Source organism: Castanea sativa, chromosome 5, assembly GCF_040712315.1.
Source record: "Castanea sativa cultivar Marrone di Chiusa Pesio chromosome 5, ASM4071231v1".
NCBI classification, from domain to species: Eukaryota; Viridiplantae; Streptophyta; class Magnoliopsida; order Fagales; family Fagaceae; genus Castanea; species Castanea sativa.
In genome coordinates this window covers 24150623-24222711 of record NC_134017.1, presented here as the reverse complement: position 1 = coordinate 24222711, position 72089 = coordinate 24150623, and the positions used below count along the sequence as shown (strand labels likewise).

Here is a 72089-nt window from a genome sequence, read left to right as displayed (position 1 = left end):
ACAATGTTTATTTATATAATATACAGAGAACCCTACATGAATCCAAACTAATTAATAAAGGCTCCAAAGTACATTATATTGAAAACCCATTTCACATCTTGCTCAAATTCCTATCTTAGTTTTTACTTTCAACAAAATTGTTACCACATTTAACATTTTGGTCTGTATTTTCTTTACAGATTCACAGCTAGACTCACAACCCATTAAACCCACACCATACCACCATTAACATAGCCAAAGCCACCACCATCAACCTACTACCACCAAAGCCACCCCATAACCCACACCATAAACCCACACCACAAAACACTTTGGGATCCTCTATACCCACGGCCACATCACACCCACACAACCATCAATCACCCATCATTGCCAATCAACCACCACCCTCAATCACCCCCCATTATCAACCACCCATCACCACCACAACCACCATGACCCAAACCTACCGGTCTACAAAATGATTTCAATGACCAAAGACCCAAGACCCACAACCTCCACCACGAGTCCACGACCCAAGACCCACGACCTCCACCATGAACAATAGGTGTGGCAAATTGGCGGGTTGGGTCATAAATGGGTTGGGTGTATAATTATTCCTTTATGACCCGTTTATATATAAATTAATTATCCATTACCAACCCAACCTATTTAATTAATAACCCACCAATTTAACCCATTATAAAATTATTCTTCAGCAATTCAACAAGAAATTCTCTTACTCAATGACAAATTTTCACACCCATACTATGCAAATCTTTTAAGGTCTTTTTATTTTTTATTTTATTTCGGCAAAACTAATTCACCTTTCCCTTAAAACATAAGAACACCTACAGATTTCTTTTCTCCCAACTTTTCTTGGCAACCAACTAGAAGATAAGTAAAAAGAAAAAGAAAAACTAATCAAAACGTGAGAATTGAGGTATCATTCTCAAGTCTTTATCCACCTTGACCTAAAATGTGCAAAATTGCAAATTACATAGATTTTTCAATCCAAAACAAACTTGAAATCTCTCTCTCTCTCTCTCTCTCTCTCTCTCTCTCTCTCTCTCTCTCACGGAAATGAGAATTTTCACTTTTTTTTCTCTCTCTAGCAAAAGTCATACTCTCTCTCTAGAAAATCACTCCTTGACTCCTAAACTTTCTCTGTGTCAAAATTCTCTCTCTCTCTCTCTCTCTCTCTCTCTTGAAAGTTACAAAAAAGGTGAGAAAAGAGGAGGGGGGGGGGGGACCTGGCCACCGACGATGGCGATGGTGGGAAGAGCTTCCCAGAGAGAAGAGAAAGGGTTGTCTCCACCACCATAGTCACCGAGCACAGTACACGCTCTCTGAATCCAGTTCACCAATCCGATCAAACTCTCCATCGTCATCATATCTTCACAGCAAAAGCAAAATCCAAACAGAGAATACAAAAAGCTCGTGAATTCCACAGTCTCTCCGAAAATATCGAAACCCTAGAGTCATACTAGTTGGAACTAAGAAAGAGAAACTTTAGATAGAGGAGGAGGGAAAGGGTTTAAGATTTTGTCTAGTTTGGTAGCTGAGAAAATGCCTAGAAAATGAAGGAAAAACTTTTTACATTAGATAGAGGCAGAGGCAACCGAGATGGTTTATTTTTTGTTAGGGTTTTGGCTTTTTGTTTTTTTAAGTATTAAACTTTAAATTTGAAATGGGTAATTGGATACCCAGTGGTTTAACCATCGAAGCCCATTTAATTGAATTATCCATTTGGGTTTTATCCATTTAACCCAAATATTTAAATGGGTTGGGTCAAAACTTATCCAAATTAAGTGGGTTTTGGGTGGGTTCATGGGTTTGGATAAAAATTGTCACCCCTAATAAATAGTACCTCCACGCTGATTTGAGAGGGAGACAAGCAAAATAGAGATAGAAAGAACAAAGCTCAACAGAGGGGAGAGAGATGAATGAGACAGTGAAATGTGAGAGAGTAGAGAGAGAAGATTAAGAGAAATGAGAGAGGAGAGAAACAATTTATTGGAATTAAAAAAGCTCTTACAACTATGAGTTGTAAAATAGTAAGGTGGTTTCACACACCAATGTTGATGCTCTTACAACATTAGTATTGATGGTGTTAAAAATCTATATTACTATTTTTAGCACCACCAAATATCAAATTGTGGAGAAATTAAAAGGTTGTCATGGTGGACAAGTGTCATTGTCCACCATTCCATTAAAAAAACTCCCATTTGTTTAAAATTGCTTAGTCAGAAAGCTTTTTTAAATAGAAACTGATTACTGACTCAGCAATTTTAAATAAGTGAAAGTTTTTTAGTGGAATGGAGAACAAGTAACGTGGTCCACCATGAAAACCGTATAATTTCTCTAAAATGTGGCTATCTACATTGGTGGAGCAAAAATCATATTTTTTTGCTCTAAAAAAATATTATTAAATTTTGTGTTCACACTGCTTTTTAATAATAAAAAAATCTCTTTTGGTTGTATTCACACTGTTTTTAATGAATTTTTTATATTATTTAATCAAATAGCTAAAAATATAGATTCATTGATGTTGAGTGTATTGTAAAATGAGAAGGTAAAATAGATAAAGTAATTTTTTGTGGAGTCATATTATATGGCTTCACAAATGTAGATGCTCAAGGGCTCTAAGGGTATATGATATTAGGGGTGTATAGTCAACCCACCAAAACCGACCCAACCCAACCCACCGAGTTGGGTCGGTTTTAGGCCTTGGTGGGCTGGGTTGGTTTACAAAAAAATTTTTGATAGTGGATCGGGTTGAATTTGAGTCATAAAATTTCAAATCCGCCAAACCAAATCCAACCCACCCATATATTTAGAATATATTATATAATTAATAAATTTTTTAAAATAACCAGCACTTCCTATCCTATATAAAAGCCAATTAGTTTACACAAACCCTAATAAATTACAATTGTTGTTTAGTCATTAGTGTTATTTGCCTTTAAGGAGTTACATTGATACTAATATTTGAGTTTTTTTAATATATTTATATTTATATTTTCTTTTACTCAATTTAATAATAATAATAATAATAATAATAATAATAATAATAATAATAATAATAAATAAAAATTGGTCCAACTCATGGGTTCAACCTGACCCATGTGGGTTAAGTTGGGTTGAATTTTTTTGACCCACTATGGTGAGTTAAGTCAAAAAATCCTCTCAACTCAGCACCGTAAAGTGTCCGTTAACAACAACCTTTTACTACTTTTTATAGCATTAATTTACTTTTTGCAACTTTTTATTCTTTTTAACAATTTTTTAATAAGGTTTTTTCATCCTAACATTTTTAATAACTTTTTGTCTTTTTTATTAACACAACCTATTAGGGGAAATTTTAACAGGCACCGAATGGTGCTTGTTTACATTTCCCATGATATAATTAAGCAGAAACCAATAATGAGTTGCCCAATCAATCATCCAGCTAACATTCAAAATATGACAGAAAATAGTTGTTTGCTTGTCCAACTAACATACAACATACGTGTACGAAATGAGTTGATTTCACATGCTAATTTGTCTTCTTCTAATGGGCAACGCTCTCCTTATTTAAATCGCTTTCTCATTTGACAGTTGACACATTAATTTGGAGTATTTATATCAATATAACTTTTAAATATAAATATTTAATTGAGATGGAAGGGTTTAATTGTATCGCGCCCCTTTTATGAGTAGTAAAGTTTTTGCACTTTATTGCAAGTAGTAGTGTAATTGAATTTTTCGATGCTGGTATTAAGTTTGATACTTTTATTACCTTTTTCAATTAATGCAATAATTTTTTTTTGATGCAATAAGTTTTTTTAATATTTCTGTTGTTAGCTCTATTTTTAATAAATAAATAAATATATATATATATATAGAGAGAGAGATATATATATATATATATATATATATATATATATATATATATGTATGTATGTATATAGAGGTAATGCTAACGAATGCCGTATACTTGGGTTAGAAAATGTAAAATTCGAATCACTCCACACTTGCCTTTTCCTTTTTGGACCCTTTTTGGTTCAAGCCTGTGTCTTGTACTTGTCATGCTTAAAGAGCACTTGTCATTCTTAAAGAGCACCATCTTGATTGAAAGTAAAAGTGCGCTTAATTTTAATGCAAAGTAATCAAAGCAAAATCCAACTCAACCAATATGGTGTTTGCATCTCTTAGCCATTGTTTACAAAAATAGCTGCATCAATCTTTGACAATTCACTAATATCCATGGTTCCCTTGCGACTAGGGGTGGCAAATGGGCGGGTTGGGTCATAAACAGGTTGGGTGTATAATTACCCATTTTTCCATTTATGACCCATTTATATAAATTAATTATCAATTACCCACCCAACCCATTTAGTTAGTAACTCGCCTATTTAATCCAATATGATCCGAATAAATAAATAACTTGTTAAAAACTTTAAAACCAAAAATAAAAAAGTTCACAATCACTTTTTCTGTTCTTTTCTTTCATTTTCCCTTCACAAAATTCATTCTCAGCAACCAAACAAAGCCACAGAGAGAGAAAAAAAATGACTTTTTTCTTCTCTGTTTTTTTTTCTTGACAAAGAAATAGAGTCTAAGAAAATATTAAGTAAATATTACCTAAAGAAAAAGAAAAATAAAGCCCTAGCAACATCATATAGCTAAGGAAAGCCCAATAAAATTCATGAAACGCAGAGAAGGTAAAAGGAGGGAAAAAGTTTTCATGGAAAAACAAAGCTTTCCTAAGAAACAAACATGGGGTACGTGGGAAGAGCTTCTGCTAGCTTGCGCCGTCCATCGTTATGGAACAGAGAGTTGGGACTCTGTCTCGGCAGAGCTTCGAAAGCAGAGCACCACCACATCCTCACACCTTACAGCTGTAAACAAAAGTACCTTGACCTCCAACGCCGTTTCAACCAAAACGCCGGCGAACATAACCAGCTTCGCCGGAGACAAAGTTGATACACTACCGCTGGTGAACTCCAATTCCATCCCCGTTCTCTCTCTAGAATTTCCTTTTGTTTGGTTATTGAGAAAATCTGAAGGAAAGTGTTTGGGCTTAGAAATGGTTAAAAGGTTTGGAAAAGTGTTTGGTTACTGAGAAAATCTGAGGGAGAGTGAGATTGAGGTCATACCGTTTATTTTAAATTTTAGATTTTAGAAGGGTTTGGGTGTGGGTTTATTTAATTTTAAATTTTAGATGAGTTTAGTAGGTATTAGTGGATTTATCCATTTAGACCCATCTAATTAAATAACCAAATGGGTTTTTATCCATTTAACCCAAATACTCAAATGGATTGGATTAAAACTTATTTAAATAAGGTGGGTAATGGGCGGGTTCATGGATATAAATAAAAATTGTCACCTCTACTTGTGACTCTATTTCGGAAGGTAATTATGATAAATCTAGGGTAAATAGCATAAAAGATAATTATGGTTGTATATGAGGCAACCAACCTCCTGAACGTGGGAGAGAGGAAGAGAATTAAGATTAATTTCTGCTTTTCTTTTTTACTTCTTTACTTGCTGTATTTAAATACAGCTTCTGATAGCAATTACAAATGATTACTAGATAATTCAAATAGCCGAAACAATTGGCTAAATAATATCCTAATAACAATCAACTCAGTCTCCTAAATAATAGAGAACTAGCCTAACCAACCTAATCACAACCAACAACCTCCTAAATAGTAGGAATTCTTATTGCAATCAAATTGAACAATCAGAACATAAGCATAGCAGATATTTAAATCCTCAGCAACTTGGTCACTTCAGCAGCGCGACATCAATTGTATCAACCACGTGGTTTGGCTGTTCCAGCTTTGTCTGGGACATAACAAACTATGTGCTAAATAATTTTCTTTATTAGATTGCAAAAAAAATTGCTGCCGAGAGACTTGTAATTACAATTTGTAGTGAATACTTCTTTATATTTTCAACAGAGATATTTAGAGCTCAAATCTCTGTATCAATTGTTACTTACGACTCCAAATACTTCTCATCAACACAACAAGAATGCTAGAGTTACTAACATATGAATTGCAACAAACTTTCACTATATTATTGCGTTGAAGAAATTTTGCATCTTACTAATAACTCTCTTTCTTAAAATTAAACTGTGAAGGTGTGAAACTCAATCCATTAGAATTGCAAGACTGTTGGATAATCATAACTAAAATGAGAGTTAATTTTTTTAAGTTTCTTTTTTTCCTTTTTTTTTTTTTTTTGAGTCATATTTGATGGGTTTAATCCTAATCTTGAATTGTTTCTACTGTTAATTATTACAAAAAGATGTCTTTCAATTTAAATTGAAAAGGCAGTGTATCCTTACAAGTATTTTAAAATGAATTCTTAGGATGGAAGCCAGTGAGTTCTAACAGTACTCCTTTCTCCTACAAAAATAAAATGGCATGTGAGGTTGTCACTGATCAAGACCCACTGAAAACGATATGTTAACTGTTAAGCTTAAAGTAACTCAAATTGATGGAGGATTAAGGGGACAAAGTCTTAAGTAGGATGCGGACAAAACAATCAATTAAGATAAGTTTAATGACAATTACCATATTGGGGATGAATCGATAATAGGATTCTCCAATGAAATCATACACTGCAAATGAAAAACAACAGCATGATTAAGACACAAATTCATTATTAATTAAAGGAATTGTACAGTAAATGTTGGGATGTTTGGTAGCAGTGTTTAAACAACAATTTTCAGTATTTAAACAACAATAACACTTTTGACATGTATTTCTATGATAGTTAAACATGTATTTTCACAATACTGAAAACTAAACAATAATGCTAGAAATCTCTAAACCGAGCTGGCCCTAACTTGTTAGCAAACAGTAGATAAGTTAAACAAAAAGCAAATAACTAACTTTTAATCGGTTGTCAAACGCACACTTGTAAAAATCATGGTTTTAATTTTAAATAATACTTAAGCTAAATCATTTAGTGTTTTATTTAATTTTTAGATTAAATTCAAATATTTGGTTGCAGTGACCAATGTAGTGCATAATTAATTTAATTGTCCTTGAAGGAATATAACACATTTTACCGTAAATGCAGCCAAATAGTTAATTAGAAAATTAAGATATAATATAACATCTAAAGAGTTATACCTAAACTTCTCTATTTCTTCTTTTTTTATCAAATATAGAAAAAAAACTATTTGAATAGACATTTCTATTTATTTTAATTTGTAGATGAAAACAGGAAAAAGGAAACAAATAAAAAAAATTATTATATTATTGCTTTAAATATCACTTTAAATATATTCGTTCTCATATAATAATGTCAGTATTTTATAATAAAATTGTTAACACTTTTAAAAAAATTTCAACAAAATATCACCCTAGAAAAAAGTGCAAACTAAAAAGTTGTCTACTATCATAAAAACAATTACACCAATGCATTAACAATTTAAAATTAATAACAACTATAGTATTTTCTTACAATAAATTAGACTCCTCTCTACACACACATGCAAAGCATTTAAAGTGAGTATCAATTTGATCCTTGACAATTTGAATAAGTAATCCCATGTAATTTAGTTTTGTAACAAATTAAACCATTTATTAGTATTTTTTTATATATTAAAGATTAACACACACATTTAGTTACATGAAACCCACATAGTTTTTGTTTTTCTAGATTAGAAATTATTTTGAAATATCATTATTATCATGTACACATTATATGATTAAATCTATTAATCTTATTGCAAAAATACTAACAAAAGTATAACTTGTTACAAACCTAGTGTGCACAATTAATTGTTCAAATTGACTGTCCAAAGACCAAATTGACACTTATGTCAAAACCCATGGGTGATATTTATAGAAAGACAAAATGTTCTTCCAATTTAGTTTGGTGGAAAATTTATTCAACTCATTTTATGGCAGTTTAGAAGATTATTCATGCATATTTTTAGTCGCTTCTAAAAAAAATGTATATTTTTAGTTACATTAACTATTTAATAGTCAAACGACTTATTTAAATAGTTGCTTCTAAAAAAAAAGACTTATTTAAATAATTTGATAACTCATAGGATTTTAATACATATGGATGGTGTTGTGAACGATCACATAATAAGTTGGAGGGAATTCTTCAAACTTGGCTTAGAGAAAAATTTTGTACCCAAAAAGTTATCTTGTACCACAAAAACAAATATACCTGTTAACACACATTAAAATTAGAGTGATGTTAGAAATATTATAAATTTTATTTTATAAATTTTTGATTCAATATGATGTTTCACCTATCAAAAAAATTCACAACTATGTAGAATTTGTTGTACATGTAACAGTGTTGCCATTGAAAAAAAGAATTAAGACTTGTATTTATCACGTTGTCAAGTTATACTGTTATACACGTTCAAAAAAGTTATACTATTACACACTTTCAAAAAAAAAAGTTATACTGTTATAGTAACATTTGTAAGTTCTAGTTAGTTCAATTAGTGTCTTGTCTTTGTAATAAAGAGTAATCAACCAAAGTCTACCCTAAAAAATCGGAAAATTTTTAGGTACTCTTGGAATATAGAGTTTTCTCCTCTCAAATTTACAGTGAACTCCATTATGAATTTAATAAGTAGACTCTACCAATAATATGAGAGGAACACTGAACACAATTCTCTATATTTCAAAAATACCTAAGAATTACTCCAAAAAATTAATTTGTATCTTGATATAACTTGTAATTTGCAAATAACAATCATCATGTTTTTGACCCTTAAACTAGCAAGAATGCTTAGTGTTTTCCAACGTTAAATTTAGAGGTAATTTCCAACTAGCATGCATTTGGGAGAGAATATCATTACTTAGTATGTGTTAGAAACGATTCAGTAAAAATAGCATCTGGAGTCTTATAGATTTGAGTTCACTGTAGCAACTTGAGCCTAAAAGGCTCCAGTTTTATATGCTGGCACAGCTGAGGTGGAGTCTAAAATCCATGTGAAAATTGAGTTTTAGATACTCGAGTTCTGTTTCGTGGAACTCGAGTTTTAGACACTTGAGTTCCATTTTTTCATCCTCTGTTTTTCCCTTCTTTATTTTCCCTTTGCCTTGTTCTCTTCGGACAACCATTGCCAACGATTCTTCTAACTCTCAAAACCCCAAACCCACCTCCGAAGACAACAAACCCAAAAAACAACAAAACCAAACAACAATACTTGACAAAAACATTAGACCCAAGCGCGCTTCGGTTTCAAGATCAACAAACCCAAGCCGCTCCAGTGCCGAAATCAACAAACCTAAGCCGCTCCAGTGCCAAGATATTATGAATCCGTGAGTTTGGGTTGTTGCTCTGGTGCCGAGATTTGATGAATCCATGGGTGAGGTACAAGGAGAAAAGGAAGAAAAAAGAGAATGAAGGGAGAAAGAAGAAAATGAAGAATCAAAACTCAAGTGTCTAAAATTTGAATTCTACGTTGTTTCATGTGAAAAATTGTCCACATCAAGTGTTTCTAACTCCAAACTCGAGTTCCATCATGAACTTGAATTTTAAAACTCGAAATGCTATTATTCAACTTTGTTTTGCCAACGTACCCACGAACGAAATTATAAAAGTTATATGGAAAAAAAAAAAAAAAATCGTTAAATTCACCTTACCCCTTCCCCACACACGGCACAAGGCTCTGTTAAAAGATCCACCTTCAATTCTTCATCCACACACACCACCTCTCTCCACCATGGACCAATCCACCACCACCACCACACCTCTCCTCTCAACCCCATGGCGCCACCGTCTCCGCCTCAAAACCTCCCACACCTCCGAGCTCTCAGGCGCCGTGGGTGACCTCGGCACCTGCATCCCCATCGTCCTAACCCTCACCCTGGTCTCCCACCTCGACCTCGGCACAACTCTCATCTTCACCTCCCTCTACAACATCGCCACTGGTCTCCTCTTCGACATCCCTATGCCAGTCCAGCCCATGAAATCCATCGCCGCCGTCGCCGTCGCATAATCCTCCTCCGGCCACCTCACTGTCCACCAGATTGCCGCCGCTGGTCTCTCCACTTCCATCGTTCTCCTCTTCCTTGGCTCCACTGGTCTCATGTCTTTCCTTTACCGTTTCCTTCCTCTCCCTGTAGGTCGTGGCGTTCAGCTCTCTCAAGGCCTTTCCTTCGCTTTCACTGCCATCAAATACATTCGCTACAACCAAGACTTAGTCACTTCCAAATCAGGAACTCCTCGTTCTTTGCTTGGCTTCGATGGCCTTGTTGTTGCTCTTGTTTCGCTCTTATTTCTCATCTTAACAACTGGGGCTGGTGACCATCATGATGATAATCCAGATGATCATGAAAATCAGACACTGCATGCACGTGATGATGATGATGATGATGATGATGGTTGCAGACAACCTCGGAATCGTCGAGAGTGTAAGAGGTTAAGGTTTCTGTCTTCAATTCCTTCGGCTCTTATTGTGTTCTTGGTGGGGTTGTGTTTCTGTGCTTGCTTCGTGACCCTTCGGTTTTTAAAGATCTAAAGTTTGGTCCTTCGAAGATAAGTGTGTTGAAAATCACGTGGGAGGATTGGAAGATTGGTTTTGTTAGAGCTGCAATACCACAAATTCCTTTATCTATATTGAATGGAATTTTTTCAGATTTAACTACAAAACTCAAACTATATCATTAGTAAGCAAAGGTTTGAAACAAATTTGGTTTCTAACAAATCGAGTTTATTGGACTCGATTTCGGCTTATTTTACTCCATCATACCCTTGGCTGACCTGGACTGGGACTGGCTGAGCTGGACTAGCAGTCCACGTAGGCACAGAAATCGAGTTCATTGAACTCGATTTTTGGCCATAAAAATCGAGTTCAATGAACTCGATTTCTTTTGCAGACAGGCGGAGCTGACTTTAAATAGAAATCGAGTCCATTAAACTCGCTTTTTATGGCCAAAAATCGAGTTCAATGAACTCGATTTCTATTTTGCACACACCGCGTGACTTTAAATTAATCAACTGGGCTCATTGGTCACGTGATCAGTTAAAGTAAATCGAGTCCAGTAGACTCGATTTTTGGTCACCATAATTTTCGGGCACGTGGACGTAACTCGAGTAAAGGAGGCTCGATTTATTTGCTTCTAAAAATCGAGTCTCCTGAACTCGATTTCTGTGAATGGTCCCCAACCCATCCACGTGTCATGTGGGTCCCAACTGGGACCTTTTTCCCCCTTACCCGGCTCACACCCTCTCTTATGCTCTCATTTCTGTTCTGCTCTCACAGCAACATCACTCACACAACCCTCATCACTCACACAACTTACTTCATCACTCACACAACAATTACACTCAACTTTCATCAACTCTCAGGTAATGTTTTTTACAATATTGATGATATTTTTTGTTAGTATAATGGTTATTTGCTAGGTTATTTTTTTTAAGAAACAATTAGAACATATTAGGAAAATTTTTGTTTTTTTGTTTGTTAGTGTAAATATTGTGATTAGTTTGTTTGTTTGTTTGTGGGTAGTTTGTTAGTATATTGTGATTATTTGTTAGTTTTTTTTTAATTATTGGAAATATTGTGATTAATGTTATTACAACATATTTGGGAATTTTTTTTTGTTAGTGTAAATATTGTGATTAAATTATTTGCTAAGTTTTTTTTAGGAAATTAATATTGTGATTGTAAATTGGGAATTTTTAGTACCAAATATTGTGATTAATTATGTTATTACAACATATTGGGAATATTTGCTTATTTTTTGTTAGTGTAAATATTGTGATTAAATTATTTTCTAGGTTTTTTTAAAAAATTAATATTGTGATTAATTATTGGGAATATTTAGTATTGGGGAAATATTTAGTACCAAATATTGTGATTATGCTAGGTTTTTATTCAAAATTAATATTGGGAATATTTAGTACTAAATATTGTGATCAATTGTTAGGAATATTTAGTACTTTTAGGTTTTTGTCATTGGTATGAAATGGATTATGAGTTTGATACCTAAGACACCCATTACAGTCTTTTTAGTATAAATTATTTCAAGATATAGTTGTTTCAAATTTGTAACAAAAATTTCAATGGGTAACTAATTGCTATAATATTTTTGTTCATCATATCTTATTTGAATGGGTTTTGAAAGTCATGCCTCTAGAATGATTTGGATGTGAGTATATGCAAATTTGGTTGAGGTTAGTATTGTTGGCATGTCATATCCAAAGTTTTGTGATTGATGTTGATTGAGAGTTATAAATTTGTCACTAACACAATTGCACTTGATGATCTATAGGTTGATAATGATCTATATAACTCTATACTACGGTGGATCCCTTAGCAATGCCAACCCTTCTGACGGATTTCCATTTCAAGGTCCGGGTATCCAGTGCTGTTATATGATGATACGCCATAAGTTAAAGACCTTGAGTGATTTGAAGATAAAAATTATGGAAGAGATGCAACTGAACCCTGCTTTGCATGACATACATATTACTTTCCGTTCTCCACATGAAGTCCTCAATCAACGCATTAATTACAGATATATGGCGATAACAGAAGACAAACATGTGAAGTTCATGTTTCACAAGATGCGTCAATGGGAACAAGTAGCAAATTTTGAGTTGTACGTCACTTTGGAGCCGCGTGCAGAAATCGACATAGAGGATATTGTACAAACAACTACATCTCTACAGTTTGCAGTCCTAGATGATCAATGCACCATGTTGGGAGGCTATACACCCCCTTTTCAAGAGACACCAAGAACAGTTGAGAGCGAACCTGGCAATAGATATGAAGATCAATTTTGTACACATCGAGGTGAATCCTCTACAGTTCCAGCAGTTCAAGATGAAGACGAACACTGTGTTGGGGAAGATCTTGACGATAGAGATGAGTACGAAGAGAGGATTGAGCGAGGGGACTTTGATAGGGGTGTTGATGACCATGAAATTACTCTCAATCCTAATGTTGATGATATGGATGAATGTGATGAAGATGATGCAAACCCTTTTGTTAGAGTTCGGCATGTTACAAATGCAACCCTTTGTTTATGAACCTCCCGCCTTATCATTTTATGAAAATACTTGGGAGAATATGGTTGATCCTGAAGTTGGTGAGCAAGCATTTGCTTCTTCTTGGAATGCGGACATGAATTTTTGTACGGGGTTGATTTTTGCGAATAAAGAAGCGGTGAAACGTGCATTAACAATTTATGCCGCAAAGCATAACGAAACTTTCGACTAGTAGGTCGACCAAAAGTAGGTTGTATGTGAAATGCATGGATGAGTCATGCAAGTGGTACGTTGGAGCAGTCATGAAGCCTAAACGAGGGAACATGGATGGTCACATCTTATGGGGGGTCCTGTGAGTTGTATGACCCTTGGCATGGCTCTTGATGGTAGAATGATGGATTGTAATTTTCTTGCGGGAATTTGTTCCAATGTTGCGAGAAAATCACACGGCAACAATTCAACACCTTAGAGATTACATCAAAGGGAAGTATTATGAACATAAGCTTTCTTACTATAAGATATGGGATGCGAAACAAAGGGCTATTGCAAAGATATTCGGCGATTGGGAAGAGTCTTACGAAAGGCTTTGAAAAAGTTGTTGTTGGCATACTTGGATCAAGAAGGCTTGGCACCCGGTGCGGTATCTCAGGCCGAGGGAGGAAGGTGTTACAATATTACGATATGTATTTTGGGCTTTCGCTCCTTGCATTGAAGGATTCAGACATTGTAAGCCGGTAATCAGGTATTGATGGGACTCATTTGTATGGTAAATATCGAGGGTGTTGATGATTGCAATGGCCACCGATGCCAACAACAAGGTTTTGCCTCTCGCCTTTCTTTGTTGTGGACAAAGAGTCGGGGCCTAGTTGGAGGTGGTTTTTAGATTGCGTCGGAGTTTGCCTTTGGAGGATGTGATAGCAAATAAGGACATATGCATAATTTCGACCGACATAAGGGTATTCGAAACGCAATTGCAAAGGCGGCCTAGAGATGATCATGGACGAGTACGAGTATACCACGATATTGCCTTCGACATGTTGCTAGCAACTTCAACACGCATTTTCGGGACGCCACTTTAAAGTCATTGGCCTTGAAAGCGGGGTATGCTACTCAGGGAAGCTAAATTTGAGTTGTACATGCAACCTATCAAGGAAAATTTGAGATCGAGGCCCTTATGAAGCAATCAGCCACTGAACAACAGGTAAGTGAACCTGACCCATCCATCATGCCATACACATATCTAATGAAAGAGGATATAGAGAAGTGGACCCAGCTACGTGATGGTGGATACCGTTATGGGGCTATGACAACCAATGTCTCGGAGTGCTTCAATGGAGTACTCAAAGGTGCCCATGGCTTTGCCCATTCTTCTTGGTTGAATTCACTTGGAGCAAACTTGTCGCGTATTTCCATGATCGACACAAAAAAATTACTCATGATCTCTTGGAGGGCAAGGTGTGGAGTAAATATGCCTTAGAAATCTTTGATGCAAATTTGAAAAAATCTAAAACACACCAAGTAAGGCCGTTTAATAATGTCCATGGTGTATATCAAGTAACGACTGCATACAACATCCATAGCTCTGGAGGGGGACAACATAGTCATGAAGTAAACATATTGGCCAGAACATGTGGTTGTGGAAAGTGGCAAAATCGAAAGATCCCTTGTTCACATGCGATTACAGTTCTTCAGTACTTAGGGCAAGATGGAACTGCATATATTGACCCATGCTATAGTTTGGACAACGCCATTCGCACCTACTCACACCAATTTGTGGTGCCCAAGTCAGAGTCATTGTGGAGGGATGTGGAAGGTCCAAAGTGGGTGCCTGACCCAGACCTGTTGCGGGCCAAAGGTCGACCTGTGAAGTCTAGGATACGCAATGAGATGGATGGGGTCCGGCGAAAACCCCGGGAAGTCGAAGGCCGGATTCGACTTGAGGGAGATTCAACAAAAGCGAGAAGCTTTGTGGACTATGTCATCAACATGGGCATAACCGTAGAAGATGTCCGCTTTCGGTGGGGGCTTCGACAAGCAATGCGACTTGACCTAGGTAAGTGATGCTTTTATATAAAATTTCATGTGCATATCAATTATCCAAGTTACGTAGATTACTACCATTGTTTTGGGTGTTGGTATCTAACAACAATATTTCAATTTTTCTTAGGTATGCAGATACTCGATTTTGGAATGCCATTGTAGATGTAAATTATGGTTCTCTTTATTGTGTATTTGAACTTACTACTAGGTTGTATCGGCACAATTATTATTTTCTTTTATCACTGACTGCACTTGTAATCGAAGAATTCTGTATCCAATGTACCCATTTTCTTCCTCATCTGTATAGCTTTGGATTCTTTTACCACCTTATTTTCGTCAAGTCTTGTCTTATTTTTACTCTGCATGACATTGTTCACTTACTTTTTATAGTTTTTAGTCTTGTTAAGTTGATGGTGTCATTACTTGTGAGGAAGGAAAATAACCAATAAGGTGGTTTTCTAAAAGTTTTGCTTATACTTCAGTTAACATACTGAATAGAGAGAGCAAAAGGATCTGTTTCTGCACTACAGGGAAAAAACAAGGAAGAAAAAAAAAGGAAAAAAAAAAAGTAAGCAACAAAAAAGGTAAGAAAAAAAAGTAAGCAAAAGAAAGGAAAAAAAAAGTAAGCAAAAAGAAAGGAAAAAAAAAAAGATAAGAAAAAAAAGTAAGCAAAAAGAAAGGAAAAAAAAAACAGTAAGAAAAAAAAAACCAAAAAAAACCAAGCAAAAAAAGGATACGAAAAAAATTAAGGGAAAAAAAAAAGAAAAAAAAAACGTAAATATGTAGAACTCGAGTTCAATGAACTCGATTTATAAGACATAAAACGAGTTCATAGGGATCGACTTTGTCCCAACTCTCTGCCTGGAAACTCGAATTTTCGGTACTCGAGTACTCAATGTATAACTCGAGTTTACTGAACTCGATTTATAAGGCCACATAAATCGAGTTTACTGAACTCGATTTATTGGTGTTTTTTTTTTTTTTTTTTTTCCCTTCTGGTGGTTTCCTGTCAACCCCTATGTGTCAACCTCACAAAAAAATCTTGCCCCATTCAGTCCTCACTCATGATTATAGAATGACATGATTTATAAATGAGATTGACTTGTCCAAAAGGCCGTATTAGAAGTTCCCACAAGTTACGAGTACTCATTTGCTAAAATAGGTGGACATAAGTATTGTTGAGATTGCCAGTTCAACATACGCACAAAATTCCTTCACACCACATGTACTCATTTTGCACTTTACACATTGCCAATAGAAGTAGCTTAAGTTCTACTTGTTAATGATTGTTGTGGGCACCAAAAATTAAATACAAATAACGATTTAACGGTTCCAAATAAGACTATACTCAAAAAAGTAAGATTAAGCAAGCGAGTTACAACATGTTGAAATGAAATAATAACAAAAATCGAATTTTCAAACAAATTTCTTTTACACCATGCAATTTAGCAGCCAACTCTTTCAAATCTTTCACTTCCTCCGAGAAGCTTGAAAGGTGTAGACTCTATAGATAACAAGCGTAGAAGACAACTCCATGTTTGTGAAGGTGGGAATGGATAATATCGCTCTACCATAAAGATCGGAAGTTTTCTCTCGGGAAGCAAGCATAGAAGAAACTGTGGACCACCGAGGAAGTTTTGATTGTATATCCTCAATGATCTTCTCCCGTGTAGCCAGGGGTGGAGCGTGTCTCTTCCATAGATTTTCTTGAAACGCATCGGCGGAGCATTTATTTGCTACAAGAACATAAGAAAGATAACTATCAATTATCAAACAAGGCATTATAGCATTCATATCAGGAACATATACTTACAATTCCTTTCAGATCTTCATATTTAATTAGATCCCGTACAAGACTTTGTGTATCACAACACGCTGAGAAGTTCACTACAGCCCAGCGTTCAATCTTTGTGGGCTGCACTACTTTCTACATGGAATGTTGAAAATACCGTAAGAATATATGTTATCAAAATCTGAAATAGTAACAAAAAAAGGGAATACCTTATTGTTGAAATTCCATCGACCAACTTTCTTAGCCTATGAAATTGAAATCATCACTGAGGTAAATCTTATTGAGGATTTGACAGAAGCATCAATTTGTTGTTGCCTTCTTTTTTCCTCAATTGTTGTTGTATGGGAGAAGCATCAATGTAATTCTCAAAAAGGGACTCACCCTATAAAATTATTATGTAGTTGACCCAAGAAAGAATCCTCAGCTTTGATGTAGTTTTTTAAACAAGTAAAAAAATATGAAATTGCAGGATTGTGTCATGGCTGCTCTTGAAAACAAAACTGTCATTGTAGTGACTCACCAAGTGGAGTTTCTCTCAGAAGTTGATAAAATTTTGGGAAGTATTTACTAAATTCTAAAAGTTAAGATTATTTTTAAATTTTGTATGCATAAATTTTTGTTATCCATGGCTAATAGTATTCTGTTTCTTAACTTTCCAGGTTATGAATGGTGGTCAAATTACTCAATCAAGAAGCTATGAGGAGCTCTTCAAAGCTGGGACAGCATTTGAACAGCTTGTGAATGCTCATAGAGATGCAATAACAGGACTGGATCCTTCATATCTAGTCTTGTCCATAGGCTTTCCATAGGTGTCAGCAAAAAGGACCATAAACTAGAAAGATGCTATTTATGACATCTATAGTGGGGTTGTTTGGTGGAACCCTTGGTCAACCCTTGGGCAACCCTTGGTCAATTTTTTCAAGTAGCTTCTTGATTTGGATCCTCTGTCCTTTAAGCACCACGGAATTAGTAACAATTCCAAGCATTTCTTGACATTCAACAGCCCATTTCAAGGCACAAGTTCCAACAATTGCCTCACCATCGATTGGAATCCCCAACAGAACTTCCACGTCTTGTAATGTGATCGTCATCTCACCATGTGGAAGGTGGAAGGTGTGGGTTTCAGGCCGCCATCGCTCAACAAAGGCCGTTATCAAATTATGGTCAAGCTCTCTAAATGGAGTCCTATACAGCCCCTCTAATCCAATTCTCTTGACAATGTCGAGGACGCGATCATCCACCATCGGGCTTCGTTTTCGAAACTCCTCATTACGACCACGACATTTCAATACCCCGGATCCTACACATGATAGAACCATGGTGATGAGATGTAATATGCCATAACCTTTGTATAAATGATTGTAGCTATTGTTGGGAAAATAGACTATAAGTTCTTCAATTGGAATTTCCATGAGTTTATGACAACTTATTTAATGAAGGGTTTGTAGTCTTCTTATTTTTTTTATACAAAAACCAAAAATACAAAAGCTATATATCAAGATTAAGGTTATGCTCAAGAAGAATTAGATCAACAAAATCAGGAGTATAACCTAAAATGAAAATGATAAGAGGTAGATAATTATTTAGAGACCATTTTGCAAGATCATTACTATGCATTCAAAGCTAGTGATACCATTGACAAACTTAGGATTTTAGAAATGAAAAAAAAGAAAAATCAACATAATGTCAAAGGATAAGAAAAGAATATAGAAATTTAGCAGGTCGTCGATTTTAATTTTACCTGGCCTTCCCAAACAGCAGATGATCGATGTTCTGTTAGAAACCTTAACACCGAAGGAACCACAGGACAGGACCGAACTCATCATCCACCCCAGCAACGGCAGCCATACTACATATTAAATTAGAAGAAAATGCATCAATTGCCTAAAGCTTTATATCTTTGAAGTTAGCATGATTTCTTTAAAGTAAATCCGTCCCCAAGTCTCATTTCCCACAAACAAATACATACAAGGAATTTCTAGCAGATATTACCAGGATATTTTTTTGGCATGACCAAATTTGTTGGTAGTATTCTGCTATTTCTAAAGATCTGAAACGTGTCCCATTAAATTATGCCTACTCTTCCAAAATGGCATGATTAATTCAGCCCATAGTTTGTTCTTTTATTTTTATTTTTTTGAATAGAAGATAGAACCAACCCAAAGTTTATGATTGCAGTAAAGTTGGCAAGTAAAGCTGGAATTCTTTTCCTCTATAAAACGTTATCGGAATAGATTTTAGTTGTAGGAAATCATTCTCTTTTCTCAGTTTATGCTTTGATGGATGCTTGTAATTTGTGTACTTCATTGTATTGGTCCCCAGGTGTATACAGGATGTAATTTGTGTACTTAATTGGATGACTTTTTTTTTTCTTAGTTGAATAAAATTTACATTGCTTATCCGCTAGGGGGGGGGGAGATGGAATTCTTTTCTTCTGTCTTTCCTACTTTGTTTTTTTAGTACGATCCAATATTTGGGGATCTAAGAGCAGAACCCATTGCAAGTATATAACATGTCATGTATTTATGTTTGTATGCCTACCATCAAGTAGCCACTTGTTTCTTCTCTGGAGGCTATGCCCGATGGACTTGCACGGTGCGTTCCTATCTTAGCTCTATTGTGGGTATGCCGTCTGTCCCATCATTTCTACTTGTAGAGTTCTTCATTGTGTGCAAAAATTGGATAAATTATTGCTAATTTAACAAATTCACTATGGCTTATGACTTAGGAATAACGCATATTAAGTAATTAATTACTATGGTCTAATAAATATGAATTCCATTGATGTGATCCTCCCAAACTAGGTCCCCATTCCGAACTAGGCGGTAAGTTCCTTTTGACAACAATGACTTAACCCTCTCCAAACTTCTCCACATCCATGGTGCTTTCTTTGTTGAACTTTTCCTCAACTAGTTACTTCCCAACCTATATTTTGCTAATAGGATTCTAACACGAGTTATCCTTACGTGATAGCATACCAAGCAAGTTTGGCAAGTATTGCTATATTGTTTGTAAAGAACAAAAAGCCTAAACCCTTGTCTCCTTCAACCAACGACTTACATAGGGATGAACATACCAAAGGTACGAGATGGTTGGAGGACTATTTTCGTTGACTTACACCATAATCCCCTAAATATTACATCCATATATTCACACATGCTTTTGGGGATTGAAAGGCTAATGTAGTATCAATTGGGGTGGCCTAGGCCACTAATTTAGTAAGTGTAGCCTACCTATGATAGTTTTTTACTTTTCCAACCACTAGTTTTAACTTAAGGAGCCCCTAATATTTGACCCCATAATGTAGCTTAATTAGTGCCAATTGGTTTTTAACTTGCTTTAGAAATTTTTAGTGTACTACTTTGAAGGGAACCCCCCCACACAAACTTTTCCAAGTTAATGAACTGACATGAATAAGAACGATATGTTTTTAAGCACTTCATAAAAGTATTAAACTCATCCATGTGAATAGCTAGTTTACTATTAATTAAATTTCTATATTATACTGTAATTTTTCAAAGAAAAATCCTCAACTAGTTCATTTATGAAATTGAAATCCCATGCACACTTACACCATCAAACTAGTTGAGCCTAAAAGCAACTCTGTTAGAGAAATCTCTCTTAAAAATGTGTGATAATATGGTGTCAAATATGATCATAATAATGATAATGATTTTCAAGGGTGCTAATTTTCACTAGTTGTGTCTCAAAGTTATTTGTCCTAAGTAGCTAAATTCTCTTGGTGTCAAGTGACCCTCCTTTATTAAAAACATTAGTAAATTATATAATCCCCTATAATTTTCTATTTAATTTAATTGTATGGTTAAAATATTTGTCTCTAGTTTATATTATAATTCTTAATTAAGTTGTTCATCATATGAACATTATATTAGTTTGAAGGAAACAAGCACAATTATTGTTTCTAAATTAAAAAAAGCACAATTACAGAAAAACCATAAAAGAATTTATTTATTTATTTTTTACAATTTTTTTAAAAATGAGTGATTTTTTAACCAATAAGAGGATGGATAATTGTTAGTTTACATTTATTGTGCACATTTGCATAACATTGTATAATATTATACAAAGTTCATGCATTTGTTTATGTTAATCTTACATATAGAAGGTAAACTAATAGTGCTAAATTTTCAACAAAAAAAAAAAGTGAAAAAAAAAGAGTACCAAATGGGCATTTGACACCCATTTTCAAACATAAACGTTAGTTAACATCGTTTTCAAACTAATTAGCAAAGTAACATTTCGAGTTTTTTGGACTCGATTTTACTGTGATACAATAATTGTTCAACACCTATAGTATTACATGCAACAAAAACAAATTCTTATATTTATATATATATATATATATATATATATATATATATATATATTATCTACTTCATTAATTATTTATCCAAATTTTTATCAACTGTATTTCTTTTGTAAAATAACCCTAAAACTAATCATAAACTAGGACATATGCAAAAACCAAATCTTGCTGGACTTTGAACATATAGCACAGATTATCCTCCTCCTCCTCAACAAATGCCCTCAAATTTCATTAGCCAATTAATAGTAAAAATTAAATTATGTAAATACAAAATCAACCATTTATTAACACAAGAATAAATTAAGAACCAGAAAAATGAAGGGGAAAATTAGTAAAAACTTACCTTGCAATGGAGATGGTTTGGGTCTTTGGGTCGGATTTGGGTGTGTGGAGAGACGGTGGGAGAGTGTTTGAGAGACGCTGTGTGAGCGACGGACGGTGGAGAATGAGAGAGATTTGACAGTGGGAGACGGTGGAGAACCGGTGGAGAAACGGTGGAGAGACAGTGGAGAACCGGTGGAGAAACGGTGGAGAGACGGTGGACAACCGGTGGAGACCGAGAGATTTCACAGTGAGAGACGGTGGAGAGAGGTGGAGAGACGGCGGAGAGACTGAGAGCTTGACAGTGAGAGACGGTGGAGAGACGGGGAGATTGACAGTGAGAGACGGTGGAGAGAGGTGGAGAGACGGTGGAGAGACTGAGAGCTTGACAGTGAGAGACAGTGGAGACTCAGAGAGATTTCAGAGTCAGACTGAGAGAGACGGTGAGAGTGTTTGAAATTGAGGGATTAAGTGGAATTAAGCTTCAAGGAAATCGAGTTCAATGGACTCGATTTACTACATTTTTAATTCGAGTCCAATGGACTCGATTTCTAGGCCGACGTGGCCTCCCTCTCCACGTCAGCTGCTGGCAGATGAACAAATCGAGTCCATTGAACTCGATTTCTTTGCCCAAAATCGAGTTCTCTGGACTCGATTTGTTAGAAACCAAATTTGTTTCAAACCTTCGTTTACTAATGATATAGTTCTGATTTTATAGTTATTTAAAAAAAAAATTCATATTGAATTCAGTGATTGCAGTTTGTAAGTTATCTGGGGATTTGTTTCCAGACCGCGAGGCTTCGGCTATGAAAGTTTCTGTGAGTGTTGGGATTATGAACTTTGTTGGGTGTTGGTTTGGGGCAATGCCAGTTTGCCATGGTGCTGGTGGGCTTGCAGGGCAGTATAGATTTGGGGGTAGGAGTGGTTTGTCTGTGGTGTTTTTGGGGATAGGGAAATTGGTTCTTGGACTGGTGTTTGGGAATTCTTTTGGGATGATTTTGGGTCAGTTTCCGATTGGGATTCTTGGGGTGCTTTTGCTTTTTGCTGGGATTGAATTGGCTATGGCTTGTAGGGACATGAACACAAAGGAAGAGTCTTTTGTCATGTTGGTTTGTGCTGCTGTTTCTTTGACTGGATCCAGTGCTGCTCTGGGATTTGGGTGTGGGATTTTGCTCTTTTTGCTTCTGAAATTAAGGCAAAAAGTGGACTGTTGTGGTTATGGGTTTCTCAGATCCAACAAGCCTAAATCTTCCGTTGATGGTGAAACTAGTAGCATCATTCCTTAAAAATTTGTGTTGGGTTACACACGAAAATAGCAGCCTTGTTGCAATCTGGTTGCAGGGTAATATTTGTAGAGTATTGTAATTCATGTGAAGTTCTCTCTTTTTGGATTTTACTTTTTCTTTTTGCTAGGAGTTCTATAAATTAGTCATCTTGTATATAGAAGTGATAATTAGTCTGATTTTGGTTCATGCTTTGGGGAAATTTCCTTGAACCGTGGTTTAGTGCAAGCCATTGGGATAGAACCAATTTGGGCAGTAGCCACTGGTGGCGTTTCTTGCGATAAGAAATTTCATTCTTGGTTTGGTATTGTAAAAATCTTGTGAAATTTTCTAATCAGTTCCCAATTGGAATTCATGGGTTGGGGATGCTATCTTAGTTTGCAGGGATTCTGAATTGGTTTGGCCTTCAGAGAGAACATGAATTCAATGCAAATCTTTACGTGATGATGGTCTGAGCTGCTTCTTTATTAGCACTTAGCAGGGTCTAGTGTGTTGCAGTTTGCTTTGCGTTTGATGTCTCTGCCATCTAAATCTGAATATTCTGAACATGGTAAAAGGAAATAACATTGTCGCCAAAATAGTATCTCCAAAATGGCAAAGAACTAGCTCTCAATGGGCCCAAATCAGCCCAAAGCTCGCCTATGCCTCCTCTGGCTTATCGAGGTCGAAGCTTAAACATTATTTGGGCAAGTATTGGTATGTGAACTTTTGCTATATAAGGTTAGCCCAAATACAACCTGACCGAATAAACACAGATTTGTTCATATTTTTTGGACTTTTGTTTGAATACAACCTGACCCAAGGTAGTATTGTTTGAATACATGTTAGGAGATTCCATCAAGTTGTCATGATTCTCTAATTTCATGATTTAGATTCATTTTAAATGATGCATATTGTTAGATTCAAAAAATAAAATTGTTCCCAGAAAATGTACTCTCTCCTTTTCCAATGAAATGAACAGAAGTATGTTACTGTGCATGAAGGATCATTAAAAATTCTGCCAGTACAATATTTCCTTTGTACATGGCTTTGTGATTAATGAATCAATTATTAACAAACAGCATATGGAGAGATGATTCACAACACGCAACCTCTGTTTAATGTAGATCATGCTCTTACCTCTACAAATCCATTCAATTACTCAAACCCAGTAGTCACCCTTTTTTTGTTTTTTTATTTTTATTTTTATTTTTATATATATATGAAAGGATTGTGAAAACAAGCAACTGTCACAAGGCCACCCTTCACATGTTTGAATTGAAAGAATTTGTTCAATTGCCACCACTCCCATTTTAAAAAAAAATGGTCTTAAGGAATCTTAGTCTATCACATCTATATTTATTACCCTAAACCAATCGTCCATTTTGCATTCAATGTTATGCTAGAAGCTTTTAAAAATTTTAAAAAGTTGGATTTGGATTGGGTGCAGGTATTGTGCAATCACGCCATATCCCTCACAATTTTTTATTTTTATTTTTATTTTTTATCATTCTTACATTTTAACTTTCAATTTTATTACTTTTCTCATTTTTATTTTTATTTTAATGGTAGAGATTTAAATTTTCTTTTTTCAACTTTAAATCTCAGCAATCACAGCCCACGTTAGGTGAATTGGTATTTCCCCAAGCCTTAAAGGCTTGAGGGATTTATGGACTCAAGTTCGAGTGGTTCTAAGATAGGGAGGGATGGGGTTATATTGTCGATTGTCAAAAAAAAAAAAAAATAGCATTTCACTGCTATTGCAGTAGAGCATTCACATCAAAGATGTGAAAAATGCTAATCTTATTTTAGATCTAAACCCTACAAAAACTCATTCATATCAAAGCTGCTATTCTTAAAATTTTTGATATCTTAGTTACAGTAGACTACTATCTTTGGTAGTCTACTATAGCTCAAATCTTTTAAAAAAAATTAATTAATTTTTTATTATAGAATTCAATTAAAATAACAATTATCTAGTGGTAGAGCCAGAAATTTATCCTTGGGGAGGTCATATATAATTTCTTTTTTGTGTATGAAATCTAAAATAGTAATGTTCAATACTTCATAATTCAGTATGTGCTATAAAAAACAACTCAATACATGTTTTTTTTTTTTTGAGATGCTAAATACATGTTACTATAGTAGTATATACTGTATATTTTAATCAAACTAATCAAGTAAAATTATAAATTATAATGCCATGCAGTATATAATATATTTATTATTATAATAACAAATAATAAATTATAAGGAAAATAAGATAGAAAGCAAATGAAAAATAAAGTAAAGAAATTAAAAAAAAAACAAATGAAAAGTAAATTAATACAAGAGCACTATACAGAGTTGAGGGGCCTACGGAAGTTTCAAGCTTGTCTTTCACTCTTTCTTGCCTAGTCTAGTCACACTGAATTTTTACTTTTATATTGTAAACACAAAACTGCGGCAATAGTGGGAATAAGAAAGAATTGAAAAAAAAGAAAAGAAAAAAAGGAGGCAAATGCCAACGAAGATACAGAGAGAGAGAGAGAGAGAGAGAGAGAGAGAGAGAGAGAGAGAGAGAGAGAGAGTCACTTGTGAGAGCATTGTGAGCAAAATTTTCTGCAATTGTGTAGGGGGTTTGGTGGTGTAGCGAATCAACAAAACTGCTGACCTTTCAAATTTTCTACTGGTGTGGTACAAGTAAGCCCTAGATGTGTTGAGATGAAAATTATAATTTTTTTTTCCTTTTATTTGTTGAGGAAATTGTAAAATGCCTATGTGTTCATTTTAAAAATGCTGAATGTTTAATTATTATGATTTTTTGACATAGATATTTATGGATTGTATTCTATTTTACAATATTTTTCCAAAATGATGATTTGGCCAACCTATTATTGGTTTTAATTTAGGTCCACCATTAATATCACTTTTTCATTTACCAATAATTACTCACTACATCAATAGTTTGTAATATTTTTTGTAAAATAGTTTTTATCTCTAGCATTATTCTTTTATTTAAATGAAAGTTATGTTTATTTTTAGATTTTCTTAAATATATATATTACGGGTATAGGGAGCCAAATGGTAAGGTTTTTTTTTTAAATTCAAATTATTTAGGATAATTCCAAAAAAGAAATTTCCTTTATTTTTTGGAAAACTGAGTGGGGGGGGGGGAGGCCCCTCTCGATCCTATTGATGGTCCGCCACTACAATTATCTCTCATATTCTCTCTCTTTCTTTTCTCTTTTCTTCCTTTCTTTCATCGGCCGCTCTCTCTTTGAGAAATCATAGCTCTCTTTCTTGTCTCTTTTCTTTTCTTTCTTTCTTTCACCTTCCTCTCTCTCTCTCTTTGAGAAACCATAGCAAACTTATAGTCCATATGAAACACCAAGACAAACCTTCTTCCTATGCATCCCACTTACACCAACGCTTACCACAGCTTCGCTGCCTCACTAGTGGGTATGGATCAGGCCATGAGCGACGGCGTTGATGTGCTATTGCTCTCTCTCGATGGTTTGTTTTTCATTTTCTTTTTCCAATTGTTGGTGGTGATGAGGTTGTGGGTTTTGGTTTGGGTTTGTGATTTGGTTGTGATTTTGGTGGTTGGTGGTCATGGTTGTTGGTGGTGGTGACAGTGGCAGTTGTTGTAGCTGTGGTAGCGCCGGTTGGTGGTTTTATTTTTTTTGTTTTTGGTAGTGGTGGGTGGTAGTGGCTAGCCATGGGTGTGCGTGTGGGTGTGGGTTTGCTTGGATTGAGAAGAAAGTGGTCGGTTTTCAAAGAAAGGGAGAGACACATATAAGAAGAGAGAGAAAGAAACATATAGAGAATAAAAAATATAGTAATATTTAAATGAAGTGGTAAAAAAAAAAAATCTTTGATGTTGGGTGTATTATAAAATGAGGTGTTAAAATAGGTAAAGTAGTGTTTTGAGTTGTTAAAAGCTAAAAATTTTAACATTCTTGATGTTAATACTCTTAGATATTGTGCCTGATCTCAATCGTAAAATGTTAATATAGTTAGTTCTAAAAAATATATATGCCATCCTATGTCAAAAAGTGACATTTTTGGGAAGCAAGGCCTCCCTTCTTGCTATTTATCCTTGGATAGGTGGATAGGTTAAAGCCAAATTAGAAACATGCTTCACGGAGAGAAGAAAAAATACCATCAAGATTCAAGCTATAATGTAATTGTTTCAAAAGGTTCTAAATTGGAAATTTGTAATCTAAATACTACAACCAAAATACATACTATAAGAGCTCAAAAATAGCCCCCAAGCTTACTTAGAATAGTGATGCTAGGAGTTTTTGACTCAACACAATTGATTTATAAGAGAATGAGCTTACTAGGTCAAATATAATGCTCTGTGTGATCCAGGTATAAAATTAGTGGAGGTGAGAGAGAAACACAAAACAGGCATAAAACTCTTCCTCAAGCTAGTCCAAGGAGGCAATGTTCATATATAATTTGCTTAATTCTTGGTACAGTTTGATACTCTCTTCTTTCTAACTCCAGTTCTATTTTCTTCCACTCCTTTCTTGGAGGGGTCCTTTTCCTTTATATAGTCCCTTTTAATGCATCTAAGCCCTCCACTTGTACGTCTTTGGGTGGTAGTTGGGATGCTTGTCCCATCAAGACACTACTGAAGGTGGTAGAGAGTGTTGTGAGCTATGAAACTACTGTTTAGATGTCTTTTTCTCATTAATGCGGCCAGCTAAGTTGGTGCAAAGCATTGAATATGGAGGTGATAACTACCTTCCCTAAATATTTCCTCTCTTCTTTACTTGCATGTCTCTGATGTCTTTCATGGTGCCCTTCCTTTTGGTGTGGGTGGCCAACTGAGGCATTCTTGAGGTGCATTTGTTCCTCAGGCTCCTCGAACAATAGGTCTGTCCATTTTCCATCCTCAGAGCTTTGTCCACATGTTGGCTCAAGTTATTGTGGTCTCTATGTCTTCCCTCCCCAGACTTTAGTCCATGTGTCGGGTTAGCTTAGTGCACGAATGGGCCTATGACCATCCTCGGACTGGGCCCCTGGGCTCTATGTTGTGTTCGGATCCTCCCTTCCTACACATGCTATACGATAATATTTGGGTTCTAAAAGTCATTATTGCACCAAGTTTATAGGCCATGAGATTTTTAAACAGTATTTTCAATCCATTCCTTCAATGAGTCACTATTAATTAAAAGTAATAATATTCATATATACCATGCAAAAGCATAAGACCTTTGGCACACTATCGGCCATTTAATTTTTGTCACCAAAATATTCACAATAAAATTAATATTATATAAGCTCATGTTATGCTCAAATCTTCCTATAATATATTATATATAATATAATAAAAGTTCTTTATGAAGTGTTTCCATCAAGGAAATATCCTCTTCTTTTGTTATTATACATTAAAACTAATGTGAAACTCTATTCCTAAAATTTTAAAATGTTTTTTTAAATACTGTGACTGATTAAATTCTAATACAAAGTTTTTTGTTTTGATAAATTTCATTATTTATTTTATATTATTTCAATAATCTACCCCAATTTGTTTTAACTATAAAAGTTGGATCTTATATGTTGTACTTGCATTATATGGCTCAATTTAAGGATTACAAGTTGTACAATATATTTTGCCAGACTTATTGTGATTATATAAAATTATTAACATATATAGTTTACTTAAAATGAAATTCTATTACGAAGATTTGATAACATTAAAATACTGGCTTAACACTTAATTGTCAAAAGTTTCAAGAAGTTTAAAAGAAGTTCTATTACTTATTTCAAATCATTTTATAATCAATTTTTATCTTTGATTTTTGATATTAAAAAAATAGTCTTATTTGATATGCATTCATCAAGTGGCTTAAAATATTTGTTCTTTTTTCTTTTCTATCTCTTTTAATTATATTATATGATTTTTTTTTTTTTTTTTTTATATATATATATATATATATATACATATTTTACATACAGCATAATACTAGTCTAACATAATATTATGACCAAGAGATGGTTCAAGCATCTTGTGCGTGAAAAGTTAAGTAAATTTCGCAAAATATTTTTAAAAAAAGTTTATTTGAGCAATGAACATATTTGGCATGATTTGGTTATCACACATTTTTGGAATGATGCATAAAATATAAAAGATATGAATATTACCTATAATGCTAAAATGACATGCCTATTATTTAATGAAATTGATAGTAAAAATATTTAAGTAAAAAAATTTCTTAAAATATTGGAGGGAATTAATATGTTAATATCAAATTGGTAAAAATTTATCTACTAGTCACTTAATTAAGCAAAAAGTGATTTTAAACTAAAGAAAGCTTAAATTTATAAGTATTAAAGTTTAATTTAATACAACCTAAATTTTTGAGTGTTGATTTAAAGGATTGAATTTTATAGGCGAAACTATAATCTTGGTCCCTCAAGTTTATCTTATGTTCGCAATTTTAAAATTGAGTTGTATTAGTCCTTTTACTAACTGTCATTAGTGGTGTTATTTACGTGGCTAACGGAACAATGATTTGACATTTTAATGATGTAGCATTTTTTATTAAAAAATTCAAAAATAAAAAAACTAAAAATAAAATTCAAAAATAAAATTTTATTTAAAAAAATAAAATTTTTTTATCAAAGAATTCAATTCTCAAAGCTTTCAAAAAATAAAATTCCAAGCCCTAGCTGCTGTCAGCTCCAAATCCTGAAAAAACAGAATTCAGTAAGAAGCAAAACCAGAATTCAATTCTCAAAGCTTTCAATCTACACCGCCAACCAGCAAAGAAAAGGCTAACTTTGTAACCAAATTGAGAAGGCAGGACTCCACCACCTTTTAAGCTATATTTTAATCACAAATATACTAATAAAAAGACTTTCTTTTAAAAAAAAAAAGTATTAACAAAGGTCATGCAGCACAAAGAATAACAAATCTATATAGAAAGACCATACTGATTCACAAACCAATGCTAAAACTTACCAGTCCATTTCTTGATCAAGAAATAGGAGATGATAATTGTTGGCACACGAACACCAAGCATATCATACTTGAATAAATAAGGAGCCAGCGGCGACTAGGGCTTAGGCTGTCGCAGGCAACAGCTAAGGCTTGGGTCTCCACTGGCGGTGGTGGCTAGGGCTTTGTACAATTGGTAGAAAATACCTTTTTTTTTTTTTTTTTTTAATTTGTTACTGGATTGTAAATATTGTTTTTGTAAATTTATTTTGTAATTTTTTAATGAAAAACATGCCATGTCATTAAAAAAATGACAATGAGAAGGGAGGACTCCACCACTTTTTAATAGACATGGCAAAACGGGTTAGAGCTTTTTGACCCGACCCAAAAAATACTTGACTCGAACCCGACTTTTATTACCCGAAGAAAAAACGGTTTGACCCGTGACCTGACCTGTGCCTTTTGCGAGTCAACCCGACTCGACTTGCAACCCAACCTGAACTCAAACCATTTTTTAAAACTTTTTTTTTTTGGTAAAAAAAATAAATTAAGACAATATTGGTTTAATTGTTTATTGTGAGCTTTAAGGAAACAATTGAGACATTTACATAACTACATGCAAATTAATTGAAAGATAAATGATTGAACATTTTGTAATGAGTAAATATTTTTAGATATCAAATAGCAAAGTACATGCCAATATAATCTGGTTACAGTACAGTTAAAAACATAGTTTAAATTGTAGACATGTGTGAAAAACATTTACAAGTGTGAAAATAGTGAAGCCAAAGTATCAATTAACATAAATTATGAATGCTTAGACCTATTTTTTTAATAATTTTTGTCCAAAATAAACGATTTTTCAAAATAAATAATATGTATTGCTTAACAATGGTATGATATTCATAAAAGAGATCATGTATAAATAAGTAAACAATCAAACTGTAATGTATATCTCAAATTGAAATAGAGTGTCAATAAGTAAACAATCATACTCTTAGATGTTTTTATTCATTGTCAAATGAATTGTCCAATAAGTCATTTGTAATTTTTTTTTATATTTTAGCATGTTGATATTGTGTAGAATAAAACTTGTATATTTGTTTTACTTATCTTTGTGTTATTTTTTCTTAGATAGCAACGTTAGGATTTGTATAATTTTAAAATTATTGAATAAGTATTAATAAGTGTAGTTCATTCTTGATATAAGTGGTGAATTCAAAGTAATGCATTTTACATCAACTAATTTGTTGCATTACTTTCCAAATGACAAATACATGTTGTTTTCTTTATAAAAGAAAAATCATGTGAAAAATACAAGTCAACCCCACCCAACTGGACCCGACCTGCCCATTTTGCCATGTTTACCTTTTAAGCTATATTTTAATCACAAATATTCTAATAAAAATGATTTAAAAAAAAAAATTATAAACAAAGGTCATGCAACACAAAGAACAACAAATCAATATAGAAAGACCATACTAATTCATAGACTAAAACTTACCAGTCCCATTCTTGATCTATAAAGGGGTAACGGTAATTGTTGGCACATGAACACCAAGCATATCATACTTGAAGAAATAAGGAGCCAGTGTCAGCTAGGGCTTGGGCTGTCGTTGGAAACAGCTAGGGCTTGGGTCTCCAAACTATCCACCGGTGGTGATTGCTAGGGCTTTGTACAATTGGTAGAAAATACTTAAAAAAAAAAAAATTGGTACTGGGTTGTAAATATTGTTTTTGTATTTATTTTGTAATTTTTTAATGAAAAACATGCCATGTCACTAAAAAAATGCCAATGAGAAGGGTGGACTCCACCACCTTTTAAGATATATTTTAATCACAAATATACTAATATATAGGGTTTTTTTTATAAAAAAAAAATTAAACAAAGGTCACGCAACACAAAGAACAACATATCTATATAGAAAGACCATACTGATTCACTGGTCAATGCTAAAACTTACCAGTCCCTTTCTTGATTCGTGTTGAGGATATATTTTTATGTAATTGGCATATCCTTTGACAAAACGCACTTTACTTGTATTTGGGTAAATCTATGTAGGTTCAAGATGATCATTACAAGTGGTTAAATTAAAGACATGAAGATTACTTAAGAACTACTCAAGAAAAGTGCAAACTGCAGGTCTCGATACCTCCTCGACAGAAGCTCGATCTGTCGAGATTCATTAAAGCTCGACAGATGTCTCAATCGATCGAGCTTATAGGATTTAGATTATAGCCAGCAACGTTTTTACTCTAAAAGGCTATTTGTTTATGGGTTTGTATAATTCTTATTGGACTAGGAAAACCCAAGGTTTGTGTAAATCTATTTGGAATAGGAAAGCCCATTAAGCTCCTATTTAAAGGAGGTGGAAAAAGAAAAACCCAACCCTAGAGAGCTTCATAAGGTTTTCTTTTTGAAACCCTAGCCTCCTCTTACAGAAGAAAGAATTCTTGCTGTGTTTCTTGTACGCCTTTGGGTTCTGTAACCAAGTAAAGTCTCTTGTACTAATATTGAATATCTTATTGGTGTTTCTATGTGAAACTGTTGCAAATCAATTACGACAATTAAAGGGTTGCTGTGGAGTTAATCATGTACTGGGATTCGTGCAAAGGATTAAGCTGCGTACTAGGATCCGTGCATCAAATGGGTTAGTCACGTACTAGGAGCCATGCATCAAATGAGAGATTGTCACTACAGAACAAGTCCAATTGGGTATTGGGGTAAGGATTCAACTGTAGGTTGGTATAAGGTACTGGGATTCCTTTACTTGTAACCGCTTGTTGTGATAATAGTGGATTCTTGGGAATGGTAACCTTAAAATCACCCGTTGGGGTTTTTGCCTTGGAAATTTTTCCTATTCGTAAATAAATCACCGTGTCAATTTATTTTCCGCTATACTTTAGTTTATTGGTGATTTGTTTGTGCTACCATGCGTTTGCATATTAATTTGATTAATTAATAAACTTGGCTAATTAATCAAATTAATCCATCACAAGGGGTCAATATGTTTTTGGCCTAACAATTTGAAAAGGAGAGACAATAATTGTTGGCACACGAATACCAAGCATATCATACTTGAAGAAATAAGGAGTTGGCGGCGGCTAGGGCTTGGGCTGTCGCCTGCAATAGCTAGGGCTTGGGTCTCCACCGGTGGTGGTGGCTAGGGCTTTGTACAATTGGTAGAAAATACTTTTTTTTTTTTTTTAAATTTGGTACTAGGTTGTAAATATTGTTTTTGTAAATTTATTTTGTAATTTTTTAATGAAAAACATGTCATGTCAAATGCCAAGTCGTTGTACTCGCTTCAAACTTGAGAAATTAATTATGCACATAGGGTAAACTTGAGGGGCTAATATTGTAGTTTCACCAATTTTATATATAGTACCATATGTCCAATGCTTCTCCCATCAGTAGTTGGAAGCAGAACTAAGATACAATCCCGAAACTTCACTTTAAAGTCCAAGTATAGGAAGAATATGCCAATATGATTAAGGTTGGAAACATACTGAGCATGAGATTCCTTTCACTGGCTGAACTGGAACTCGATTCTTGTTGGTATTGGACCGAATATATGAAATATGTATTGTATGCTTTTACTCTTTCTATGTCAGGGGTTGGCTTGGTTAAGTTGAAAATCAATTAATCAATTGTTACCAATTTTCATATATGTCTACTTGTTACTTAGTTGAAAAACAAACATTTTCAATTTGCAAACTAGTATTGTTGGCTTGTTGGCATGACCACATCTGGTTGGTGGGAACATTAAGATGCTTGTGATGCAGGCTTGTGAGTACAAGAAGACTAGTGTAGATCCTTGCTTTCAAATTTACCAAAATCTATCTTTTAAATGGACTTAGCTAAATATTTTGCTAAATGTTAGTTTGAGTAGACTTATACTAATGCTCTCATATGTAATCTACCTATTTGGGTTGTTAATAATTTAGTTAAGGTACCACCTCTTCATAGTAATCAACAGCTCTCCTTTTAGGTTAAAATTTAGCTGTTAGTAAATTAGTTAAGGTGCCACCTCTTCATAGTATTCAACAACTCTCCTTTTAGTTCAAAATATTTTAAATTTATTCATAAAAAAAACATTCAAATTTCATAGTGCATACACACTAGCTAGATCATTGGGTGGATATGGTATTAAAATATGCCTAAAATATAAATGAAAATGAAGATATCGGGTCAAAGATATCTCAATCTGAAACTTATTTGATTACATTAGCAAAGTTAAAGTTCATAGTTCTAAAGAACTTAAAGTTCATAGTTCTGAAGAACTTGGCCCAAAATTTCATTGTTGAGGTAGCTAGCTTAGCTAATGTGATGGGTGTGCATGAATCAAATTGGGATGGGTTAGAGAGTTGTTTTCAATTTGATATTACCTTATTTGTTTGAAAAATTTTCAACCAAATCCAACATCACAAGTGAAGTGGGTTTGTTTCGGTTGGGTTGAGTTTAAATATTTCATCTCTTGTCTTTTCATCAATTATTTATACTGTTTTTTAATAAATTATTACAATTTACATTATATGCCTAAATTGTATTCCAAATTTCCAAATTCATCAAAATTAATTTTCAAAATACTAAGATAAATTAAAATACACTATTGAAAAAAGTGTAATAAAATAAAATTATATATATGCCAAGTTGGTTTGGGTCAAATGGGTTGAAAAAACCATCGACCCAATCCAAGACTAAAAGAAAGTTGCAATCTAACCTAACTTACTAAGCCACAGAAACCAACCCGAGATATTGGGTTAGGTTGAATTGGTTTCGTAGGGTTGGTGGATTTGATCCATGTGACTTGTTTAGCCAAAAAACCTAATTTGACTTTGTCCTTAGAATAGTGTACTTTAAAATAATTAAATTAATGGAATAACGTATGGATTAACCTTTTTTTTTTGTTGAGAAATAGTATAGATTAACTTAATATATAGTTTTTTTTTTTTTATACAAGATAGAATTTCTACTTTAACCTAATCTAAGTGCATATGTGTGTGAAATTCCCTCCTGATGACTTGAACCGCAGCTCTTGCCCCCCATACTCCACAAGCATGTATACTTGTGGAGTGACCATTGCACCAAGGGTGTGCAGTGGTAACTTAATATATAGTTAATATCTTCTCCAAAAATTAAAAAATAATAGTTAATACTTAATACTGCTTCATAAATTATAAACAAAGTGTTAAATTGACATTATAAAGTTTTACTAGAGAAGGACGATAGATTTTTTATATATATAGTAAAAAAGATAAAATATTCTAAAAAATGATAAAAAAAAATTATAACTTATGAGCATGTTTGTATAAATTCCCTATGATTTCTCGTACATAGTTTAAAATATAATATACGTTAATTCATTTTTTTTCCATAATAAGATAAATCTAAATGATGATACCAAACTAAGAATACAGAGCTCTCACACGTTAATCAGATTTTTTTTTTTGGGTGAGAAGAACGTTAATCGGATATTGATACAGAGCTATCGTGATTATTATTATTAATAATTTTTCTTTTGAGAAGAGATAGAAATTTGTATTAAATAACAGAAGGAAAAATTCGTATACATCAGTAGCTTGGACTAACAGACCATGTCCATCCAAGGAAGAGTGGACTACAAACAGTGAGATACTAACATATAATAACCAAAATAGAATAAGACCAAAAACACATAGGCAACGTCGCATTGTTATTTGCTTATGATAGTCTTCTAGTAGTACTGTATAGCTCCATTTAAAATTTTCTTCGAATGAACTTAACATTTTCAAAGCAAAATCTATTGCAAGCATTCCAAATAGCCCATACAATTACTACCCATCTTTCGAGCTTTTTCAGTCCCAGTCTATCAATCACTTACCGAAACAACATAAAAAATCATGATCATCATTCGCACATTTCTACACTCTGCCTCCAACCAGAGCTACATGTTCCTAGCAAATGGACATTCTCACAGTAGACGACACACTCTCTATTTGTTGGCGACATATAAACTTCTAAGCCTGTTTAGCGAGCATGACTAAATTAAAAGCATATATATCCTAAAAGTCCATCCCTCCTTTATTCTTCGAGTTGCAAAGTTTGCTCTAATTAATCTGGTAAATCTTCTTCTCATTCTGAGTTTGCCCCCACCAATATTTGACTAGAACTAAATTTGATATCATCACAAAGTGTCTTTAAAATTTTGAATATGATCACCAAGTAAGTTGGAATGACATATGCTATAGTTTTTATTAGACTTTTTCATCCCACCTTGGAAATAAAATTTTCCTTCCAAGTTCCAAACCATCACTCTTTTAACATTTCATTCTTGTATTTGAAAGTGCTCACTTTAAACTTCCTCCCAATCATCGGCAAACCAAGGTATTTCTCGCACATAGTCATGTCTTGGACCCTAACAAATTATGGATCTCGTCCTGCACTTCCGGTCTTGTATTCCTGCTAAAAAACAAAGAGATTGCTCTATATATTGCCTGACCTGACGCAGCCTCATAGTGACCAAAAATATTGATTAGTTGTTGACACTCCACCACTTTCGCTTGGCAAAACGGTATACTATTTTGCAAACAACAGATGAGTGATGTGAAACACCATCCTTACAAGATAGGAGACCTTGAATTTGTTGATTCTCTATCGCCTTCCTCAACAAAGAAGTCAATCCTTCAGCACATACAAAAAATAGGTACAGTGAGAGGGGGTTATCATGTTTGATACCACGAGATGGATTAATAAAACCCCTAGGTTTTCCATTTATAAGTATTGAATAGAAGGCTGTGCATACACTTTCCACATCAAGTTTACCTATCACTCTGCTAAGCCCAGCTATAACATCATTTGTCTCAGAAAATCTCGTTGCACTCGATCATATGCCTTGCTTATGTCTAATTTTATTACAATCAATCCCACCATACCCCACCTTCTATTTACGCATTATGTGGAGCAATTCAAAAGCTATAGTAGTGTTGTCAGTAATAATTCTATAAAAAGAGCATCAAAAATCACATTTTAAGTCTATTGGTAAGGACTTTAGAATAATTTCTATACACACATTACCCAAAATGATTGGTCAATACTTTGTGATGGACTATGGATTCTTCTTCTTTGGGATCATAGCTATATGAGTGTAATGCATTTTATGCAATAGATGGTCTAATTTTAGAATCGATAACACGATCTTCGTTGCATCAAGCCTTACAATATGCTAGAATTTCTAAAAAAAAGAAAGTGATCATACCATTGAGTCTATATAAAAAAGTGTCACCTTAACCTCCTATAGTGTGTATGGTTGGAAAAGTATTCAGTTCATGCCTGCTATCAGATATTGAGTTATCAATGATTAGAGTTATTGTGATATATGAATTATTTAATTAATGAATTGTAAGAATCACTATAATTATATAATTATAAAATAGTTGAAAATGAATTTTTTTAGGGTCTCCTTTAAATGTTGGTTAGAAGTAGTCTTGAACTTATAACTTTATAGATTTATGATGCCTTGAGAATCATTAGGCCAAACTTTGCTATTTATTATTCAAGAATTAAGAATGATAAAAATAAAAATAAAAAGACTATAAAGCATAATTGTATAAACTACTTCATGAAAAGCTCACATTATAAATTTTCCTTTTTTTTTTGGCTGAGATCATTATAAATTTTCCTAGTTTTATTCATCATTGTTGAAAGCATGAGGTGTCATTGCACAATTTATAGAAGAATTCGTACCAAATTAACGAATGAGAAGTTGATCTTGAGTGACGCTCGAGGGAAGCAGAAAGGTAGTGGAAAAAAAATGGGAAATTTCCTTCTCATTGACTCTGTTTCAAAAAAAAAAAAAAAAAAATTGCATTACACGCGCTTCGAAAAGATGTGGGATAAAGAGTTACTATAAAGAAAGAAATTGGTCGGTTGCACCAGAACCACTTCAACTTCACTCTTTCTCTCCCCAGCCCCAAGATCTAGAGTTCAGACACAAAGCGAGGTTGTACCAAGCTCTTTACCAAATTTCAGCAAGTGGGGTTCATCTTCAAAGATATCTAAGCAAAGAGGACACAAATGAACAACCCCAAGTTCAGGTTTGTCTTCCTCACATCAAATGTCTCATAGTATTGCCACCATACACTTATTTTTCTTACATGCTCCCCTGTTTTTCATGGTTATGTTATGTAACTAGTTTCATGTGTATGCCTAGTGGGTTACTACTAACGACCAAAACTATACTTGTCCTATAGAAATCTCTGATAGAGCACTTGGGTTTTGAACTTTTCTGATTTTTGTTTAGTGGGTAGCTGAGATTTTTTGAAGAAAGTTATTAAATTTGAACAATTGGGATCATGAAGATTGCATCTTTGGCTATTTTTGTTTGGTGTGTGTATGGGCTTTTGGTCTTGGGGTCTGCAAAGTCATACTTCTCTGAAGAAGATCCTGAAACCTACAAGTATGATAGAGTAGATGAAGGGAAAAAAGAATGTGCTTCTGTTCTATCTTCTGCCTCTGAATTGAGAGCTGAAGACAATAGAGTTTTTAGTATCAAAGAAGAACTCTTTTTTGTCGATGGGGATTGGAGGCAGGAGGCAGGTAAGGCTCCAATAATGCCATTTGATGATAGAGATGTGTTAAAGAATTCATCTGATGTTGTGGATCCATTAAATTTGGTTACTTTTTGGGTAATGGATATTGATCATGCCCATCGATCTAGGAAGTCTGTGAGTGTCAGTGGGTTCTTGGTCATGGGCATGACTCTAGCTGGTACATTTGAGAATAGTAGGTACCATGGAAGTCCTCAGTTTAGGATATGGCCTAGCCATTCTGAGCTCTCAATTGCCTTTGAAGGGGTTTACACTGAATCAAAGAAAAATGGTGGGGAAAGAGTGTTATGTTTGTTGGGAAGCACAATGTTGCCATCTAGGGAGCCCAATTCTATGGATCCATGGGAATGGGTGAAGGTTTCTATTCCGAGATATGACCAGCCTCCTCTTTTGCAAGATGATCGAATTCTGTTTGTACTTCGCTTTCCCAAGACATTCACGTTAACAAACCGGGCAATCCAAGGGGAGTTGAGAAGTTTAAATCCAAAATCAAACCCTAAGTACTTTGATGTGATTCACATTTCATCCCAGTTGGGCAAGTTGGCAGACTATAAGTTTGGGTCTGAAAAGATTGTGTCCAAAGCATGTGATCCATATCCATACCAGGATAGTTTGATGGATGGAGGCATTAATATCTATAAAGAATTTTTTTTTTGTGAAATACTTGAAGAAGTTACTCGGGATCAGGCTTTCACAGTTGTGCCAAACTGGAGATGTAATAGCACAGATGCGTTTTGCAGTAAATTGGGTCCATTTGTGTCAGATAAGGAGATTAAAGCGACAGATGGGGGCTTTAAAGGTGTTAAACTTTACATGCAGAATGTTAAGTGTGAGCAAAAAGTTCCTCGGGGAAATGTCAGTTCTGCTAGGGTTTCAGCATTGTTTAGAGCTGTTCCTCCATCGGAGAATCAGTATGCTGCAGCACTGAGATCTGGGCTTGGCAACATGACTGTTGCTGCTGAGGGGATTTGGAAGTCTTCTAGTGGGCAACTTTGCATGGTTGGCTGTCTTGGAGTTGTTGATGCTGAAGGGAGTGGGTGTGATTCTCGGATCTGTTTGTATATACCTATTTCATTTTCCATAAAGCAACGGAGCATTATTTTTGGGAGTTTTTCTAGCACAAATAAGAAGAATGCATCATACTTTCCTTTATCATTTGAAAAGCTAGTGCAGCCAACAGAGCTGTGGAATTATTTTAAAGTTTCCCGTCCAAATTACATCTACACAAAATTTGTTGTAGCTGGTACTATCCTAGAAGAGAATGAGCCCTTCACTTTTCGAACTGTCATCAAGAAGTCTTTTCTTCAATTCCCCAAACTGGAGGACACAGAGGCGTTCCTAGTTAGTCTTTCGCTTCTCTCGGAAGATCTCACCCTTCATGTCTCTGCATTTCCTGATCCATCTTCTAGACATTCATGGCCTAGAACTGATGTTCAACTGGAAATTCTTTCAGTTGGTCCATTGTTTGGGCGTTACTGGTCTTCACACAATGGTTCCACCACAGATGAGGAGACCCCTTACCACACCAAGGCTGAATACACTGAAAAGCAGCTCCTCCTCAATGTATCAGCACAGCTCAGTCTCACTGGAAAAGATTATGGAAACTTTTCTATGCTTTTCTTGGAGGGTCTTTATGATCCACATGTTGGAAAGATGTATTTAGTTGGTTGCAGGGATGTCCGGGCATCGTGGAAGATCTTATTTGAGAGCATGGATCTTGAAGCTGGGATGGATTGTTTAGTTGAGGTGGTGGTGTCATACCCTCCGACTACAACTCGGTGGTTAGTCAATCCAACAGCAATGATTTCGATAGTTAGCAAAAGAACTGAAGATGACCCTCTCCACTTTAGTACAATCAAGCTTGAAACTTTTCCAATTATGTACAGGAAGCAGCGGGAAGACATTCTATCTCATAGGGGTGTTGAGGGGATCCTCCGTATTTTGACACTTTCACTCGCAATTGCTTGCATTTTAAGCCAGCTGTTCTACATCAAGCATAATTTGGATTATGTCCCCTATATATCACTTGTTATGCTAGGTGTCCAAGCTCTTGGTTATAGTCTTCCTCTGATCACAGGTGCAGAAGCTCTCTTCAAGAGAATCTCTTCTGAAACTTATGAGACATCATCTTATGATCTTGAGAACAATCAGTGGTTTCATATAATGGATTACACTGTGAAGCTTCTTGTAATGGTCTCATTTCTACTGACTTTGAGACTATGTCAGAAGGTGTGGAAATCTCGCATCAGATCATTAACACGAGCCCCTTTAGAACCACATCGTGTCCCTAGTGATAAGCGGGTACTTCTTACTACCATTACAATCCATGTCATTGGGTATGTAATAGTTCTTATCGTTCATAGTATGAAGACTAGCCAGGGACTTATCAGGGTGAAATCACATTTAATATCAAGGGGAAATTCCCACATGTTGCGGGAATGGGAAGCAGTACTAGAAGAATATGTGGGTCTCGTTCAAGATTTTTTCCTGCTCCCTCAAATTATTGGCAACTTTGTGTGGCAGATTGATTGTAAACCACTCAGGAAACTCTATTTCATTGGAATCACAGCAGTCAGACTGTTCCCCCATTTTTATGATTACATAAGAGCACCTGTTCGGAATCCTTACTTCGCTGAAGATTATGAGTTTGTCAACCCAAATTTGGATTTTTACTCTAAGTTTGGGGATATTGCAATACCTGTGACAGCGATTATTCTTGCAATAGCAGTCTATATTCAGCAGAGGTGGAATTATGAGAAGCTCAGCCAGACTCTTACCTTGGGGCATTATAAGCTTCTTCCATTGGGGTCTAGAATGTATGAGCGGTTGCCTTCCCAGATAGTTGAAGCTGAACTTGTTTCTGGAGTTAATGGTAATGTTGCACATGAAAAAGAGTGTAATGATGTAGAATGACATTATAAGCATTCAAATTACAGAGAAGAATATGTTGTTGTAGACATACCTCTAAAGTAGATGTTATCTTGGTGGTTTACTATTACATAAGAAATGTTTGGGTTTCTGAAAGAGTAATGATTTAAAACACAGTTTTTCCATATGAATACAATTATTTTAGAAAAAGTGAAATATGTCCATGTTGTGTTTAGTGTATTAATAGCTCCTACAAAAATCATGTGTATTGAGCTTGTCATATGTAGAACCTACAACATGGAAGACATATTTAGTCGACCCCACAAGAGAAGTGTGATTTTTTTTGTTAATTTCAGCTTATGCTCAAATATCATCTCAGATATTATATGCACAGGTATCAATAAAGATGTTGGATAAACGATAAATTGTAAAATGATGGGTTAAAATGGATAAAGTGGGTTTTGATGTGGTAAAATGACATTTGGCATAGCATACTTGATAGTAATGCTCTAATTATGCTAAAAGATTTTTTTTATATATAAATATTTTCATATTTTCTGATGCTTAGTACGATAATAAATGCAAATTAATAGAATATGTTTTCAATGGTTAATGAAAAAACAAGCCCGGTAGAACATGACGCCAGTGTTTAAAATTTCAGTTTTGGTGTCCATTTCTAAGCTGCCATTGATATGATAAATTGGAATCAGGGCCGGCTAAATAGTAAAAGTAATAGATGCAGTCGCCTAATGCCCCAAGTTAAAAAAATGTCTCCAAATTTTAATCAATAGTGTTATTTATAATTAATAAATAAAATAATATTTTTTTATCAAATGAATAACAAACAAAAAAGAGAGAAAAATGTTACGTCCACAATATTTTTCACAACACTTTTACAGCAAATGCTAAATAATAGGTTGTTAATTACAGGCTGTTGTTGATGGCAAAAAAAATAATTATAGTGGTGTTTTCAAATAGAAAATAAGAAGCAACTTAAAACCTAAGATTTGTTGTGAAAAATATTGTGAATGTCGCATTTCTAAAAAATAAAATAATAATAAGAGTTGAGTCAGCAAACTTTTACTAGTTTTCATCTAGGCTTACCATTTACCTCACTCTTTTACTTACCACTATCAATTCGTCACATCAACAAGTGTGAAAAATTGTCAAATTTTTTGTATCTGTAAAATTTCTATAAAAAAAAAAAATTCATGTTAATCAGTAGTAATTTTGCATCTAAAACAATATAATCAATTTTTCGCTTAGGCCCTTAAATGCATCAAGCCACCCCTGATTGAAATTTTGTGTTACTAAGCGATCTGGGAAATTTTGAGTGGCAAATATGGATGATAAAAAATTAACAGTTATGAAAGTTGAGAAATTTAAAAATTAAATTGCTGATAATATATATATATATATATATATATATATATATATATTTTTTTTTTTTGAGAGCTAAATTGATGATAATTTGAAACTAAGAGAAGTGCTTTGGGCACAACAGTTTTACAATGATTTCAAATCAAAGTCTAGATGAAAAGCTATAATTAGTTCTAGGTTCACCATTGACTCTCTTTTTTTGGCAAAGCTTATTAGAAAAAAAAAATCTTAAAAGTTAACCGGTACTTACCATCTCATATTTATTCAATCAAACACTTCTTAATTTATATATACTATAAAACCGAGGACGTTTCACTATTTTTTGATCTCACCAAAATTTGATTCATAAGCTTTGGAGGCCTCACAATTTTCCACCTATTTGTTAATTTTTTAACTAAACCCTTCACGCAAGTTTTGAAAACCCTGACTACTAAATTTTATCTATGAAAAACCTAAACTAAAAACCTACAGACACAGAAAACTACCGCATTGACAGTTACCCACCAAGCCAATCTAACCAATTTTGAGCAGCCCAATGTCTACCCCTTTTATTGTTAGTGCGTTAAGATGTTTTGCAACAATGTAGTGAGGTGTAGCAAAGGCTTACAAAGAAGGAATTCGAATTGTGGGTGCTTGCACAAGAAACAAATATTGCTTTAAACATGTTTAGGTACACGCCAGCGAGATCATAAGAACTGCAAAAGCTCTTTTGGTTGAGTTTCATATCACACTAAGTCATTCTCAAGTTGTTGCAAATAGAGACTAACTCATCGTTTTATTATTGTTTTATTTATTGTTTATGTGAATAAGGGCAGAGTCCCTTTTTGGGTTTAAGAATCTTTTTGACTTTAAGTTGTCTAATATGCATGTTTATTTTTCTGAATTAGTGATATTATGCACTATTAATTTGGTTTGAAATTGTAGATTATTTTGTAGGTTTTGTTAGATATATTTTTTTATAAAAAGATTTAACAAAACAATGAAATATAAGAAAATATTAATTCTTAGGGTGTGCCTCTCTTTTGTTGTGCCATTAGTTGAGAAGATTATTTATTTTCTTGGTATTATTTATTTGTTCTTTAAAGTGAACTTCACATGCTTGATGAAATGTCTAAGTTGAATTTTATGGATAGTTTAAATAGGTTGGATAAAGATCTTGTATTGGGTTTAGCTTCTATCTGTAGATAACCATTTGAATTATGAGAATATGAGGTATTTCTTCTCTTAAAAGCCCATTTAGTAGGTGATGATGAAGTTTGCTTAGGAAGGACTATTGTAATAGTAGATGATTAACGGGGTTATGGGATGTAATAATAGAGTTGGGCTATTGGGGAAACACCACTTTTGGAACTTTTTTTTTTTTTTTGGTGACACCACGTTTGGAACTTAAAAAGTTTTAAGCAATGGTTTTATTTTTAGTCCTAGCAAATAGTGGTTATTATATCATCTTCTCTATAAATAGGATTAAGCTTCAACTTGGGTTTGTGATTAATATGATAGTGTAGCCATAATAGCATGTTTGCATGTTCCTTTTCCATTTATCTCATGTTCACTTTGTTTTTCCCTTTAGCTTTTTTAAACTTACGATTTTCTATCTTAAATGGGGCACGTTTTTTCTTCTTTGGAATCAAACTTGCAGTGTTAGGTAGTAAATAAAAGTTTTGAAAATTAGGTCCAAGAGATGCAAGAACTCAAGCTAAGGTTTGCTCAAAAATTCCTATAAAAAAAGGTTTGCTCTAAAATTTCTTATGCAATTTTCAAATTAAACATGGCCTCTTATTTGAAGATATGAGAATTGAAACTTTCAACCTATTAATTAATTTCCTGAGTGCCACCACATTCATTTGACATTCACCAATTATCATAATCTTACTTTTCTTATTGCGGTATGAGGACATAATGTCTTCTAGATTTAATTTTTCGGGCCTATATTCATTAACTAATTTGAAGAAGTTATTCTTCCATTTCTATATCATTACCACTATATCCTTGCACATAATGATAATGATTTGAACATTTTTCACTAATCTCATATAAAAAGGATTGTTCAAAGCAAATGTAAATTCACTTTTATAGTGATGAATTTAACTATACATTCATGTAGCGTAAGTTTTTTGTTATCATTTTCAAGTCATAGTACCTTCACGTAAACTAAATAGTTTTGATATTTATTTAATTATTCATTGCATGGTACAGGTTAGCAACTATTAGTAATAAAACTAGTTCCTAAAAATAAGAGTACTAAAGCTTGTTATTTCTAATTTTGAGACGATACTCGTGAGTAGTGACATGACATTTTGAATTGTTTTATTTGTGATATTGTACATATTCTTTATTATTCATACAATTTGGAGAAGTGCTACTACGTCCACAACGTCTTCACAATATCTTCACAACAAATCATAGGTAGTAAATTGTTATTGGTTCTAGTTTAAATTTACAATTTAAACTACTTTTTTGCCCATCCGTAACATCTTCTAACAACTTACTACTTAAAATTTATTGTGAAAATGTTGTGAACATAACATTTCTCATACTTTCATTTTTTTTTTTACACAATTTATCTGGTTGTCTTTTGTCTTGCCTAAATATTATGTTGTGATCTTTTGAAGTTATTGTAGGCCACTCTTCTTGATATTTTATACTGTCTAATATATAGAATTCTCCATAGCCAAAAGCCCATCCCATAGTCGGTTCTGGGATGGATTTTGCGAGCTTTGTTATAACTGGGGTCAGTGGGGTGATGATTGCGACTTTTCAGTCATAGTTGAGCCCCTAAAGTTCTAAAATCCCTGGAGGTCCAAATGAATATGTGCAATTAACCAATTTTCACTAAGATTCCAACACATCATGCAGTCCTTCAAAGAGTGATTCGAATGTGTCAGGACTTAATATAGCTGATGACAACAAATTTTTGCTTTCCTCCGCTGCTAAGTTTTAGGAAATTAATTTATTTTTCTCATAACGTAGTCAATAAGTCCAATTAAAAAAAAAGAAAAGAAAAAGAAAAAGAAAAAAGAGTCAATTTTGACCCACTATTTGTTGGCTTGTTAGGCTAATTTGTATTTTATAGACAAGTGGGAGACTTAACGTAAGAATTGAATAAAATGAGAAATAGAAATATGTGATAGATAGTGATTCATCATTGATTGTGAAATATGGATTTTTTGTTGAACCTGTGAATTGCGTGAAAGTAAGATAATCTATATTTGAGAGTCCAATTAGTGTAACTGTAAGTTCTACTATAGGAAATGAGTTCACAATCCTTTTTATTTTACTTTTCTCAGTGGTCATAGAAATTTTTACTAAAAAGGATTCATTAATACTATGTTTGGAAGTTTTGAGAGAGGAGAGTAGAGAGAAGAAGAGTAGTGGAAAAGAGAGTAGAGATGAATGATTATCCTCCATCTTGTTTGGATGTTTTTAAAATTAAGTAAGAGCAAAAAAAAATAATTAATTTTTTCATTTGTAATTATGTTGATATAATAAGGGCAAATTTGGTAATTCATTTGGTCAAGTATTTTTATACTCCACCCTCTCTCTAAATCTCTCTAATTTGGGAGAATTAAAAATAAGGAGTTAGAAGTAGTTCAAACCCCTCCCCCTCCTTCCTTAAAAAACATTAAAACAAGGTAATTTAATTACTTTCCCTTCATCTACTCTACTCCTCCTTTTTCTAACATCCAAACATCGCATAAGACTTCTTTTTTACTACTGTCATAAATTAATCTATAGCAGTGGTTTTATTAACGGTCATTGTAGTTAATTATTATTAATTTTATTTTTCGGCAGTTTTCAAAACCATTGCAATAAACCATTGGTATATGTTATGTATTTGTGGCAGTTTTAAAAAACCTCATTTCATTTAGTGAAATGAGGTCATTTTTTAATCCCCCTCCCCTAAACTTCAAACAAAATTTTAAATATGGTGGGGCTGGACATTGCCTGAAGCCCCTAAGTGAAAGGAATGCCTTAAAATTTTAGAAAAGAAGGGGTAGTAGGAAAAAAAAATTAATTGATGAAAATATGTTATAGATAATGTTTATTTAATTTGTAAATATTGTTGGATTAGAAATGTCTACTAAAAAAATATGCATTTAGATATGAAAAAATTAAAAAAAAAAAAAAGAGAGAAAAAATTAATTAAGTCTAAAAAAGGATCAATGGATAAATTTATTATTAGTAATAAACAAAGTACAACAAAAAATTTAGATGAAAATATTACAAATGAGCAAAAAATTCATCAAAAAGAGTTAGAAGATAATGAAACGGTACAATTGCAAGATAATAATGAAAATAACAATGATGTTCAATTTTACAATACAACAAATCTTGATAATGAACTTCAAAAGAATTTAGAAGAAAATGAAAATAATATGATGAAAATCTCACAAATGAACAAGTTCACCATAATGATGTTCAACTAGAAGAAAATGAAAATAACGATGACAAGCCGAATTATATTCCTACAAATATTATGATCCAGGTTATTGGAAAAATATTTACACGAAATTAAGAGATTTTATAATAGAAAGGGGTCCAATTAGAGACAATAATATAAATTTTCTTAAAGATGAGAATTCTAGATATTTTTCCACTATTCATTACACTTGAAAAATATCAAATAAGGGGAAGCATGATAGAAAATGACTAGCATATTCAAAATATACGAACAAAGTATTTTGTTTTTATTGCAAGTTGTTTGATTCTAAATATATTGGTCAACTAGTTAACGAAGGAACTAGAGATTAGAAAAATATTAGTTCTATAATTAGAAACACCATGAAACAACAAGTGAGCATTTTACTAACATGAACACTTGGCTAGATTTAAAAATGAGATTGTCAAAAAATAAAAACAAATTAACATAGAGAAAGATCTTTGGAAAAAAGGTTTTATTAAGAATTATTATTGTAGTAAAGAATTTTGGTAAAAATAATTTGGCATTCCGAGGGAAAAAATAAAATGATTTATGAAGAAAATAATGAAAAATTTTAAGTCTAATTGAAAATGATTGCAAAATTTGATCTAGTTATGCAAGACATATTAGATGTATTCAAAATGGTGAAATCCATAATCATTATCTCAGACATAAAATACAAAATGAATTGATACAATTGTTAGCAAATGAGATTAAATGTAAAGTTATCAAAAAGATCAAAGAAGCAAAATATTTTTCAATTTTACTTGATTATACACCAATTAAATGTGAAATTCATCAAGAATAAATGTCTCTCATATTACGATGTGTTGATATTTCCACAAGTCCAATAAAAATAGTAGAAAATTTTGTAGAATTTGTAAAAGTTGATGACACTACTAGGAAAGGTCTTTTTTGATGAAATTATAAATATAATAAATATTCTTGAGCTTCATATTAATGATATTCATGAAATTGAAATCACTAGATGATGATAGTTTGCAAAAATACTTTCTTAATCTTGAATCTTTTCTCAAATAAAATATACTCCAATTCGCATACTAAATTATATAAAAAGGTTAGATTCATTTCTAAATACATGCATTACTTATAAAATTTTACTAATAATACATGTTATAGTTGATCTGTAGAAAGAAGTTTTTCAAAATTGAAATTAATAAAATCATATCTAAGATCGATAATGTTCCAAGAAAGATTAAGTACATTAATTATATTATTGATTGAAAAAGAGATATAGAAGAACATGGATACAAAAATTTAATTAGTCAATTTGTATCTCAAAAGACAAGAAAAATATATTTTAAATGAAATATATTATAAAATAAAAATATTAAATAAATATTAATTTAATATATATATATATACATACATATATATATAAAGACCCTATTTTAGTTGTTGCCTTAGGACTCAAAATTTCGGGAATGGTGGTGTGGATTTCAATACTAAATATGCATTTTATTTGCAATTAGAATGTGATAATAATTTTAAAAAAAAAAATTGAAAAGTGTAATTGCAAATAAAATACATATTTAAAGATTTAAGGTGCAAAGTGTAACATGAGGTATAGTTTAAAGTGGTAAAGTGTAATTTTCTTTAAAATTGTCCAAGTAATTTCTTATACCTTTTATTGTGGTTTTGATCGCTGTTTTAAGTGGCCGTTGTTATAGAATATTTATATCATCAATTAGGATCAACCTCTACATCGCGATGGACTGTAGGTACCACTCTCTACTCTTGGAGAAATTATACAGCCTTTTGGTGAATCACGTTACTTGTCTACTATTCCACTAAAAAACTCTCATTTGTTTAAAATTACTGAGTCAGTAATTACTATTTTTTTTTTTTTTAAAGTTAACTCAGCAATTTTAAACAGGTGGGAGTCTTTTAGTAGAATGGTTGACTACGTCACTTGTCCACCATGATAAACTTATAATTTCTCCTACTCTAGCGACACTTTTTTTTTTTTTTTTTTGGTTTTTGGATAATTAAGAATAATTGCATTCAAGGAAAAGAGGAAGACCTTATTCATCTCCAGCTTCGGGGCAAAATATTTAATTGGGATGAGAGGAGATGGTTAATGGCCCATCTCTACTTTCTAGCCACACTTGATTGACCATTTTAAAACTGTTTTTTGTAGTGATTTTGACTGCCGATAAAAGTCAATTTTTTTTTTTGGTAACGAATATGGCTAGTTTCTTAGGGTCTGTTTGGTTAAGATAATAAAAAAGTGGAAAAATAAAAAATAAAGAGATGATGAAAAAGTGAAAGAATAAAAGAGATTTTTGTTTTTCTAATTTGTGTTTAGTTGAGAGCTAAGATGGAAAAGTGAAAAGATGTAAAACTTTTTTGTTTAGTTGAGGAGAGAAGTGAAATTATGGAAAAAATAATTATTTATAAATTGACTTATATACCCTTATTATAAAAATTATGCCCAATTAAAAAAGTGCAAAAAATCAATAAAAAAATCAATCACACCAAGTTTATTAAAAAAAAATCATGTCCGATAAAAAAAGCAAAGAATTAACCCAAAAAAAAAAAAACCAATCCTACCGAATACGCATGCTCAAAGGCTAGTAAAAATTATGCCCAACTAAAAAAGAGAAAAAAAAATCAACAAAAAAATCCAAAAAAACCAGCTGCCTCCCAAAAAAAAAAAAACTGCCAACCAAAAATTAAAAAGAGCAAAGACAGGTAGGCAGCATGTACAGGAAAAAGCTTGTAATAAGGGAATTTTTATCTAAATATTGTTGCTCCATTTTCTCCCCAAGCTGGAGAGACTGGGTTTTAATCCCTGGGAGAAAAGTCATGAGTTCCACCAATTCTCTCTGCTCTCTCCTCTTGACTAAATTCATCCATTTTTAATTTTCTCTCTCCAATTTTCTACCCACCTGGCTTTTATCCCAAACAAACATATCCTTAAGTTGGGTCTTCTAGTGCTTAACTTTGAGAAGTTCTCGTGTTTAATTGGTTATTTGAAGAATTTTTTTTTTCTTTTTCTTTAGTGCCCCATTAAGGCACAAATATATATTATATTATATTTTATTATATTATATTGTTGTGCGCTTATTGATATTGTTTTTCCTTATTATAAGATGGGCCAAAGTATCCTTCTTTAAACCAATTATAACTTACGACAAAACATGATTAAATTTTATAACAAAATGGTGGGTGTCATTGTAACCCATTAATAAAGTGGAATTTTGATTAAAAACTCATTTTTTCACTTTTCAAGTTCTTTTTTGCGTGATTTGCCTTCATTTAATAAGATGCACGGTGTTAAAAAGAGTAGTTTAGAACTACAAATTATTCTATAATTTTTTTGTCATAATTTTGATGTAACAGATTGTGAGAGATTAATTATCATTTAGACTTAAACAGTTAAACTCACTATATTTTCTTTACCAATTATACTTTGTCACATCGCAGTTATACTAAGAAGTAAAAAATTTTGTAGGACTAGAATTTTTCTGTTGAAAATCAAAAGATGCATTTCATGGTGATATCATTGATGACGTCATAACCATGCAATATGTCATATTCAAAAAAAAAAAATCAATATGTCATCAATTTATATATATATATATATATATATATATATATATATATATAAATAACAGTTAAACTCACTATATTTTCTTCACCAATTATACTCTGTCACATCGCAATTATAATGAGAAGTGAAAAATTTTGTGGTATTAGAATTTTTCTGTTGAAAATCAAAAGATGCATTTCATGGTGATATCATTGATGACGTCATAACCATGCAGTATGTCATATTCAACAATCACAACAACAAAAAAAAAAAAAAAAAAAAATCAAAATCAATATGTCATCAATATATATATATTACAACCACGATGATGTTTCTCTCTGCCCGCCATTGTAATTAATTTTCTTTCTTCTTTTTTTTTTTTTTTTTTGAAATTTGTTTTCTTTTATGTTTCATATAATCTAATCTTATGCAGGTGTTGAATCTATTGAATCTATTCCTTCTCAAAAAAAAATAAAAAGGTTGTTGAATCTATTTTTTTTATTTAATTTTATTGAATTCAACAATAATGATTTATGGCAAAGTAGTGGGAGATTTGAACTCTAATAATTTCTATGAAAAACATCAAGAAGTGCTAGTTAAGTTATAAATCTTTTAGTCCTCTTTTTAGATCATGGGTATCAATGATTTAAACTTGCACCCATAAGTTGACCTTAAATTGCTTCTCAAAAAAAAAAAAAAAAACTTTAGATATATAATTTAATAATAATTAATTGCGATGGCTATATTTCAAAAAAAAAAATTTAAAATTTAAATTTAAATATCCTGAATAATGTATTATGAAAATTATGAAAATTTTATCTTTTTAGAATTCATAGATGGATTAAAGTTCTATATAATATTGGATTTGAAAAAATTGAGTATAAACTTTTATTTAAAATTCATAATACAATGATTTTATTGAAACAAAATCTTGGCAATTCAAACCAATACAATTTTAAATTTCATATGAAACAAGTTGTATTGAAATTTATTATTTGAATTTCCTAATCCAAATGTAAGCATGTAGAGTAGCAGTAAACCATTCAAAGATATTTTAGAAGAAAGTATTTTTTTGGTCCCTACATTTTGAGCCAGTTTCTACTTTGGTCCCCACATTTTTTGAACTCCTATTTTGGTCCTTAAATTTTAAAAATCTTTTTCCATTTAGATTTTACTGTCATCTCACTAATGGAAAGTATTACGTGGCATGTAAAGTGAACAGTAGGCATATGAAGATTACCCACATTAAAACTTGAAGAACCTTAAACCAACTTCAAAAGCTCAATGGGATTACCCATTGAAACCCAAAAAAAATTAGAGAGAATCAATGTGGAAATGATTGAATGGAATTATCAGAGGATGATAAGATCAATGATGGAAAAAAACCCATGGATGAAAACCCTTCTTCCCCAAAGACCTATGCCAAAAACCCATAAGTTTTCTTGTTCTTTCGCAAAGACCCATAGTTGAAATCAATAAACTCAAAGCAAATCCAGAAATCTCAACCATTCAATAAACCTAGAAACCTAAAATCTCAAACAAAATCTAGTTTATTTCAAACAAACAATAACAAATTCAACCAACCTAGCCAATTTGGCTAACAGAATCAAACAAATCCAAAAAACCCTACCAATTCACTCACAACAACAACAACAAACTCAACCTACCCATCAAATATTTAAACTCAAATTAACCATCATAGACCCATAACTCCAACAGATTCAACACACACACACACACACACACACACACACAGTTGTATTGGTTTTTTGTGTGGGTTTAATTTTTTCGATTTGTGTGTATTTGATTTTGTGTTTGTTTTCTAAGGAAAAAAAAATGAAAAATGCCAAATTTTTTTCTTAATTCTAGGTTTGTGTTCTTGTGTTTGATTATTTGGGTTTGTATTCTTATGCGCTTTTTGTTCAAGATGAGCCCATATATGAATTAATGTGTTTTTGGTTTTTAATTTCATTTTTTTCTTTTGTTAAAATTGATAAATTAAGTTTTTAAAATCAGATGTTGACATTACATTATTATTATTATTATTATTATGGCCATGTAGGCACTCCATGTGCCAATTATGTATTCCATGTGCCATGTAGGCACTTTTTGTTAGTAAGATGATGGTAGGGATTAAATTGAAATTGAATTTCAAATTTTGAGGACAAAAATAGGAGCTCAATAAATGTGGGAACCAAAGTGGAAACTAGCCCAAAATGTAGGGACGAAAAAGATATTTTCCCAATATTTTAACCCTTAGTAATATAATTATATCCACAAGTCGCTTATAACAAGATAATACTTGTTCTCAGTGGCGGAGTTAGGATTTCAGTCTAAGGGCAGTAAATAAAAGTAAAAATTATATAAATATATTAATCGATAAAAATTAACAAAATAAATAAAAAAATGTAAACCAATATAACTACAAATATATGTTTCATTTCATTAAAATAAAGGAACAAATATAACCAATTAATAATTAGTAATAATCAGAGGAAGAGATTAATCTACATCTAATTTGATTCCTTAAAGTATATTGAGAAAATAAATTCATCTAAAATTAATTAGAGTACAACAAAAGTAATCTACAACCACAAACTATTTTATAACATTTTTACAAACTATTGATGTGACAAATTCTTACTAGTTCTAATCTGGACCCACCACTTACATCACATTTGTATTTACAAAAAATTATTTGGAAAGATGTTAAAGCTACATTAACAGTTTGTAAAAATGTTATAAAATAGTTTGTATTTGTAGCATTACTCATACAACAAATACTTGTAAAGTTGTAAACATGTCTCACTACCTTGATTGTTTCTAAAACATTTTAAATTCAACATTTTTTTCTTTGTTGCTCCAAATATTTATAAATTTGGGTTAATATAAAAAAATCCAAAGTCTGAAATTGTGAAAAAATCTAGAGATGGAGGAAAAGAAAATATAATGGATTGGATGCTCAGTTTTGGTACCATATGAGGAGATTGAGTATTTTTTTTTAATTTATTTTATTTTTTGAAAATTATATATATATGGAACCCTCTAATTGAATTTCATAATAAAAGACAGATTAATAATTTTTTTGGAATTGTTCACCGCAATTTCACCATTAGCTTCATCCTATGTAAAACAATTCAAAGTTTATGCCTTTTTTGGATAAGTCATTTATGGGACATGGGATAAGCAGAAAAAAGAATAAAGAATAAAGTTCATAAAAAAAAAAAGGAAAAAAGAATAAAAAAACATGAATAGTGAAATGAGTAAAAAACGTAGGATAAGACTAGCATTATCACACCTGCGGAGGCTTTTTTTTTTTTTTTTTTTTTTAGTAGTCCTATTTTGTAGCAAAAAAAAACTGTATTTTTATCTTATATATATAATTTTTATTTTGAAAATCTAATTTATAAGTGGATAAAGAAATTTAAAAATTAACAAGAGAGTAACCTTATTTTTTAGGTAATATTTTAGTGGGAGTTAGAGTTGTATTTTTACTGGATTGTTTTTTAGTTTTGTCTTTACTTAAACATGGGGATACATGAACATCTTTGAATTAAAAAAATGAGGATCTCAAATAAAAAAAACTCCTTAAATAGTAGTATAGATAAAAAATTAAGAAAAAAAAATAATATGGTGGTTTGGTTTGTCGGGGAAGCTCATTTCCCTTGTTTTTCGTTGTTTGTTCGTTCAACGTGGGAGTGGAAGTGCCTTCTTTTTTTTTTTTAATTTTTTTTTTAGTAACATCAGTGGAGTCAAATTTCTTAAGAATGGATGATAATACTAGTAACTATAGGCTATTTTTAGGAATCAAGGTGGGCAACTACCCCTCTTGTCCCCTTGCTCCGCTAGTGCTTGTTCTTCTCACAATTTTTAAAACTTGTTTCATGCAAGAATATTTATAGACAATATTCCTACAAATTAAGTCATAGGCTCTAAAAAATGTTTACCAAATGATGATGTATAAAGTCTTTAACCACCACCCTTGTTTTGTGAATAGTGCCATATAAAAAATGGTAAGCGGATAGAAAAATGGTAAGTGGATAGAAAAGTGGAGAATAAAGATTTTTATTTTTTTTTTCTTGTGTGTGTTTTGTTAGGGGAATAGAAAATTGGAAAAGTGAAAAACAAAACTTCTTTTGGTTGAAAAGAAAAATAAAAGGATAGAAAATATAGTTTGAAGAAATTTACTAACAAACTCTTATTACATTAAAAAAAAATTAATAGTTAAAAAAATTGATATCAATATTAAAAAAAACATAAATGTTATAGCTGATAAAATGGAAAAAAGAGAAAGGGAAACCAACGTGTGAGAGAAGATGGGGGTAGATGGGTAATTTTCCATCAAGCCCCCCTTTATAGCCCATCTTTTCCCCTAAATTGGGAAGACTCAAGAATCACCCCAAATGGTCAGGAAGAAAACTCAAGCCCACCATTTTCTCCTCCCCTTTACCCATCTCAACCAAACACCCTTCACTCTCATTTTCTCCCTATTTTTATTCCCCACATTTTCCATCCTCTAATAATCTCCCCTAACCAATCGGGCCCTTAAACCTGAGAAATTATAATATTCTCATGGTGGACAACGTCATTCGTTTACCATTCTATTAAAAAAATCTCACATATTTAAAATTGCCGAGTTAGAAATTTTTTTAAATAGAAGTTACCTATTGACTTAGTAATTTTAAACAGATGTAATTCTTTTAACAGAATGGTAGATAAGTGACATGGTCTACTAGCACTTGCAGCAGTGGAGCTAAATAGCTATATAGCTATTTTAGCTCCACCAAAACACCAAAAAGAAGCATGCAGCAGTGGAGCTAAATCTATATTTTTTTAGCTCATTGCTACAGTGCATATCTATAGATAGATGTGCACTGTTCATGAGAGCTAAAAAAAAAAAAAAATTATTTTGTGTTCACATTACCTTTTTATTGTGGTGTTTTTATTGTAGTAAGATGTATTATTTTATTATGGTAGATATATTATTTTATTGTGATGTTTATATTATTTTATTGTGTTGAAAGCTAAAATAGATCCACTGCTGCAGCATATGTGTAGGTAAAATAAATAAAGTAACTTTTGGTGAAACTAAATTGCTAAATTTTTAGCTCCACTGCTGTGGATGCTCTAAAGATGGTATAATTTATTCTAAAACCCAAAGGTACCAGAGCATGAATGATGAACCTGAATTCCAAGATATAGTACTTGGGAATAAATGCATCCCTAGCTGCTTTATGGAGAAATCCAAGCCTTAAAAATTTTCTAACTCATAGCCTCTCAAACAAAATATTGATCAATTCATATCAAATTAAGTTGAACGGAGATTATGTTAGAATTTTTTTTTCCTCTCCTTTGTGTGCGTTTGTTTCTTAAAAAAAAATAAAAAATAAAAAGGAGATTATTATTTTTTTTTTATTAAAGAAAGGAGAGTAATTAAAGCAACTCTAACACAACACAAACTTTAATTTATTTCATCCTTTAAGAAAAGGCCAAAAAGGATAACGAAGAAAAGAAGCGAACCTTGAAACTTGAAAAGTTGTATGCGAAGGAAATGAATGAAGCCTATACCATTTTTGGCGTTGAAATAGTTAAACAGGAGATAGTATGAGAGAGAGAGAGAGAGAAAAAAAAAAAAAAAGTTCTTTTCCCAAACTTGGAAAGTTTTTTTTTTTTAAGCAAAACTTGGAAAGTTGAATATAGTATAGTTATTAAAGAGTATGTATAGTAGTTAGGTATTGTTCTTTAAGTTCTCCTTTTAAGATTTTATCAATGTGTATTCTTTCTCATAAAATGAAAATATATTTTTTAGTTAAATAGCCACATGGCTAAATTTAAAAAAACAGAACCTAAAAAATAATACTTAAGATGCTGTAGCTAAGTTTTATCTCTTATTAAATATAGTATGGGTATGGGATTTACGATTTAATTATTAAATTCCAAAGTCAACTGCTTTGTGAACATGCTGGCGCCGTGTACAACTCTTACACCGTTATGTAACGTCATGGCTTAAGAAAGAATTATAATGGCGGCATCATATTATAACACTGGTGCTCGTTTCCGGAAGAATAAAATTTGAATTCTTAGATCTGGTGCAATCCATTTGTAGCTCTCATAAATAAAATAAAAAAATGCAGCTGGTTCTAAAAATAAATTTAAAAAACACACTGTTTATTTCATACATTATTATTAGAAAAGAAATTTACTGTTAACAATGTGTGTGATAGTATTTTGCCAAAAAGAAAACCAAATGTTGCTGCAGAGACATCACTTGAATAATTGCACCAAATGCACGTGAGGCAAGGCAAGTAACTTGGATCATAAACCATTTAACCAGATTATATATAATGGGTTCTCTCTTGGAAGGTATTAATTAACTGATAAAGTGAGGCATAGTTTGTTAAGTACCATGAATAGTTACATTATCATGAAAGTTTACATTGTAGGCAAAATGATTCTACACTTTTCTGCCAAAATGAAAAATATTAGTCACATTTTTGTCTATAATATACACTTTGTAGAGTATTGTTCATATAAACTAATCAATGCCCTAAGGATGATCACAGGTCAGTCGGGTTCATGTGATAACTCTTAACCTATGGCTCGACCCAATCATTTTGGGTGATGAACTCTCTACCTGCCTATGATCGAATGCTTGGTAGAAGTTGATCGTAACTCATTCTTGGGGTGAGAAGTTCGATTTTGGTTGAGCGGTAAGTAATGATGAAAGCAGTGAGCATAACATGATGTGAACAATGCAAGCATATGATTTGGAATTTTGGATGGTTGCTAGCATGATATTAAAAACTGGACCAGACCGGCTAGTTCGACCAGTTAAACTGGGAACTAGCCACCAGTTCGATTAGGGTAAAACCCCAAAAATTGGTCAAAACTGAGAATCGGAGGCAAATCCGGTTTTACCCTCAATCCAGTTTTTAAAACCATAGTTGCTAGCATAAGATGATCCAAATGGCAATGACACGAGACATGATTTGTACAAACATGAGCATACCATGTTCTAGATGATGGTGACACAACAATATCTTGATGGTGGCAAGACATGATCTAGTGCAAAGCTCATCCTCATGTTGATAGTCGAGATCTAAAATCTTTTGTTTCAAATAAACAAATACTTTGAATGCTTTAGTATCTTGATCAAGTTTTGAAATATACCATAAATTTTTCTCTTATTTGCCTTCAATTTATTTGCAACATCAATCAACAAAAAGTCGGTAATAAAATTAAAATTTTTTACTCCAAGAAAATCAACATAATGTGTAGTCATTTTAACACCTTTTAAACAACCGATGCTTTCTTTGATGAAATAAAAACTAAACCGTTAGTTTCTAGGAGTAAATCTCAAATCTACGAGGAGTTCTTTGAATTCATAATTCGATAAGTATGGAATTCACCAGAGAAAATAATATATTCTAAAATAAATTCTAATTAATATCTAGCTATAACAGGAATTAAATTTGACCTAAACAGTATTAAAAGTATTTAGAAATAAGGAAATAAATGGTGTAAACCTAAAATAAAAACAAAATTACATAAAAAATACTAAAATTAGTAAATTACAAAAATCAAACAGTGGATTTTGTCTTACATAAGAAAAATCCTCGATTAATATATGTTTTTCAGATAAAGTGAGCAACACACTAACACCACTTAAAGTTATAGAAATAATTGCTCCTCATGATCATTTATTAGACTTGACAGTGCAATTTTATAATTGCTCCTCACCAGTACCACCATGCCCCACATGGTATCAGTGTTAGCTTTTGTATCATAGTGCAAAAGCACCGTGAAACAAGGTACTTTAGCTATACTCATTTAATATTATATTTTTATATTTTTATACATATTTTTAACTACATATTTTTAGTTTTTAAGTATATATACTGTAGGGACACAATTTTCAGACCAAGCCCAAAATATAAGCGATTTTGACTCAGTGAACTCAATATAATAAATTTATAGAGAGTGGGTCAAATAGTTAGACTGTAGTACTTGGATAACAGTTAATATGGTTTTGGATGATGAGCCAATAAGAATTGAACCCGGTTTATACGAGAAAGTTGGTTCTCGGCACAGTCCGAGGAGCTCTATTCTAGCATATATTAGATGACAATGGTTACAGGAGTTGTTGAGATTGCTATAGTGCTTTCTCTTCTTCTTTTTTCATCCCCCTTCTCTGGGATCTCTACCCTTATTTATATTACATCTCTCCCTTAATCCTTACCTTATACGTGGACCACATGTGGATAGTTGATGGTTGTCTTATCAGCCCCCTCTAAAAGTCTTCTAGGGTGGCTGTAAGGCTGCCATAATACTGTTCAGAGGTCACTTCCTCATTAATGTGGTGGTAGCAGTTTTACCTTAGATATTTTTGAGTCCTTATCCCTCTTGTACGTTCATGATGCTCATTGCTATCATTAGAATTCCTAGAAGGTCATTCTTGATCATTAGGATCTATACCAGATTTGCGTTTGGCTTTATCCGAGGAGATAATACTCCTCGGACTCGGACCACCCATGCTTTTCGACCAAAATTACATGCTCTCGGTCAAAACCACATGCTTTTGGCCAAATCCCAAAATCCATGACCCCACATATACCAAACACCTCAAGTTGTATGAAAATAGTATACTAAAAAATAACACAAGTACAAGCCAAAGATTTTCTTTTTGAAATAAATCCGACCAAAGATTAAAAGAGAGAGAGAGAGAGAGAGAGAGAGAGAGAGAGAGAGAGAGAGAGAGAGAGAAACGAGGCTTTACCCTATAAGGGTACTTCCTCATTAATGCAGTGGTAGCAGTTTTACCTTAGATATTTTTGAGTCCTTATCCCTCTTGTACGTTCATGATGCTCGTTGCTATCATTAGAATTCCTGGAAGGTCATACTTGATCATTAGGATCTATACCAGATTTGCGTTTGGCTTTATCCGAGGAGATAGTACTCCTCGGACTCGGACCACCCATGCTTCTCGGCCAAAATCACATGCTCTCGGCCAAAACCACATGCTCTCAGCCAAATCCCAAAATCCATGACCCCACATATACCAAACACCTCAAGTTGTATGAAAATAGTATACTAAAAAATAGCACAAGTACAAGCCAAAGATTTTCTTTTTGAAATAAATCCGACCAAAGATTAAAAGAGAGAGAGAGAGAGAGAGAGAGAGAGAGAGAGAGAGAAACGAGGCTTTACCCTATAAGGGCACTTCCTTATTAATGCGGTGGTAGTAGTTTTACCTTAGATATTTTTGAGTCTTTATCCCTCTTGTAAGTTCATGATGCTCGTTGCTATCATTAGAATTCCTGGAAGGTCATCCTTGATTATTAGGATCTATACTAGATTTGCGTTTGGCTTTATCTGAGGAGATAGTACTCCTCGGACTCGGACCATCAATGCTTCTCGGCTAAAATCACATGCTCTCGGCCAAATCCCAAAATCTATGACCCCACATATACCAAACACCTCAAGTTGTATGAAAATAGTATACTAAAAAATAGCACAAGTACAAGCCAAAGATTTTCTTTTTGAAATACATCCGACCAAAGATTAAGAGAGAGAGAGAGAGAGAGAGAGAGAGAGAAACAAGGCTTTACCCTATAAGGGCATCCCAACATGAAGGCTCCACTCCATAAATAAATAAAAAAGACATGAAAGTTTCCACTCCCATCAACAAAAAGAAAAACATGAAGGCCCCACTGCCACTAGTCCAACTTGATATCATGATTAACGTATTGTTCAAACCTAGTTTTTTATTCCCCCACCCCCCAAAAAAAAAAATTATCATAAACATGGTGACGTATTTGCTTACTATACGATCAACAATAATTTACAACACCACTGGTCACGATCCCTGTAGTCCTTTGGATTTATAAGAGATCGAAGAAGAATTGACAACAATCAAAGTCCAATACTCGATATACTTTGATTATCAACCCCCCCCCCCCACAAAAAAAAACCGTTATACTTTTTTTTTTTTTTTTTTTAACTGACTCCAATACCGTTATACCAAAAAAAAAAACTATCCTAGTGAACATTTTGAGCAAAACTAGAATTGTCAAATCTCTGTACAATTGATAGTGAATTTAAAGTATCTCTGCTCAAAGTAACATCTAAATCTTAGTATTACTTTCTCATTCAGAATATGGTTGTAATAAAGACACGTAGGATTTATTTGTTTTGTTTTTTTAAACATGCATAGTGGGGTTTTCATGTTTCATCGGATTTTTAAGGCATAACGATTGAAATGGTTTTATTCACATAAAATTTGAAGAAAAATTTATGGGTTTTGATGGGTTTCATCAGTTATTGAAGAAGTGATAACCATTGGTGTAAGCTATATATAGAGTTTGAAAAATCCTTGGTGGGATTTATGACTTTTTAGCTGCTGTTGCAAAAACATGGAGAGTGGTGACCTTTATAATGCGGGAAATAGTTTTAGAAGAAGCAGTTCTTCTACGTGGAGGAGTGGTGGCGTGGAAGCTTACTCGAAATCTTCACGAGATGAAGATGAAGAAGAAGCTCTTAAATGGGCTGCACTTGAAAAGCTTCCTACTTTCAACCGGTTAAAGAAAGGTTTACTAACTACACAGGAAGGCGAGACCAGTGAAATCGATATACATAATCTTGGACTTCATGAAAGGAAGATTTTGATTGATAGGTTGATCCCCGAGGCGGACAATGAGAAGTTCTTGTTGCAGCTCAGGAACCGCATAGATAGGTATGTTCTCTTATTAGTTTTATCCTCTTTTTTTTTTTTTTTTTTTCATAAAAATAGGAGGAGAGTTTAAATTAAAAAAAAAAAGTTGTACCCAGCACACAAAACTTCCATTTTAGCTTATTATTATTATTTCGGTTTGGTCTAGATCTTTGGTGAATTTTCAGTTATAAGTCTTCTTGTTTCTTGACATTTGATATTTGTTAGAGTTGGAATTGATGTTCCCACAATTGAAGTTCGCTTTGAGCATCTAAGTGTAGAAGCAGAAACCCATGTTGGGAGCAGAGCTTTGCCTACACTTTTTAGCTTCATTTTTAACATATTGGAGGTAACAATTTGTAACACAGAACATTCGTCACAATTATATAAATTTGACGTATTTAATCTATCATATATGTTGTCTAGAGATTTTCTTCTTTTTATTTTGATTCTTACCGTTTACTCTGCCCTTTGATATTAAAAGGGTGTCTTGAGTTATGTCCATATTCTTCCAAGTAAAAAGAAGCATTTGTCCATTCTTCAAGATGTTAGTGGAATCATTAAGCCTGGCAGGTGAGAAGGCAAGCTCAGTTCATATTCTTGAACTGAGTTATGAATGTTGGAAATTTTTATTCAATTTAGAATATTGGGGCACTGATTTCTTACTTTGTTCATATGCATCTTCCAGAATGGCATTGCTATTAGGCCCTCCAAGTTCCGGGAAGACCACGCTCTTATTAGCTTTGGCTGGAAAGCTTGATCCAACTTTAAAGGTGAATAAAGTTTTGATCAAGACTTTAATCCTTTCATCGGTTCTCAATATGTAGCTTCAGCTGATTAGTCTAATCTCCAATATGAAACTGGAATTTCTCCTCTAGTGCTCAGGAAGGGTGACTTATAATGGCCATGACCTGCGCGAGTTTATATCCCAGAGAACTGCTGCCTACATCAGTCAACATGATCTCCATATTGCAGAAATGACTGTGAGGGAAACATTGGCCTTTTCTGCAAGATGCCAGGGAGTCGGATGGCGTCAGGGTTAGTTAATTTATAGGGTTTCCACTTCATATTTTCTTTCAGGCAGTTTAATTTTCAGAATGTGGCCTGATTGATTTGTGTGTAAACTGTATAACGTGAGTCACCTGCATACTATTTCAAAAATTTGCAGAGATGCTAGCAGAGTTGTCTAGAAGAGAGAAAGCAGCCAATATTATGCCTGATCCAGATATGGACATCTTCATGAAGGTAAGAAAGAAGCTGCTGTCATTGACTTATTCTCAACCTCAGAAAATGATAGGCAGTTTAGCTCGTATTTTCATCAAAGATTATGCTCAAATCAAGATTCAATAGAGTAACTGGTCTAGAGAACTTGCATTCATGGTGATTGACAACTTATGTCTTTTGATTTGGCTTCTGCTATCTTAAGGGTGTATCAACTGAAGGCCAGGAGACAAGCATCATGACAGATTATGTTCTAAAGGTAACATCAGCATGGATTGAAAAATTTCCACAATAGGTTCCCATAATTTATTATTTACTTGAGTCCACCTCATTGCAGGTTTTGGGATTGGAAGTGTGCGCAGATACCATGGTTGGGGATCAAATGGTAAGGGGCATCTCAGGAGGACAAAAGAAGCGTGTTACAACAGGTAACTCAACTGGAAACACAAATTTACATAAAACTTTTGTTACTTGCAAATTAATTATGTCTCCAATAATTAATTCAAAGGTGAGATGCTGGTTGGACCAGCCAAAGCCCTGTTTATGGATGAGATATCTACTGGGTTGGACAGCTCAACAACTTTTCAAATAGTGAATTCAATCAAGCAAAACATTCACATTCTCCATGGAACTGCTGTCATCTCACTCCTTCAGCCAGCACCAGAGACTTATGATCTTTTTGATGATATAATTCTCCTCTCTGATGGCCAAATTGTGTACCAGGGTCCCCGTGAACATGTTCTTGAGTTTTTTGAATCCATGGGCTTTAAGTGTCCTGAGAGGAAAGGCGTGGCTGACTTCCTTCAAGAAGTAAGTATACATATAGGTTTGTCTGTCTAATTGATTCCAACATAAATAACTGATCTCCTAAACATGAGCATTACCTCTATTTCCCATTTAAATCATTTAAGTATAATAAAAATTGTAGGTAACATCACATAAAGATCAAAAGCAGTATTGGGCACGTGAAAATGAACCTTACCGTATTGTCACAGTCAATGAATTTGTCGAGGCATTTGAATCATTCCATGTTCGAAGGGGGATTCAAGATGAGCTTGCAATTCCATTTGACAAGAGCAAGAGTCACCCAGCTGCTTTAACAACTCAAAAGTATGGTGTTAGAAATGAGGAACTCTTGAAAGCTTGCTTCTCCAGAGAATTGTTGCTTATGAAGAGGAATTCATTTGTCTACATTTTCAAGTTTATCCAGGTGGATTTTTTGTTCATTTGAATCTTTGTATTACCCTTCTTGGTATTGCATGATTTTAACATATCCTTTTCTATGTGCTATTAGCTTACTATAGTGGCACTGATTGCATCAACGCTTTTTCTACGAACCAATATGCACCGCGATTCAGTAGAGGATGGAGGAATTTATGCCGGTGCTTTGTTCTTTAGCGTGATTGTAACTCTGTTTAATGGATTGGCAGAGCTTTCCATGACTATTGCAAGGCTTCCTGTTTTCTACAAGCAAAGGGACCTCCTCTTTTATCCTCCATGGGCGTATGCACTTCCAGCATGGATCCTCAAGATTCCCATTTCTTGTATAGAAGCTGCAGTATGGGTATTCATTACCTACTTTATCATTGGATTTGACCCAAATGTCGGAAGGTGGGCAAGTAATAATTATAATCAATTTATTGCCAACTTGCAAAGATGTTTTTTTTGACATATTCTGTTCCGAATGATATATGGATATATATACTGCAGGTTGTTTAGGGAATACCTTCTGGTTGCATTGGTTACTCAGATGGCTTCTGCATTATTCCGATCTATCGCAGCAATGGGCAGGAGCATGGTTGTTGCTAACACCTTTGGTTCATGTGCACTGCTCACACTTTTTGCACTGGGAGGGTTTGTCCTGTCAAGAGGTATAATATAATAAATTAAGAAGTCGAATATACAATTTACGGTTTTTTTTTTTTTTCTCTCAAATTTAGATGCACCTTCCATGATGCTTCTTGCTTGTTTTATTATTTATTTATTTTTTGTTTTCCTTAACGCTGCAGCGGATATAAAAAAGTGGTGGATATGGGGCTATTGGATATCTCCCTTGATGTATGCTCAAAATGCAATAGTGGTTAATGAGTTTCTTGGGAAAAGTTGGAGCAAAGTAAATTCTAAAAAAGAGCCATTTTCTGTCTTTTTATTTTAGTGTATCCTCTGATGTCTCAAGTTACTTTCATATTTAAGGTTCTCGCAAACTCAACGGAAACACTGGGAGTAGCAGTTTTGAAGTCCCGTGGGTTCTTTACACATGCATATTGGTATTGGATAGGCGTAGGGGCAATGGTTGGATTTGTATTACTTTTCAACATCTGTTTCACATTGGCTGTTACTTACCTTAACCGTGGGTATCACAACCCTTTTCAATTTAGTGCTTAATTTTTGTTTAATCTTCTCAATTTCGTACATGTACAAGTAGAAGAAACTTATGTGTTAGTGTTGTACAAATAATTGTGCAGCATTTGGGAAGCCGCAGGCCATTAAAACAGAAGAATCTGAAAGCACTGAACACAATGACAGAACAGAAGAGGGCACTCAGTTACGACAAAGAAGAAATAACTCAACTCATGACACGGAGATAGGTGATACAATATCCTATTAGTGTTTTGTGTGTTTTATCTCTTTGTTATGCTAGGTGCCAATTATATTTCTATTGATATGCAGAGTATGGGGATGAGATTAGAACTGGAAGTACCTTGTCGAATTCATCATCATTGGTGATAGACACTGCTGTCGAGGCCATCAAAAGCAGGCAAAAAGGAATGGTTCTTCCATTTGAACCTCATTCAATCACCTTTGATGAGGTTATATACTCTGTTGACATGCCACAGGTACTTAAATGAGTGTTTGAAATTGTTTATTGTTTTAACATCCAAATAAAATATACTGTTTTATATTTTAATAAGTGAACATAACCTGTATTCCAAACATATCAGGCCTAGTTTAATGTACTAAACTTGCAGGAAATGAAGAGTCAAGGTGTCCTTGGGGATAAATTGGTGCTTCTGGAAGGTGTGAGTGGTGCTTTTAGGCCTGGTACTCTCACAGCTTTGATGGGAGTTAGTGGGGCTGGTAAAACTACTCTAATGGATGTGCTGGCTGGTAGAAAAACTGGGGGATATACAGAAGGGAACATTACAATTTCTGGGTACCCAAAGAAGCAAGAAACATTTGCCCGGATTTGTGGATACTGTGAGCAAAATGACATCCACTCCCCTCATGTTACTGTCTATGAGTCCTTGGTCTACTCAGCATGGCTTCGTTTATCCTCAGAAGTTCATTTTGAAACCAGACAGGTTGATATCTGATGCCAAATCTGTTTTGACCTTTATATTGATAATATTTCTTCTAATGCATCCCATATCCATATACAAGCCAAGACCATTCAGAATTGGTTTGTAGGTCCCCAACATAGAGCAGTGATCAGGCTGCTGTAATTTCGATCAAGCTCAGATAATTGTAGTTTGTCTTCTCCCTGCTCAGCTTCCAACCTTTATAATAATTAATCTTATATTTACTTTACATAAATTTGTTCATCATGTAACCATTACTGTTTCACTTAAACTGATAAAATCTTTAAAACTCAAGTTACTAATGAACCATTGGCTAAAGAAATTAATATTTAGACAGCCACAAGCAGCAAGAGCATTCCATAATCTTGATTTTTATTCTTGGATGCAGATGTTCATTGAGGAAGTTATGGAGCTAGTGGAGCTCAAGCCATTGAGGCAGGCAATAGTTGGGTTGCCCGGTGTGAGTGGTCTCTCCACTGAGCAGCGCAAGAGGCTAACCATTGCGGTTGAGCTAGTGGCTAACCCCTCTATAATATTCATGGATGAGCCAACATCAGGGCTAGATGCAAGAGCTGCAGCAATTGTTATGAGAACTGTTAGGAACACAGTGGACACTGGAAGAACAGTTGTCTGCACTATCCATCAGCCGAGCATTGACATATTCGAAGCATTTGATGAGGTGAGAAATCTGAAATTCTGATGGATTGCAAACTTGGGGCTTATTATTTGTTCCTTCTCTTCTAATACTTTGAATGTGATAAATAAATTATGGGGTTGCAGCTATTCCTTATGAAGCGTGGGGGACAAGAAATATATGTAGGGCCGCTGGGTCGCCATTCTCATCACTTAATCAAATATTTTGAGGTAGAACGCAATGGACCCCAAAAGTGTGTGTGTATATATATATATCAGACTTTCAACTTGAATTCTTAATCTGAGTTGCAGAATATTGATAAATATGCCTTTTTCCTTTTGTCTAGGGAATCCAAGGAGTCAGTAAAATCAAAGACGGTTATAACCCAGCGACTTGGATGTTGGAAATTACCAGTTCAGCACACGAAGCAGATTTGGGGGTTGATTTTGCTCAAATATTCAAAAATTCAGAACTCTATAGGTATGTATGTCATGCACCACAGGACTAGCTACCAATTTTCAGAAAAAATTCTTAAGAAACCTTGTGAGCGTTATGCGGCTTAAACTTGTTGCTAAAAGCTTATACAACTGTGTGGCATGTGATTCAGGAGAAACAAGGCACTAATCAAAGAACTGAGCACACCTGCTCCTAATTCAAAGGATCTCTATTTCCCTACTAAATACTCTCGTTCGTTTTTCATCCAATGCTTTGCTTGCTTATGGAAACAACATTGGTCATATTATCGTAACACGCATTACACTGCTGTAAAAATTTTCTTTACGGCTTTCGTGGCATTGTTGTTTGGGACAATGTTCTGGGACCTTGGCTCCAAAATGTAGGTTTGAGAATTTAGAAATATATATAAGCTCAAACTCTTATTGCTTAATTTTCTGCATTATGATTCAACTCTGTTTTGCAAATTTCAGCTCAAAGCAGCAAGATCTATTTAATGCAATGGGTTCCATGTATGCTGCTGTGATTTTCCTCGGGGTCCAAAATGCTTCCACTGTGCAGCCAGTAGTGGCCATTGAACGAGTAGTGTTCTATAGAGAAAGGGCTGCTGGAATGTATTCAGCCTTGCCATATGCAATTGCTCAGGTAAAAGGGTCATAAACTCCTTTTACAAACTTCATATAGATTAATTCTCTGTAAGTTTATACAGTTTCTATATGTCTCACTCTCTTTTTTCACAGGTTATGATTGAGCTGCCATATGTCTTTGTACAAGCAGTGGTGTATGGTGTTATTGTTTATTCAATGATTGGATTTCAATGGACTGTCGCCAAATTCTTTTGGTATCTATTTTTTATGTACTTCACTCTCTTGTACTACACCTTTTATGGTATGATGTCTGTGGCTGTGACACCAACACACCAAATTGCTTCCATTGTTTCCGCTGCGTTTTATGGAATATGGAACCTGTTTTCTGGATTTGTGATCCCAAGAACTGTAAGTGCTGCTGACTACTAAAATTTTTTCTGACACTAGGTTTCTTTAGTACTAGACATATGTTGATGACATATTACTTTTTTTCTTTTTTTTCTTTTTGTCTCTACCTTGACAACTTCAGAGGATTCCTGTGTGGTGGAGATGGTACTGCTGGATATGTCCAACAGCTTGGACTTTATATGGACTTATTGCATCACAGTTTGGAGATTTGAAGAACAAGCTCGACACAGGTTTAACAGTGGGAGATTTTGTGGAAAGCTACTTTGGTTATAGACATGACTTTTTGGGAGTGGTTGCAGCTGTGGTTGTGGGATTTGCAGTGTTCTTTGCATTTAACTTTGCCTTTGCTATCAGGACGTTGAATTTCCAAAAGCGATAGGATTATCTCTTGGTTACTTGGATAGAATTTGCACTTTCCTATGTTTACAAATTACAGTGTTGTTCCTAATGTCTTGGCATATCAGTTGCGCAGAGGTTAAAATGCCTTGCAAGTAGCCCTCTCTTCTACAATTGTACTTTCGAGTTTCATTTTATCCACAAACCTCAAGGAGGAGAATTTTCTTTTGTTCATAATTTGCAAGATTTTTTTTTTTTAATTTCTTTTATGAAATGGAATATTTAGTTAATAAAATACTAACAAAAAAATTGATTTTTACCGTTTAACTCACCAATAAAAAATACTTACTAGACAGATGGTTGGTTTGTATGGCTAACATAACAATATAAATCAATTAGTTACACATTAAAAAAGCCACATAAACAAGTCATATACTTACCTAACCCAATCAAATCTTGCCACCTCAATTAAAAATATTCCAACTCACCAAAGCACTAACAAAAACCCAAAAAATTTCCCTCTAAATTCTCAAATACAGTCACCAAAATGCTCGAGGTCTCCAACAAGACAAGTGAACGGTGTCAAGAGATCCTGTACACCGGAGCACATGCGGTCCCACATGTTTTCCTAGGAGTGGAGATTTTGTTATGTTTCTTTATATTTCTCCTTATACATAACCAGTTTACAGTTCTAAAAATAGAAAAGTTCACAACTTTATTAGTTCTCCAACACCACCATCTCGATTTACAACTTAACAAATCTTGGATTCTAAAGCCACAGAAAGAAAAATTGGTTTTAATTTTGGAGACAAAGGTAAAGGATAAGACATACCCATCTCAGATTTATTCCCCCCCCCCCCCCCCCCCAGAAAACTGTTATTGCTTTTGTTGTACTTCTTATGGTGTTGATGGTTTTGGTTTTTTAACGAGTTTTAAATTTTAAGTGTACTTTTGTTTTAGAATTTTGTGACACAATCTGGGTCACCGTGAGTTTCTTTACGTTGCCTTCCTGGTTTCACTCTCTTACGTGTTTTGTTGGATTCCAATAATGTTTTGTTGGAATTTTATTTGAGGTGGGAAACTTTGATTGGGCCATTTAAGTGTGACTTGCTTATGTGGCTTTTTTAAATCTGTAATCAATTTATTTATGTTGTCACGTCAGCCATGTGTGCATCAACCATGCAACCGTTTATTATATAAGCATTTTTTATTAATGAGCTAATGGCAAAGATCAGTTGAGCTATGGCGTCCGCTCTTGATAATAACTCTTTATTATTAGATCAAAACACCAATCAGTTTTTGGTGTAGGCGATGATTGAACCCCAAATCTCTTATACAACCATCAGAGACTTTACCAGCTGAGCCAACTGGAAATTAAATCGACTATTATCAAATGTAGGAGCCTAATTAAATGTGGCTTCAAAATGACTTTTTTGCTTAATAATTATACAATTATGTTATGGGATCAAATTAGTATTTTTAATTACTCTTAAGTCTTCATGACCGACCAAATAAATTAAATTAAATTCCATATATTCATGCAGTCATACTTACTTTGAAAACAATTTAAACCAATGGAAATTATTCGTTCATCACTTTATTAAAAACTTAATTTTCACCCAGAAAAGGACCGTTTTGCTCTTAAACTCATGATGACCCTTAAGATGTGGAATTTTATTTCAGATCAGATATGGAATTTAATATTTACATAAAACGATGATTTCAGATTTATTTATTTCGATTTTTTTTCCTAAAAATATATAATTTCCAACTTCCAAGGTTGCGAAAACGAAGTGGAATGTCTAGAAATAGCCAATTGTGATTTTTTAGGGCCTGTTTGGTCTCTAAGTTCAAACTCACATTTATACATTTTAAACAATATTACACACATTTTCACATACTTTTTTACCCACACGTATTTCAAAAAATTACAAAAATTCCATCTCAAACACCCCTTTATATATTTTTTCTCACTGAAAAGCCATTTGCAACTTTGGTGGAGGTAGTTTAGAAATTTCATTTAGGCTTGACCAACAGACCAAATTCAAGCCAATGTGAAAAATTGGTTGAAATGCGGCTTGAATATACTCACCAATTAAAAATTTCAGTGTTAAGCCATGGTTTCTCTGTCGCTAAGTGCTTATGCCCATTTTGACAAAAAAGGTACAACAGTAGAAGTCCAACAATAAAGAAAGATGGAAGACAAAAGAAATAAAAGAGGTAAAAGTAAAGCAAATGGACCGAGGAAGGGAAGCCTAAGGAAATATGTAATAAGCTTAATGGCCAATATGGCAAGAATGACAGCCAGCAAACCCATAGGCATAGCAAGAGGTAAAAATAAAATAAATGGGCTAAAGAAACTTAAGGGAAGAGGTAATAAGCCCAATGGGCCAACATGGCAGGAATGGCAACCATTAGGCCCATAGGCACAACAAGAGGTAAAAGTAAAACAAATGGGTTGGTAAACCTAAAGGGAAGAGGTAATAAGCCCAATGGGCCAACATAGCAGGAATGATAGCTAGCACGCCCAGAGGCACAACAAGAGGTAAAAGAAAAGCAAATGGGCCGGGGAAGCCCAAGGAAAGAGGTAATAAGCCCAATGGGCCAACATGGCAGGAATGACAGTTAGTAGACCTATAGGCACAACAAGAGGTAAAAGTAAAGCAAATGGGCTGAAAAATCCCAAGGAAAGAGGTAATAAGCCCAATGGGCCAACATGGCAAGAATGATAACTAGCAAGCCCACAGACATGGCAGGAAAAGAAAACAATAAGAGTAGAAACCCAACGGGTTGGGTGAGCAGGGACTTCTACCAACACACCATCTAAGTCCATAGGGAAATAAGAGGTAATAATGCAAGCCTAAGAGCTCATGCCTTTCATACTGTGGATGATAAGCATAAACACAAGACATGCAGTAGAAGAAGACATGGCAAGAACGACAGAAATGGCATGAGAGCAAAAGAAGACAAATGCAGAGGGTAATGGAACTTAAAAACAAGGGCCGAAGCACCACGTACTTGTACCCAGCCAATACAAGGGAGATGAGCCCTTGATCAAGGGATTTAGAGGATGTGGTTTGGTGGCAGGGAGAAAAAGGGTTTATTTTGAGGTTCATGCCAAGCCTTCCTTTGGAAAAAATGTCTTGCTAGGATGGCAGTTCACCTAAAAAAGGTAAGCAAAGGGTTTGGACCACTCGATGCATGCCATAGGAGTAGGTAAAAAGAGAGACTCCAATCCTTATTTATTCGAGTAAGACAGAAAAGGGGAAAGGGAGAAACAAAACAAGGAGTTTTTTCCTGCAATGAGGAGTGGTGCAGCAAGCACACTCTAGGCAGAGGTAGTGGTCGGGCAACCAATGGGTTAGTGGGTAATCTAGGAGGGATGTCTCCAAGAAACCAAAAATGGTTGGTGAAGCCTTCGGGACAAAATGGAGAAATTCCATGGAATCAAGTACTATGAAAAGGAGAGCGGTAGCCCTAAGTAAGGGGAGGAAGAATCCATGTAGAGGATAGGAAGAAAAACTTAGAGTAATAGAACAAAAAAGAAAGAAAGTGGTGTGGGTTCTTATTTTGGACAGTACCCAGACCCAAGTGGAATCAAATATCCTGGGCTCCTAAAGATTTTTATACTAGTTATTTAGTGGATTGGGCTTGGTTCACCGTAGCTATATTGGGCTGATTACGAACCAAATTGTGCATAAAACATGGATCCTACAACACATACATATTCATACATACAAATATATATATATATATATATATATATATATATATATATATATATATATATATATATATATATATATATATATATATATATATATATATATGGCTGAGGAACAGTAAAGAAATAAAGAAAAAGCAAGTAAAGACGTCAAGGATCGTCAGAAAATTAAGTAGTATGTCATTATATTGAGTTTTAGTACATTGGACCCTACTTTTCACTAGGATATGTTACAAGGTTCAAATAAGTTTAGAAGTCACAGACTTAAATAAATCTTTG

General features: G+C 33.6%; 3 protein-coding genes across 3 annotated transcripts; all 3 read left to right on the top strand.

The window, feature by feature from the left end:
• Nucleotides 1-10045: 10045 nt before the first annotated feature.
• On the top strand, nt 10046-10477 carry LOC142634961 (molybdate transporter 2-like). Its single transcript, XM_075809187.1, has one exon. The coding sequence runs from the start codon at nt 10046-10048 to the stop codon at nt 10475-10477; it is 432 nt and encodes a 143-aa protein (XP_075665302.1).
• Nucleotides 10478-37550: 27073 nt separating this feature from the next.
• On the top strand, nt 37551-41294 carry LOC142636702 (uncharacterized). Its single transcript, XM_075810991.1, has 2 exons — nt 37551-37703; nt 37910-41294. Exon 2 carries the CDS (start codon nt 37962-37964, stop codon nt 41127-41129), a length of 3168 nt encoding a protein of 1055 aa, XP_075667106.1. The 5' UTR covers nt 37551-37703; nt 37910-37961; the 3' UTR covers nt 41130-41294.
• A 19387-nt stretch (nt 41295-60681) lies between these two features.
• On the top strand, nt 60682-68339 carry LOC142636207 (pleiotropic drug resistance protein 1-like). The gene is made up of 24 exons (XM_075810338.1): nt 60682-61172; nt 61377-61497; nt 61633-61721; nt 61837-61921; nt 62027-62186; nt 62317-62393; nt 62575-62628; nt 62707-62797; nt 62878-63179; nt 63298-63579; nt 63664-63980; nt 64080-64240; nt 64379-64482; nt 64563-64719; nt 64835-64957; nt 65040-65206; nt 65339-65671; nt 66057-66347; nt 66449-66532; nt 66649-66782; nt 66910-67137; nt 67229-67400; nt 67496-67750; nt 67872-68339. Exons 1-24 carry the CDS (start codon nt 60853-60855, stop codon nt 68127-68129), a joined length of 4365 nt encoding a protein of 1454 aa, XP_075666453.1. The 5' UTR covers nt 60682-60852; the 3' UTR covers nt 68130-68339.
• The last annotated feature ends 3750 nt before the right edge of the window (nt 68340-72089 follow it).

Coding starts and splice junctions, on each gene's coding strand:
- LOC142636207 (XM_075810338.1), top strand. CDS start 60,853: ATGGAGAGTGGTGACCTTTATAATGCGGGAAATAGTTTTAGAAGAAGC. Junction 62,394..62,574: donor ATATGGACATCTTCATGAAG/GTAAGAAAGAAG, acceptor TGCTATCTTAAG/GGTGTATCAACTGAAGGCCA. Junction 62,629..62,706: donor TGACAGATTATGTTCTAAAG/GTAACATCAGCA, acceptor ACCTCATTGCAG/GTTTTGGGATTGGAAGTGTG.
- LOC142634961 (XM_075809187.1), top strand. CDS start 10,046: ATGTCTTTCCTTTACCGTTTCCTTCCTCTCCCTGTAGGTCGTGGCGTT.
- LOC142636702 (XM_075810991.1), top strand. CDS start 37,962: ATGAAGATTGCATCTTTGGCTATTTTTGTTTGGTGTGTGTATGGGCTT.